We start from the raw sequence: 60,948 nt of genomic DNA, 5'->3' as shown, positions 1-60,948 counted from the left end.
TATCTTAACTATCTATTTAACTGTTTCAGCCGTGAAGCAGTTGTGTTTGCATGGCTGTGTTTCGGTTTGAAGGGTGGGATATGGTGTGAATTTACAGGGTACAGAGGAATAACACTAGTCCTCAGGAATGGCAACGCATAGGGGATATCATGGGCGAAACAGTATCCTCTGTTATGTCCATAGTACTGCTCATGTCTATAGGCGACGGTTACCACTTTCCATCAGGTGGGCCGTTAGCTTGTTCATTTTTCAATTCACTGCTATGTCCCACCCTTCAAACCGAAACACAGCCATGCAAACACAACTGCTTTACGGTTGAAACACGAATGGGACAGAGGTACCCAAGCAATCGACTTTTGTAGAGTCTCCCTCTGGTGTTAAGTTAGGGGGAAGGGATTATTAGTAGTATGGACTGCCAATTCTATTGTTAGTAAATACCCTGTCAGGTCCTTCTTCCCCCCACCCCTGTAACTATCATGATGAATTCCAGATGTATTTATCACGGTGGCCTACCTGACCTACCTTTTCATTCACACCTATCGTCCTTCACTGGTGGCCCGCTAACGGCATGAGATATCTATCATGCCTCACATGATAGGGAAAGATAAATCAATGTTTCACCCTTTTAAGGGCAAAGCAATAAACTGAGTTTTGGCCATTTTATGTTACTGTGGCATAGACACGAAAAGAAAAATTCTTTTACAAATTTTACTTTTTTTTTTCTCTTTTTGTGAATGTCTATGTGAGTCTGTTGTAATTTGTGTGCTCTAAGTGGTGTAAATCAATCCGTCTGCCAAACTGAAAGAACTCCCAAGGAGGAAGCTTATGTTCAGCAGTTAAAGGCTGATAGGATGATGATGATGAAGTGATGCAAATAAATTTATCAATTATAACACCTTAATCCTCAAGAAGAGGTAACGTGTGAGGAGTGCCATGGGCGGCACAGTATTTTTCGGTTGGGATATTAATAATTGGTAATAAAGAGATCATAGTGACCAAGTACATTTTATTTCTCTACTTTGCATCTTATTATACATTACATTTGAGGACTCGTTTGTATAGACATTTTTCTGCTAACTGTACTTTATACATAATTTGTTTATTCGATTTTCAAAATACGAATAAAAACAACAACGACCGCCACGCCCTCTGTCAAAGTGGCGTTAAAAATTATAATTCTAAATTTAAGGTACTTGTAAAAATTTTTGTGACTAATTCTCGAGAAATTACATTTATATTTTTATAGTAACAACTTCAACGACTGTCTTTTCATTACAAAATTTCTCTAATGGCTCTTTTTGTCAAACTAGTGACTATAAAATACGTCAAACAGTTTTTCTCGTCTCATTATAGAAATTATGAAAAATAAATTCCATATTTGAAAGAAATTAAAAAAAAAATACGTAATAGAAACATCTACCACCATTAATATATCCATTTGAGTTATTTCGATCACACAAAATTATAGGAAAATAAATTCATAATTACATATATACACATATATCGTTATGTTAATACAGTTTAATTTTTTAAAAATTATAATCCACCTTGTCTTTCTAGTAAAGAGAACATTTTAAACTAATTTATAGAAGAAATATGACTAATCCTTTAATCAATAATATAATATTTTTCTCTTGCCTTACACGCTACAATAAAATTTAAGTCTATTTTACACGTGTAAAATTTAATATCTGACGTAAATTACACATTAATACTAGTTTAATTATTTACAAATATATTTCTATATTGGGTAACATGTATGAATAATACACTCGCGTGCAAAATATTGTACTATATTGTAGAAATAATATAATTTCCCTAAAGGCAGCGTGGTCTTGGCAACAAATAGGCCACCGCTTCCTTTCACAAGGGTGTCGTAAGAGGCGACTAAGGACGAGACGAAGGAAGGAGAATAAAAGGAATATACAATTTTCTATATATTTGAAAACATGTCTATATCACGTGTTTATGTCTCACACCTGGTCTCTTGCAGGGTAAGCAGAGTAAAATAGTGCTAAAACCCTTTATATTATCATATAAAAGACTGCCTCTATTTGAATCTTACCCTATTTCCTTTCATAACTGACTGCATACATACTGCAGCTAAAGGCCTGCAACTTCTGCCCTGGACAGTATATCTTAGTTTTGTTTCATTATGATAGGTCAAGGGATAGCGAGAGGTGGGCAGAAGCATCCCTCTTAAAACATCTCAAAAGCCTAACTGCGGCTGTTAATCCGCCTGCCAAACGTGCCAGCTACTGGCAAAACACCCCAAGGGGGAGCTTATCATCAGCAGTGGACAGTTTAAGGCGGATATGATGGTGTAAACAATTTATGAACAATTTTTTGAACAATATTTTTTATATAATTACACCGCATAGAAAATTTACAAATATTACCAGCAGAATAAGATTTAAAATTACTGCCTACATAGGTTACATTTCATTATTATCTCAGCCATTATCTGTCTAAACATAGGCCTTGCCCATAGACTGCCATAAGGAACTGTCCTAAGCCACCTACTTAGGTTACATTTATGTTACATATATATATATATATATATATATATATATATATATATATATATATATATATATATATATATATAATATTTTTTTAATGGTTAATTAACAAAATAGTAATATTTTTGCACGCGAGTGTAATCCATTTCACAGATTAAAACTGCTAATACGATAAAATATTACATTATATTTATCAACTACGTAATATGTTTAATATGTATGTACAATATTTATATATTTCAATTCAACTCTGATATCCCAAATTAATTTAGTTCTAATTTAATTTTTAATATTTTATTTATATAATAAATACTCGTCTTACTAAAAAAATAATAATAATATTTAGAATTCGGTATTTTGTTAAAATTGTATATGTATATATATATATATTTTAAATTACAACTGAATTCAGAGATGAATTAAAATTGGCTATAATAAATTTTTAATACATCAATTAATAATTATTTTACAAAGTTATAGTTATATTATACAAATCAGAAATTAGAAAGATTAATTTAAATTAAAATTCGAGCTCATTGCAGTTGGATTGTATAATTTTTTTTTTAATTAAAATAATTGATAAAATCTGTATAAAATAAATAACAAATTTGTGAAGATTTTTATTTTTTTAAAACCACTGAGGTGGCCAACAAGCGTCCGGCTCACCTGATGGTAAGCGGTTACTGTAGCCTATGAACGCCTATAATTTTAATATAGGCGTTCATAGGCTATTAAAATACTATAATTACAATGCATTCAAATTCTTTGTAGCACAAAACAAAGTCTCGTTGTTTTTGGATGAGAATATATGGCCAGAAGGGATAATTTTTCGACGGTTTATTAATTTTAAACTAAAAAAATCGACTGGAAACGCACATATTTCCATTGACGGCATTACACACCAAAATTATGGATAGTGGGATCTACAACTTTGTTACCTTCAATTGTAAGAATGTGAAGCGCTCTGTAGAAGGGATACGGGAATTATGTAAAAGATCGGATATCATAGCCCTGCAAGAAACGTGGTTGTTGCCGAGTGACCTATCATATTTGTGCAGCATAGATTGCGAGTTTACCTCTACGGGAACGTCGGCGATCGATACAACGGAGGGAATACTGCGCGGGCGACCGCACGGTATATATATATATATATATATATATATAAGAATAATGTTAATATATATATACAAACTATATATATATATATATATATTGTGTTTATATTATATATATATATATATATATATATATATATATATATATATATATATATATATATATATAATATGACATACTCTGGTCAGACCATTTTCCGCTGATTCTTGAGTGTAATTTAGACGTAGTTCCACCTAAGATAGAAGAAGTAAAATGTGAACGTAACAATGTTTTGTGGGGTGACAGAGGCATAGAACAAATCGACTCATATTATAATGAGTGTCATTCTCATTTCAAACTTCTTAAGTTTCCATCCGAGTTCCATAACTATCAGACTTGTAATGTTATACAACATAGACAGGTCATTGATAAGTTGTATAATGATATAATAAATGTACTAAAGAGAGCGGCTGTAGCTAAGAAATAACACACATTGTAAGCGTAAGAAAAAGAAAATTGTAATAGGTTGGAATAAACATGTTAATGAGGCACACAGGAATGCCAGGCAGAAATTTCATGTTTGGTGTGATTATGGTAAACCTAGAGTTGGCTCCATCTATAATGATATGTGTGAGGCTAGAAGATACTTTAAGAAACGTCTAAAGTGGTGTCAAGACCACGAAGAACAAATAAAGATGGATATTCTAGCTTCACATCATTCTAATAATGACTTTCGGTCTTTTTGGAAGGCTACGAGGAAGCTAAGTACAAAGTCTGCCCTTCCTGTGTCTATTGAAGGCGTAAGTAATGCCGAGAACATAGCTGATCTTTTTAAGGATCATTTTACTGTTAAATCCCCTTTGGGGCCATCGCGTGCGGAGTTGAATGTTGAGACTGGACGTGTGGTGGAAATTAGATGTACTGCTAGTGAAGTAGATCGAATTATAAAATCTATGAGTAGAGGTAAATCTCCAGGACACGACAGTCTCAGTATTGAACATCTAAAACATGCTGGGCCACACTTGGCGAGACTGTTGGCAATGCTCTTTAACTTTTGTATAAGTCACTCGTACATGCCGGAGGAGATGATTAGAACAGTGGTGATACCTGTAGTTAAGAATAAAATTTCTGATATAACAGACAAAAATAATTATATATATATATATATATATATATATATATATATATATATATATATATATATATATATATATATATATATATCTGCAAATATTGGTATGGAAATCAGCTGAATAGCGTGCGATGGGCGGGGACTATGTCGCAGTCATACAGATTGGAGTGTGGTGTGAGGCAGAGGGTTGTCTTCGCCGGTACTATTTAATCTGTATATTAATGATCTGATTGTTGCTTTGAGTGGTACCCGTGTCGGCTGTCACATAGACGGCATTAATGTTAATAATATAAGTTATGCTGATGACATGGTGCTGCTCAGCGCGTCGATATGTGGGCTTAAAAAACTCGTGGCTATTTGCGAGTCATATGCTGCATGCCACGGACTGATATACAATGCTGTATATGGTCTTTGAGAGCAGAGGCAAAAACTCAATAGGCTTTCCAGATATTAAACTTAAGGGTATAGCGCTGAAGAGGGTGTATAAATTTAAATATTTAGGACATCAATTGGCCTCGGATCTCAAAGATGATGATGACATTGAACGGGAGCGGAGGGCGCTGGCGGTGAGGGCGAATATGATAGCACGCAGGTTTGCGCGGTGCTCTGGACAAGTTAAAATTACGTTATTTAGATCACATTGCACATCTTTCTATGCATGCAACCTGTGGGCTGTATATACTCAAAAATCCTACAGCGACCTCCGTATCCAATATAATAACGCGTTCAGGGTGTTGATGGGGCTGCCACGATTCTGCAGCGCGTCAGGGATGTTCGCTGAGCATCGTGTAGATTGTTTTTATGCCACGATGCGAAAAAGGTGTGCATCCCTGGTGCGCAGAGTACGTGCCAGCACCAACAGCATCCTGAGTATGATAGCAAGCAGGCTGGACTGTGTGTACGTTAATCACTGCTGCGCAATTTCCAATGGAATTGTGCAGCGGTGATTATCTGTATACTGCTTAATATATTGTATGTGTGTATGTGTGTGTATGTGTATTGTGTATGTAAATTTACTAACATTAGTTTTTAAGAATATTGTTACTAATAAATATTTAATGGACCAAAAAGTCTGAAATAAAAATTATTATTATTATTATTATTATTATAATACCAGAGGTATTACGCGCGCGTTGCCGACTCTGAAGAAACCTCTTTACCCCCTTTTGAAGAACTCCATGCTGTAGTCTCTTGGGAAAACCTCGGCAGTGAACTCATTCCATAATCTGAGTGTTCGTGGGAGAAAACATTTCTGAAACTGCGTTGTACGCGACCGTCTAGGCTGTAGGGCATGAGGGTGAACTCCCTGCCGATGGTGAACCGTACGATGGTAGAAATTGGCCGTGGGTATCATATTGAACAATTCCTCTAAGCGCAATCCGTTGTACAAGCGGTAGAACACGCAGAGTAAGGCAAAATCTCACATAAAACTTAAGGGTACGATACCGCTTGCAAGCCTGGGATCATCGACAATTCTCATAGCTCGTCGATGCACTGAGTCGAAGGGTTTAATCTAGGTACTCTCGCTCATAAGTGACAGCATTTGGTTATTCCTTTTTACTTTTGCATTGATCTTATGAATGTTTCTTATACAATTTATATTGGCAAATAAGCTAGGTGTCCACCTCATGGAAAATCACATAATTTTGTCATGATTGCTTCGACATGTTTGACATGATAAATATGGTAGTTTGAGTTGAATATGTATTATTAATTAACTAATTTCATTAATTATGTATTCTGAATATGTATTAAAACAAAAACAAAATAGGGATTTACAAAATTTACATGTCGAAATAGATTTAAAGCAAATATTGTAAAGATATATAATGAAAAAATATTTTTTCTAATTAATTCCAATGGCAAAATTCATCATCATATATGTGAATGACTGTCTTTTACATATTACAATAATTTACAATTATTCCTTTACTTTTTCCCACATAAAACATCTAAATTCCTACAGATATGTAGATATACTCTGTAAATTATATCTTACATTATAAATTTCACAACACAGCATCCATTTACAAGCGTTTTTATACAATCAATAAACTAAAACTAAATTATTTTGTGAGATAAACTAAAATAATTTAGTTTTACAGTTTGTTGAACAAACGTTTGGTTGTTTGTATTAAGACTTTTATTATACTCTTAAGTGGCCTCTCCCTTGTCAAGAATAACACAATAACCGTGATTCATGACCCCGCTCTTAACGTCTACGTTATGGTACACTACAAAATTTTGACATTTAAAATTGAAACTTACTGTATAGAGCACTAAGTGCTTTTTTTTTATAGTTTAATATAATTATTTTCTGAATCACACTTATTTATTCCGACCTTCAACTACATTTCAGATATAACTATCTACGGACATTACTTGATACAACTCCTTCTAGGTTTTTGGTTCTGTGTTATCGTAAATTGCGCTTTATCCCGTTGTGTTAAGACTTTACTCCGTGTCGCTTTTGTCCTTCTTCTTTCTCTTACCCTTTGGGTGAACTTTGTAAACGTGTTTCTGAAGATCTTTGAGTTTTAAATATCTGAAAAAGAAAAAAAAAAGATTATGTAAGTTTATTTGTAACATTTTCTGTGTGGTTCCGGCATTGAAAAAGCCACCCCTTCCTCTCCCATGGGTGTCGTCAGAAGCGACTAAGGGAGGGCGTGGGATAGGCAGCAGCGTCCGTCTTAAAACATCTCCAAAGCCTCATTGCGATTGCCAATTTGCCTGCCAAGCGTGGCAACTACAAAGAAAACCTCCCAAGGGGCAAGCTTATGTTCAGCAGTGGACAATTAAGCCTGATATTTGATGATGATGAAAAAGGTATAGGCAAGTGTATGTAGAGCGAGGAAGCTAAACTGACCTGCAAGGGCACTGGCTGCAGACGAACTTGAAGTCCTCGGGGTCCCCGTGGGCGCGGCGCTCGTGCCGCTCGAGGATCAGCGCCGACACGAACGAGCGGTGGCACGTCGGGCACGCGTGCGGTTTCGACGTGCTATGCGACTGCCGGCCACACGCACGATAAATAAATAACATTGCATATACACACAGCGCCATCTAGTTACAAACTGAGCTAAGTTTGTACAAGGCACTTTGTTTTTAATGGGTGATAATAGAATGGTAACCCCGCCTGTGCTTACGGTATACGCTGGCGGGGCACCAGTGAGAGATGACAGATGAAGTTGAAAGCAGATCAGTTAGCCCATTGTGAAGAATTCCACGAGAACTAACCACGATGGTTTCCAGGGGGAACCACGTGGTGGTCGACCTGATTAGTAACTGGGATGGATTCTGAGGCATCATTTTTCTAAACCTATTTCTAAAATTAGAATTTTAATTTCAAACAATGTAACAACTGTTATTAATTATTTTATTACAAAAAAAAAAAAAACAAATATTGTTAAAAAAATCTTGCACGCAAAAACTACTTAACAAATTCGAATCAAATTTACTACACGGATCAGTTGTGACGGATTAAGAGGCCTCTTAGTCCGGGGGAAGGAGGAGATTTGTCGGAAGGCACGGCTCGCTGTGGAGCCACAAGATACTAACAAGATTTTAACTGAATAAATATAAAAACATACAAATGTGAACTAAATAAAAAACTTTTAAAATTACATTAAAATGCCATTGTGGATAGTTTATATTCCAACTTAGCATAGAATATTTTATGTAATTGATAAAAAAATAATAACACTTACCACTTTAATATGCCGTTTGAGACTGGAGTTTGTGCCGAAACTGGTGTTACATATATCACAGTGGAATGGCCGCTCGTTTCTGTGTGTGCGCTCGTGCACCTGTGTATGTATTTACTGTTATTTATTAGCTGTAAATAGGTAATATAAAATAGGTGTTCTAGCTTTTTCAAACTGCTATATTGACTGGCGTCGGGCATTCGTCTTGCACCATTGACGTGGCATAGTAAACACAAATGCAGAAAGAATTGTGAATTTCGGTTCAGCTTTTGCTAGACCGAGACTTTGTACAAAAGTCGTTTACTTAGACACATCTGTCCCATTCGTGTTTCAACCGTGAAACAGTTGTGTTTGCATGGCTGTGTTTCGGTTTGAAGGGTGGGATATGGTAGTAAATTTTCAGGGTACAGAGAAATATAATATAAAAATGGCGGCGGTAGTCACTTACCATCAGGTGAGCCGCATGCTCGTTTGCCCCCTGTGTTGTAAAAAAAAAAAAAAAATAACACCGGAGTCCTCAGGAATGGTAACGCATGGGGGGTATCATGGGCGAAACAGTATACTCTGTTATGTCTATGGTACTGCTCATGTTTATAGGCGACAGTTACCACTTTCTATCAGGTGGACCGTCAGCTTGTTTGCCATTCTAAGTTGTATAAAAAAAAAAACTTACGATGTAATCGCCTAACATATTCCCAAAAAAATTTTTCAGACTGTTTCAAGCAATTAAAAAATATTCTATGTACATTTTGTATTAAGTGCTTTGCTATAGATTTAAAGAATTCGAGTGTTACAGGTACCCATGGCATATGAAGTCTCATATTTACTCTTTCGATTCTACTACAAATGACCATACCTGCAAATTGTATGATTCGAAGAAACCCTTCCCGCAATAAGTACACCGGAAGGTGGCTCCTCGCAGCACCCTCTCGTGGCACTTCATGTGCATTTTAAGCAGTGCTTGTGAACCGAACTTCTTTGGACATTCTTGACAGGCGTGAGTTTTTTCCTACAAAAAAAATGTTTTAAAAAAATTAATAATTTTATTATATATATTTTAATCAAGTTTTTGAGAACCTAGGAAGCTAATGGTACTCATAATGTTAGGTACATTATTTATATATTTTTTAATGTGAACGCCTTACAACTTAGTGACGTTACCGCTAGATGGCGTTGTATAAAAGTTCAAAATTATTCAGAAATAGATTCAAAACTAAGTAATGAAATATTTATAGTTGCGAGAGTTTTTATTTTTGTCTTCATTCCTGTCGTGAAAAAATATGTTAAGATTTTTCAGTTAGTAATGTCGACAAAAAACGAAAAAAATGAACCTATTTTAAATACACTATCGGGACTTAACGCGATTAAAGATTTTTACAGATAAATAGTAAAAGAGACAGGCGTGACAGATATGAATATATGTAAATAGTAACTACATAACTACTACTTTATTGCGGACGTTTCGACGTGGATTGCACCACATGGTGGTCACGACAGGACTTTATGTCTGATAGTGTATTTAAAATATGCATAAACAATGAGAAAGTTCAAAATTAACAAAAAAAAAAAAAAAAAAAACTAATCATAATTACGTTAGCAATTACAAACATTGTCTTCTTATTTAGCTATTTATAGAGAATCAATTAATTACCAAATGCGTGTCCCTGTGCTTGGCCAGCGAGTGTGGATACTTGAACTTCTTTGGGCACTCGCTGCACTGATACCCGGACACGCCCGTGTGCGTGGCGAGGTGGGCGCGGTGCGCCATCCAGCCCAGTACCGTCTTACGGCATATCTTACACTCCCGGGCTCGAGTCGCGTGGTACCTGGATTTAATTATTTTCTATAGATAAGCGTGCACAGTTGCTTTATTCATGTGTTTGTTTGAAAGTGAGGTACAGTGAATTTTCAGAAGAAAAACTTAATATTTTTTTAATGATATAACTAAATACTCCTATTAATGCAAATAAATGATTGATTCATTGTTAACTTCCCTGTTATATGTATTATTATTATATATTGTATATCTATTTTTTTTCATAAAACAATTTAAAATTTTTTACAACCACCTTTTGTATCAAACATTTTTCATAATATGGTGAATCAAGAATAAATCAATAAAATAAAAATAAACAATATTAAATTTAACTATGAATCAATAATTTATTTCTCTAATTATCATAGTCTTTGGAATTGTAATGCATGAGGGATCTTAGGTGACACAGTATATTTTGTGAGATCCACAATACTGTTCATATCTATAGATGATGGTTACAACTTTTTATCATCTATGTGTCGTATTCATCATCTATTTGTCTTATGTGTTTGACTTCTTTTGGGGAAAAATTTATATGTAAACCCTACCAACACCAAAATAACTTATTAAATTCGGTTCAGAAGAAAATACTTAGGAACTCAATCCTTTTGATATCACTTAGAAAAACCTCAAAAAATTTAAATTTGACTCTTGAAATTAGTATATTCTCTTTACAGACAGAGGGGGGGAAGAGAGAGAGAGATAGTGAGGGAGTGGGAGAGAGGGGGAGATGGGGGATGGAAAGAAGGAGAGGGGCTAGAGGGAGGGAGAGTCAGAGGGAGGAAGAGATGGCGACAGAGGCAGGGAGAGGGCAAGAGGGAGGAGAGGGAGAGAGAGGTACAAATGTAAAATCAATTATCTTTGAAAATTGCTTCGGTCATAAATGCCTCTGGCTAACTCATGAAGAACTGTATACATTAACATCTTTACTTTTTTTATTAATATTATAAATGTGAAAGTGAGTTGGTTTATTGTTTACTACTACATAGAGCCTCAAGGTTGGTCACTAAACGAAATTGAATACGAAACTAGATGGCGCTAGTCGAAACTTGTGGTTCTCGTTGTTATTTTGTAATTTCTAAATTAGCATGTAGTTTTTAATATTATATATGAATATGAAGTGACAAATAATATGCAATATTTTCCTAAATGAATTATAATGACACAATATTAATGTTTTACTAATATGTGTTTTTTTACAAAGTTGTATGACACAAGAGAATAAAAACAAAAATTATAATAAATTACTACTATGTCAATAAATAAAAGCACGCATCTATTTAGAAATTTTGCCTCAAATTATCTTTAATTTCAAAATAATTAACAAAAACCAGAAGTCTTGATTCCAGCGCCATCTAGTTTCATGTACAATTTTGTTTAGTGACTTCATACTATCACTCTGCACACGGACAAAGTCAGAGGTATTTTTTTTTTTTTTATTCTAATTTTTGTTGAGGCTTTAGTACACCGGAGTGACTATGCCAGCCTCATAGGGATTGTCTGAAAGTCAGTCTGTCAGTCCGTCAGGGACACCTTTACCCACAGATATAGCCGTCTTGCATTGCGACTGCCAGGTTGACTCAGTATTACATTGACATTACCGTTATATAATGGCATATCGCCCAGAATCCGCTGTTTCAGGTTACAATTCCGGCCACATTCCACCAGCAAATGTAGAAGATCTTCCACTTTGTCACAATACATACAATTTGGTGATTGTTTCATTCCTATAAGATGATAAAATTTGTTGAGTGGAACATGACCAGATCGCATCCTGAACGCTATCACTAAATACGGTCTTGAAAGACTTGTTGTTTGAAACCAGGGTATTAATGAAGGCATTTGCTGTATAGTTTTATACCATATCCCCTTTGAACCTGAACAGTTTTCAAAGTGGTTTCTCCATTTCGTGACACAATCACTCTTAATTCTACCAATGAATTCATTTGCATAAGGGTTACAAACAATTTCTGTTCCATCCTCAATAGCCTGTTTGGCTGCCTGATCTACTGTTTCATTCCCTGGCACTCCTATATGTGATGGTATCCATTGAAGTTTTACGGCTACATTTCTTTGTTGTAATATACATACCAGCTTTAAGACCTCATAGGCTATCGGCATACCTCGTGTACCCGAGACACACCGAGCCAAATGGTGGAGGGCACTCTTTGAATCAGTCAGTATAACAATTTTTTGTATATTTAAGGTGACAGCGTATGCCAATGCTTTAGTAATTGCTATCAATTCAGCTCTCATTATACAGATATTTTTATTAAGTTTCCAAAACATAGTTTTTCCAAACTTCGAATCAAATAGTGCCGCCCCTACACCTCGAGAATCTTTTGATCCATCTGTATATATTTTATGAAATTCCTCATAGTCCGTCTTTAACATATACGTAGTGAGACATTTCAAAACAGAACCATTAATATTACGTTTTGCATTGTTGACATCTTTAACATTTAAACACAAACAGGACTTCACATCAATGGATGTAACCCAGCTATTTAAACTATACATGTCAAGTAAAGGACTTCTGTGGATATCCTCCTCTTTAAGGCTATTGTGTACATCAATTAAGATAGGCTTTGTTTTACTATACCAATAGTTACAGTTATTTGACGATAAGTTCACTACCGATTGCATGGTTTGGTTATTGGAGACAGAAGCCACTCTCAACCAAAATTTGTACCCCAGCCAATGCCTACGCACAAACAGGGGAGGGAGAGCAAGTTCGGTCTCCATTACATGAATGGGAGTGCTTTTAATAAAGCTGCCACATATTCTTAAAGCCTTATTCTGTACAATGTTTAATTTATTAAGATGAGTTTTGGCGCCAGTTGCATACAGAAAGCTAGCATAATCTATACGGCTTCTAATGAGCGAAATGTAAAGTTTACGCAGATGTATTGGATGAACCCCCCATGAGCTTCCTGCAAGCACCTTTAGAATGTTCAATAATTTGTAGCTTTTTTCACAAATTTCATTTATGTGTGTACCCCATCTTAGAGATGAATCCATCCACATACCTAGATATTTAACTTTTTTTAATAACTGAAGAGGCTTTCCATTAATATCAATGGTAATATTAGGTGTCTTTCGAGATCTACTAAAAATACATACGAGGTCTGTCCGGAAAGTTCGTATAAAAGTGTTCTGGAATGCGAGAAAGAGGAGTGGGGAGGCCAGGTAAGCGCAGGACCCCTTCCTTATGTCCCTAACAATGCTTCAGTTCTGGTCTGACCGCCGTGCGGTGCGAACTGGCTTGTCACGCCATCTGTGAAGTTACCTCTTAACGAAACCCCGTCGGCATGGAGCCCGCTTCCGTTGAAGAGCAGCGCGTCGTAATCAAGTTTCTCTCGAAACTCGGCAAGAATGGCCGTGAAATTTTTGCCGATCTCAGAACAGTTTATGGGGATGATGCTGTGAAGGAACCAACCGTCCACAAGTGGCTAAAAAGATTTAGAGAGGGCCGAGAAAGCATCAAGAATTCGTCCCTCCAGGCCAGACAGTTGATGGAAAATTCTACGTCGATGTGCTCAGACGCCTCAAAGCTCGTGTGGCACGAGTTCGTCCAGAATTGGCGCGAGAGGGGCGTTGGATTCTTCACCACGACAATGCCCCTGCCCACACCTCTCTTGTTGTCCGTGAGTTTTTGAGTAAAAATTCCATTACGGTGACCGAACACCCCCCTATTCGCCGGATTTGGCCCCGTGTGACTTCTTCTTGTTCCCAAAAACCAAATTGGTACTTCGGGGGCGGCATTTGGGGGACATAAATGAGATAAAAAAAGCTACGACGGGGCAGCTGAGAAACCTACAACCAGAGGACTTTCAAGGAGCCTTCTCACAGTGGAAACGGCGTTGGCACAAGTGCATTATGTCACAGGGGGAGTACTTTGAAGGGGATAAAATTGATTTACCTGAATAATTGTAAAATAAAATTTTTAAAAAACTTTTATACGTACTTTCCGGACAAACCTCGTACATTGCTTTTTGATTCAGACAGCCACAAACCTATCCCTTCCAAGTAACTGGTCGCTTGTGCGAGACTGTCTTTGATATCGTTTTCGGTATTATGAATCTCCTTATTCTCACTGGTTTTATACAGTACAAAGTCATCAGCGTATTGGCTAACAGTTACTTTGTCAATATTTTTACTCATTTCCATAGTAATGATATTGAAAAGCAGTGGTGATAATGGATCTCCTTGCGCGAGACCTTTTCCTGTATAACGTACGAGGCCTTCATTACTTTCATTTGCTATGACTTTACAACGTCTACTAGATAGGAAATTCCATAGATATTTACAAATTTTGCTGCCAATCCCGATTCTTTTCAATATCATTATCATGGAACGAATGTTTACATTATTATAAGCATTATCGATATCTATAAAGCACGCAACAGTTGACTTATTATTCGTAAATCCAACCTGAATATCATTTACTAGTCTGGTAAGGTTGTCTAAACAAGATTGTGCTCGTCTGAATCCCACTGTAGACTGTGGAAAAAGATAGTTATTTTCTACATACCATTCCATCCTTTTCATTAGAATCAAGTGAAATATTTTGCAAGGACAGACCATTAAGGATATAGGCCGTAATGACGAAGGATGGTCAGGATTGCGGCCTGGCTTCAAGATTGGTATTATACTTATATCTCGCCATTGGTGAGGGACTATGCCGGTCTGTAATATCTGATTATATATATGAAGCAGCACAAATTTTCCAGATAGCGGTAGATTATAAAGCATGGAGTATGATATATTATCCATTCCAGGTGATGTGTCTTTACGTTTTAGTAAATTGTTCAACTCAGCTATGCTAATCTCTTGTTCCACGTATCCAGTGGATGCGTTAGGAATACTTGGAGGTTCTTCCGGAACATAATCTGGTGTTATGGAGTAAAGAAGATTTCTAGCATGGGCATTATTCACTGGAGCATTTCCACCATATCCTCCTTTCATCCATCTCATTTTCCTCCACATATCTACGGGTGATGACTGCATGTCTAATTCTGAACAAAATTTAGCCCAACCTTTACATCTTTCTTTTTTTATTAGTTTGCTAGCTTTATATATTTTTTCTTTGTATTGAAGATAATTATCAGGGGTCGGGTTACTTCTTAATTTTGCTAATGCCAGTCTTCTTTCTGCTACTACCCGGGAAAGATTCGAATTCCAATAGGGCTTGGGTTTAAAGCTAGATATAGGGCTGTAATTAATTTTTCTCCATGGAATTGTCTTCTCAGCAACTGACTCCAAGGCATGTATAAATGCATCATAATGTAATTGAATATTATTGAAGGGCGGAAAATTGGTGAAAGCTTCCTCCAATTTATTTTTATAATCTTGCCAATGAGCTTCTTTTAAGTTGCGCTTTTTATAATAGTTACTGGATTTCTCAAATCCATTATCAATTTTAACAATGACATGGTCACTTCCCAAGGATTCGTTTGTTGTATGCCATGTCAGTTTTACTGCAATGTCTGTTGTTGCAAAACAAATATCAGGAGCTGATTGTTGTAAGAAGCCATTAACCATTTTAATTCTTGTCGGGTTACCATCATTCAAACAAATATAATCGTTCTCAAACATAGACTTGTAAATAATATCTCCTCTTCTATCATTTTTGTATGACCACAATGAGTGATGAGCATTCATGTCTCCGACAATAATGGTTTCAGAGCTAAATAACTCAAAGATATAGTCCCAGTCCTGTTGATTAGTATTTGCAGATGGTGGACAATATATAGAAATTATATTTCTTATGTTTGGGACGTTGAGAATTTCAAGAATCAAAATCTCAATTTCAGAGTTAGGAATGTTATAGTTTTTAGGGATTATTTTAATTGAATTATGTGACAGAATACATATGCCACCATATGAGTCACCTCTATCCTGTCTCGTAATGTTATAATTTGGTATTCGGACAGTATCCTCTTCAGGTAGCCAACTTTCAGTTATTGAAGCCAGGTGTATTTTCTCTTGAATTAATAATGCTTCCAAGTTTTTCAATTTAGGTTTTAAACTATTTGCATTCCACTGTATAATTCTTACATTATTTATTTTATTGTGTCTGGTCATTTTGGTTTAGTCCTAGAAGTCGTAATGTTAAATCAAGAATAGGATGACTTTCTAAAAATGTTAATATTTCTTGTAATATATATTTTAAAAAGGTCTCCAATTTACTTTTGAATGTATTATTTGAAAATATGATATCCTTTGTACGTTCTAGAATTCTTTTTATAGGGAATCTTTTCTTCATTTTCTTTTCAACCTCTACTTCAGAGTCATTACTATTATCCATGTAATTTAAGTTATTAGTGTTGTTGGAATCATTGTCTGGGAGCTTATCAAACTGTCCACATATTTTCTTGGATTTCTTTTTACACATTTTCTTTTTCTTGCTCTCATTGATAATAGGTTGTATTGTTTCTTGGTCGCTGCTTATTTCTTTACTTTCTTCATTAATGTAATTTTCCTTCATCCCAGCTACCACGTTAGCATAACTTTTTTTTTGACTGAATACCGGCTCTGAACTTGCATTCTTACTGTTATTTGTGTAAGGTTGAGCCAACAGCCCAGTGTTTCTGTGCATTGCTTTGGCTTCATTAATTTTATTTAGTGCGACTTTATATGTGCAGTTGTTTTCAGTCATGACTTCTCGTATTTCTCGTTCTCTATGAAATGTTGGACATAATGTTTTCACTATTGACATATGGTTACCTTTACAGTTCACACATATGTAGTTTGTTGTTTCACAGTTTTCATGATCTTTGGCACATTTAGGGCATATTTGTATTTTAGATGGACAGTAGTTCTTTATATGACCATATTTCCAACATTTAGAACATTGTGTCACTGGAAAAGTGAAAGGGTCCACCTTAATGCGGCAGCCATATGCATGTACATATGGAGGCAAGACAGAACCTCTGAAACATACCCGAACTGTCTCACTTTTAATCCATTTACCAACCTCGTCTTTTTTGTTCAGTCTTTTTACAGCTAGTATCTCCGTTTCACTTTCTAATATATTTTTAATATCATTTTCTTCCATTTCCATATCTATTTCCCTAATTAACCCATAAGAATAAGTGACCTCACTGGTTTTCCTACAAGCCCAAGCCCTTTTTTCCATATTTTTACAGTTTACAAGAGTGTTTGCAGCCATCTCCGATTTGAACCTAACCAAAACTTTATAGGGGCTTTTATATGTAACTTTTAATATATCTTGAATCTGTTCTGTTTTGAGTATTTTTGCTAAACCTATCTGTTTGGGTAATATATCCTTGGATGTAATTGATACTTCATGCATGTATATATCATTTTTCTTTACAGAGGGTAGGTTCAAATTAATATTGGGTGGTGACTTACTCAAATTTAATTTCTTGCTCCTACTAACAGTAATGAAACCATCTGAATCATCTTCCAAATAGGACTCCCTTCTTACTCTCTTATTTCTAGAACTAACCCTTTCTTCTGTTATCTCTGAATTTATGTCATTACTATCCCATTCCAACTCCGATCCATAAACCACTCTGTGTATGTCTGCTTGAGTGTAAGTATCTTGAGATAGAGACTGTTGTTCTTCTTCTTCATCATCCATCCTTTTATTTTATTAATACACCACTATAATTTCACAAAATATTTCGGAGGTAGATAAAAGTTTTTGTTAAATTCTTCCCAAAATATTTTAAACCACAACTAAATACCACATAATAAATATCACACTATATTATCTTAAAGTTAAAATGACTTTTATGATTATGTAATTTAACTAACTTCAACTTAAAAGTTTAAAAAATATTTAATTATTAGCACACACAAGATTACGTCTATACCTTGCAAATTCTTGACAAGCACTGATATATCAAATTGATCCTATCCATTTATCATTTAACAAATTTTACAGTAATAAATATTACAATTTCTTCACAAAATTAAAATATGAAGTCAGAGGTAAAAGCTAGTATTTATATATTTATGTAACTACAAAAAAATTACCTTTGTCTATGGTTCTTCAAGCTACTTTTAACACTGAATATCTTATCACAGTCTTTACACGGAAACACTTTCCCAACACTACTCGGATCCGTTACTTCCTTAGCATTCATTCTCTCAATAACACGAGCCTCTTTCCTCATGTGCTTACGCTCCTCCTTCTCTCGTGCCATTTCCATCCGTTTCTCATTGGTTAAACCGAATGAATGCCATTTCACATGGATCAAGAATCTTTTACAATGTTTAAATACAAGTTCACAGTGAGGACATTCCAAGTATGCCTCAGTATTTGAACCTGAAACAAATTTTATTGAAATAAGTATTACTGTAAATATGAATGATGCAAAATTCCCAATTTGAATTTAAAATTTACTACACACTAGCTTTTATTTAAGCAGACAGCAAAATTAAAATAGGTATAAGTACAATATTAAAAATTTACCATTTTTTATCATTTCTGTTGCTTCAGCAACACTTATTTCACTTTCAATAATACTGTTGCCTGTTACGTCCTCTTTTGAGACCCCATTTACATCCCGATGATACGGCTGTATGTTGTCCAAATCCACCCAACTCGATAACTGCTCAACTTTCACAGTCACATCAGGTTCGATTTCAATCCGTGTTATATTTACTGTTTCGCCTACATTTATTGATGGTTTCACATCATCCTCTGATTCTGATGACTCCTCTTGTTCCATTTCTGTGGCAGACATATTACCCTCGTCATCAACATCCTCCTGCTCTTCTGAACCTTGTGTATCATTTTCACTGATGTTAGTTTTTGTTATATTCACATTTACTGTTGATTCATCCTGTTTCTCCATGTTATCATTACTTTTCTGATTCAATTTCATTTCTCTATTTTTGGTTGTATTTATTAATATATTTTCAATCAATTTAACCGTGTTCTCTAGACTTTTACGCCTTGTGTTGTCCATTTCGAGACGTTCCTGTGTTTTGACACTTAAATCTATATTGTAATCAACATGTTGCCTGCTGTTGTCATTGTACATAAAACTATTGTAATCATTGTTGAAGCCAGAATGTTTGTGATACGCTTTGGTTGGAACTTGAGGTATGTTAATTGGCGCTTTTCGGTATTGGCTCATATCTTTGTAATCATTGATTGAAGGTCTTTTATCGAAATTGGTGTAACTACCCATGGCTTCAGCTTGATCATTCTGAATATTCAAGTTCATAGGCAACATACCGTTTTGCCAACCAGATTCATGAAGGATATTGCTGTTTGGCGCAATATAACTATTTTGGAAAGGTGGCGAATGATAATTAGGAAACTGATTCATTTGTGGAGCCATATTCATTGGAGCATGTGCGTATGGAGAAAAATTAGGAATGCTGTAACTTCCTGCAGCCGACTGAGGCGTTTGTTGTGGCATTTTACTCAAATTATTTATGTTATGCGACATATTCATCGCACTAATTTGAGACATGTTTAGCGGTGCTCCCATATTTGCTGGCGTGTCATTCGGCCCGTAAGGACCGGTATTATGCAACATGATCACTTTAGCACTATAACAATGGTCTAACACAGTTTAAACGGTTTTATTTCATTAGAATTTACTAAATAAACATGGGCTGGGAAAGCCATTTTGACATTACAATGTACCTACTTAGGTAGGTAAATACCGAAGGTACTATGTTTAATCTATGGCAAATGTAAATACCTATCAAACCAAAATAAAATCCACCAATCCGCCCGTAACAGTATAGCCTAACCATATAATTTTTTTGTTGGAATCTAATGAGTTTCATAAATGGTTAAATAAAAATATATACATATATTTACATATATATTGCTCCATTTAGGATAGATATGGCTTTGCTAGCTTTTTTTATCGATAATGTGCATGATTTAAGCCCTTAACCTATACGAAGAAGAAGTTGACCGTAAATGACCATAGGTATTTTTACAATGACAGTTGTTTAATCTGTGAACCGTTGACATATGACAGTTGAGGTCATTGATGTTTTTTGACGACAATTTGATTTTATTGGATTGGTCGTAAAATTAGTAAATAAATTTGTATTTCTCCTTAATTTGCTCGTCTCACGTCGTTTTGTATTTATTTTTATTTGTTTGTTACCTTACATCTTTGTTGCATTCTCCTATATTGTAGCTAAAAGTATTTTTAATTTAAAAGAATTCCATTCCATTCAGGAAATGGACGTGCGTGTGGCCGAGCTGAGTCATAATTTTAATCAACGCCCTAATGAGTCTCTTTAATGAAGTGTTGTTTAAATAAAAAGTTCATTATTAATTAACTGCTAAATAATAAAACCTACTTTAAAATCCTGAGACAATGGCGTTGAGCGCCGTCGCCGAGGAATACTTTCGCAATCTGAATCCTATCGCTACTAAAATACATGAAGATATCGTTGAAGCGAAAACTTCCTATGAAAATATATGGGAAACGTTAACCGAGAAGGAAAAGGTTTGTGTCAATATACTGGTAATTATTTTAAAAACTGTGAGTATTATGTAGTATGAAGTTAATTCATCCTTACTGTCCAGACATGTGGTGGCGTGGTGAGTCGGGGTATTGAGTTCCCTAAAATATGATTGAATATAATCATGGCTGGCTCATCCTTCATACTCGTGAATTTACAAGAAACAGAGAAATAACACCTGAGTGCTCAGGAATGGCAACGCATGGGGGGTATCATGGGCGAAACAGTATACTCTGTTATGTCCATGGTATTGCTCATGTTTATAGGCGACAGTTACCACTTTCCATCAGGTGGGCCGCTAGCTTGTTTGTCATTCTAAGTTGTATAAAAAAAAACACTTTCCATCAGTTGGGCCGTCAGCTTGTTTGCCATTCCAAGTTGAATAAAAAAAAAACTAAAATTCATAATTTATATTATTAAATTAAAAAAAAAGCAACAATTGAGTTTCCCGCCCATTCTTCTCAGCTGAAATGGCATTCCAAATGGTGGGAAAATAATGTAGAAATGATTATTCAAAATGCTTATATCTATATTTACTTGTATAAAAGTATTTTGTTCTTATAATTTTAGGATTTTTCACATACATTTGTATCTTGTATATGTATTTGACTTGCTTAGTGTGTTATAGGTTATAATCACTACACTATTATAATGTAAGCTAAGGTTAATTAATAATACTGTTATGCAAGATCTAGATATACAGTCCTTAATTGTTTGTGGTGAGAAATAATAATAAATTAATAAAATAAATACTGTTAGAATTTTCAATCTGCTTCAAAGTACTCTACACCTCTAACTGGCCACAACCTAATGTTTCTAAATATTACTACTCTATGATTTGCTATTTAAAACTGTTAGACAACAATAAATCTATACTGTAATTGATACAGGATTTATGAGTTTCATTTTGTTGAAAATTAGCTAAAACTTTAATTAACTTAAATTTCTAGGTGGAAATAATAAATGAATCCATAATAAAGCCGGAGATTGCCCTCAAATATGCTCTACTGGACACATTAGAGTTTGATTTGAATGATCCACCAGTCAGGAAAGATGACCTCATGTCATTTTTTGGTAAAGAGCACGGACAACGACTGATACAGGATGAAAATACATCATATAGGTAAGTGTAATATTTTTTAGGGATTACATAGATAGATCATTCATAGCCCTACAACTACCTGCAATGCCGCTGGTGTTGTGGGTGATCATGGGCGGCGGTAGTCACTTACCATCAGGTGAGCCGCATGCTCGTATGCCCCCTGTGTTGTAAAAAAAAAAAAAAACCTCTTTCAAGAACAGGTTGAAGTTACATTTTCTTTCCCTTGAGTCATAATCTTAATTTTTCATTTTTATAATTGAACTGTCAAACCTTAAAATCATTTAACTAAATTTCTATTGTAGGTAGTATATTCATTTATTTTAACATCTATTGTAAGTAGGTATTATATTTATTTATAGTATATCTATTTATGTAATATTTTATTATATATATTAATAATTTATTGAATATTTGATTATGTACTCTAAATATTAATAGTTGTACCATGTCAGCTACATGCTAACAACATGCTTTCTAACTGCATTGGGTTGACTGGAAGAGATCTCAGTCAGAGATAAGTTCACCTTTGCTCACAATATTTATAAATGCATTAACAATATAATTTACAAGTGCAATAAAAAATATATATCATTAGAAGTCTTGTATTCAAGAAGTAACAAACTGAATTCATGCTCATAGTCTTCAGCTACACACAGTATGTTTAACAACTTATCTTCAATACTCAGACTACAGAATGGGGTACTTCAATAAGGGCATATCAAAGTTTCTTAAGGATCGGCAATGTGCACATGGCATCCCTGGTGGTGCAGGTGTCCATAGGTTACATTAACCCTGTTTACCATCAGACGGGCCGTAAGCTTGTTTGCCACCATAGTTATATAAAAAAAATGCTAAGTGTGCTTCAAGTTATGCATATTTTATATTATAAGGAAATGTAAGTAAAAATTCAAAGAAGCCTATGCATTGTATTTGAAATAAGCCCGGAAGATATAAATAAACTATATTATTGATCCCCAGTTATAAAATTAATTTAACATTCTCCATTATAATTGAGTAGGTATTAAATAATAATCATAAAGCCTTCATTGCTGGAACTATTACATTCTTTTTTTTCCCTTAACCCTACAAATACTAATCTACATATCCAGCTTACTCTTTGATATAGACCTCCTTAAGATCCTTCTTTTTTCCTCTATCTTTCATTAACCTGTACCATAATTTTCCTGCTGTTCTTTTTATATTCTCCTTTCATCCTTTTTTCTGGCATCCTTTCTTTTGTGTACCATATCTTGAATACCAGTCTATGACTGATTTGTCCATGTATTATTTTTTTACTTTATAATATGTATCATGAGTAGGTATTAGCACAACTTTAAGACATATGTATGTACCGTTATTTTTTTTTATTAGAATAGATCAAGGAATCGAGATATGCTTTGTGAGGATAAAGAGAAAAAAGTGAACAGGCCATAGTACAAAATTTACAAAAAAAAATTAAATAAAAAAAATCTACTGATTCAATAGTATAAGATGTATTATTATAGAAATAATCATATTTTTCAAATTATTTAATTATTTTTAACTACCTCATGAGCACAGTCACTTATCTGTAATTATATCTTGTTTTAGGGACGAACACTCAGCCCCTTTCATCTATCAAACCAAAAGTCAACTCGATCTTTGCGTTTTGAGCGAACATCGCTCATCAAAGGACATTAAACCTACATCACCATTGCCTGTTATGTCCGAACTGGCAATGTCTCATTCCAAAGTGGTGTCGGAACTGAAAAACGCGTTAAAATCACACGATGTACTAAAGAATTACAAAGAACAAGACAGTGGGATTACATCGCCAGGTTTTATAAGTAAATTCATAGGAAACTTCAAGAGCAGAGATGAGGAGAAAGAATGTTTGGTGCCTTCGGAAGTGCAGACCCAGATAGTGGCTTCATCAGACAATTTCTTTAGAACAAACTTCAAAAGTCCATCGAGCAATGTGAAGTTTGATAAGGACTACAGGAGCAGCGTTATTAAGTCTAACAGTGGTGAGTATTGTCGATTTTTAATCAACTTCGTGGAAGTAGCAGGTTCAGTTTGTTTGTGTTTTTCACTGTAACTGTCTTTATGATAATATAATATTTCTAAATGCTCCTAAGATGGATACAATCATTATTCAATGTATGGCATATACATTTTAAATCTACAGTATTTTTAATTATATAAACGTTTCTGCAAGCAATTATTTCTTATTTATATTTACCAAAGAGAGGCTTTGTATAAAAGTCGTTTGCTTCGCCACCTCTGTCCCATTCATGTTTCTACTGTGAAGCAGTTGTGTTTGCATGACTGTGTTTTGGTTTGAAATGTGGGATATGGCAGTGAATTTACAGGATACAGAGGAATAAGACCTGAGTCCTCAGAAATGGCAATGCATGGGAGGTATGGCCAAAACAGTATACTAGTATACAGTGGGCTAACTGGCCTGTTTTCATTCTCATCTTTCACCCTTCACTAGTGTTCCGCCAGCGTATCCCATTAGCGCAGGCGGAGTTACCGTTACCATACCATTTTCATCCATAAAAAAAAACCCTATAAGGGACCTAGCGAGAAGATAGCTAAATAATACACATAACAAAACGTGTCTCAATCAATACAGAACGTGCTATATCACTTTGATTACAACTATTGTTTTAATTAGTCACGTATTTAGTACATTTAAGGTAAATATCGGTAATACAATAGATTATGGTCATAGCTCATGCAAGCTTAGGACCGATTAATTTATTGAACATATATTAATCATAATATTTTTTTTTATACAACTTAGAATGGCAAACAAGCTGACGGTCCACCTGATGGAAAGTGGTCACCGTCACCTATACACATGAGCAGTACCATGGACGTAACAGAGTATACTGTAATTGTTGTTTATTATTAAAAGTAGACATAGGTAATGTTGATACCGGAAGGTGGAGGAATTGTTAGTAATGGGGTATAATACCCCCATTACTAGCAATATACCCAACCAGGTCGAGCTCCCTATGGTCCCCCCTAGAAACCATCGTGTTGAATTCCAAGTGTATTCATCACGATGGGCTGACTGACCTGCTTTCATCCTCACCTGTTAACTCTCACTGGTGCCCCACTAGCGTATACCGTTAGCGCAGGTGGGGTTACCATTACATTTTTTTTTTAATTGATGATAATGGAATGGTAAAACTCGCGCTATCGGTATACACCGGCGGGGCATCAGTGAAGGATGATAGGTGAGAATGAAGTAGGTCAGTTAGCCCATCGTGACAAATTCAACTAGAATTGTTCACAATGGTTTCCAGGGGGAACCACGTGGAGGTCGACCTAATAAGGCATATTGCTAACAATGGGGCTGTCAAACTCCATTACTAACAATCCCTTTCCCCCCGTTACCATTACATTATCATTCATTAAAAAAAAAAGCGTTATCACTTTAAGAGTCATTATTGTATGTACATAGTTGATACAGCCAGTCTCGCAACAACTCACTTTATGAATAATTCAACGATATGTCAATTGCAGTAATACACATACATATAGTCATGTCTCACTCACAGATATACAAAGGAAGTGGACTTGTTTATAATGCTTACTAGTAATTATTTGTGACTTTTTTAAGCAACTTTCAAAAATAGAGGTGTTCAGACCAGACAGATTACCAGAGGGAGACTTTGTACAAAAGTCGATTGCTTGGGTACCTCTGTCCCATTCGTGTTTCAACCGTGAAGCAGTTGTGTTTGCATGGTTGTGTTTCGGTTTGAAGGGTGGGATATGGCGTCAATTTACAGGGTACAGAGGAATAACAACTGAGTCCTCAGGAGTGGCAACGCATGGGGGGTATCATGGGCGAAACAGCTCATCAGCTCATGTCTATAGGCGACGGTTACCACTTTCCATCAAGTGGACCGTCAGCTTGTTTGCCATTCTAAGTGGTATAAAAAAAAGTTCAATATGCCTATAATATTATGTAGGTATCATACACAATTATATGGCCAGTTCTGAACTGAACCGATTTTGATGGTTCTTTTTTATGTAAATAGGGTTTACTCTCTTGTTGGTCTTATTTTAGTTTTGTGAGCGTGACACCTTTAAAGTCGCAGTCCAACAGGAAATTATTAGTATTTTTTCAAGCGAGTGAATTTAAATATTATTTCCAAAGAAACATACTTTTTTATGCAACATAGAATGGCAAATAAACTGATGGCCCACCTGATAGAAAATGCTGACCGTCTACGGACATGAATAGTACCATATCACATAACAATTTTCGCCCATGATACCCTTTAACCACGGGCGGACTAACGGGTGGCGGGAGGGGCGGCCCACCCGGACCTATGGTCCTGGGGGCACTCCATTTTCCTCATTCATATATCCATAAGAGGAGTTTTGCCTGTAGTTATCACGCTTTTTAAACGGGTTAGCGACCGCAGTTAAGCTTTTAGTGATGTTTTAATGTTAAGATCGGTTCAATTGTTTAGTTTTTAAATCAAAATAAGTATATACGATTGAAGCTTTTTGTGATACAAAAACTTAATTATTGTATTAAATTTAAAATTAGTTTAACATTATTTCATCTATTATTCCAGATCTATCAGAAGAGAATCGCGGTCTCTTGTCATCAAGCCAGGCATCCTCTGGAACTGAATTCCAATCAACGGAAACATTGACCGACAGCGCACTACCAAAAACAGGTTATGACTTTTTAGACAACTGGTAAATATTGAAACATTTGCACCCGACGTTGGTGCAATCGGCGTATTAAAATCTCAGCTACGGTCGGAAACTTGTCATATTATTTTGTTAAGTTACGTGTCACATATATTAAGTTACATATTTAATTTTCAATTGTGAAAACGCAAAAATCTCGAATTTATATAAAGCAGGTTGTTTCGCATGGTTCCCTATGGGGTTCTCCGCTAAATAATAAGTTATATAGGTGATATTGTAATAAGGAATCTCTTTTTATTGTCAAAATAGATTTTAATGTTATATAATGGAATTGAAACCACGCCTGGGCTATAAGTATACACTGGTGGGGCAACAGTGAGACAAGATTAAACCACGATGGTTTCCAAAGGGGGACCGCTTGGAGTCGATCTGATAGGGTATTGATTTACTACTAACAGTATGTTGCTAGTTGGGATTGTTAGTCCCCATTGCTAACAATTCCTTTTCTCTCTTCAATGTTGTGGTATATCTATTCCTAAAAAATTGATAGTACAGTTCTTAATGAGTACAGATTGTGAAATAGTTCGTGGGTCATTATAAAAGATAATAACAAATTGCAGATAGGTGTACTAGCCACAGATTAGCTAACAGATGTTTTTATAAATCAAGGCAAGGCACTGTTGCATCGTTACGGTGTAACAGAAAAGCTAAATGTACCATATATATAACTTTAATTTCCAATATCGTTGTCAAAAATTAAGTTTTCATATTTTAGTTTACATACAATGGGGTCGACTCTGAGGCGCTAATCTTTCGACGTATTTCTAAAATTTAAATTACAATTTGATATGTCAGCGAAGTCTTTAAAGCTCAATATACATTAAATGTTCAATACATTTAGTAAAAAATATTATAAACTTAGTTTATAATGGATTATAAAGTGCTTTCAAGAAACTGTCAAATTGAAATTTTTTTTTGATGGTTGAAAATAGTATGGTAATCTCGCTTGCGCTAACGGCATACACCGGCGGAGCACCAGTGAGGGGTGATAGATGAGAATGAAAACAGGCCAGTTAGTCCATCATGATGAATTCATCAGGAATTAACCATGATAGTTTCCAGGGGGAATCGCGAGGAGGTCGACCTGGTTGGTAAATTGAAGTATTAATTTTAGAGATGTAATTAGAAAATGGCGCTTCAAAATCTACCACATTTTGATCAGTATCTGCTTTACGGGGAAAGTAGGATCGGGTATTAGGATCCATGCATTAATATCATTTGCGCAGTGCTGCTAGACGGGAGTACATCAACCAGCAGTCGGTAAACATGGCGCCCCCGGGGGTGACAAAAGGCTAAAGCCGGCCCTGGTTTTAGTTTTCCTATCACCTGTATCGTGGCGACACTACCATGTCATGCTACGCTATTACAAAAACGCTTAATTACGCCGTGAAAGTGGCAGAATAGTTTGTATGAAAATTGCGTGTGATTTTCAATGTTCAATGAACTCACGGTAGGTTGAAACTGCGCTAGTAGACGATTCCTATGTAATGATATAAGCGAGTCGGCACTCGGCGCGCGTTCACGAGAAACTAATTCTATTGAATGTAAACTGTGTATTAATTTTATTGGTTAAAATCTTATATTAAAATAGAAACTATTGTAGTATTTTAATGTAATAACTACCGATTTAATTTACGTGTAATTAGATCGAAAAGACTCGACTAGTTTCGGAACCAATCCGCGATCCTTAGTCATGATAATTTTTATAGGGTACAGAGGAATAACACCTAAGTCCTCAGGAATGGCAACGCATGGGGGGTATCATGAACGAAACAGTATGTGTGTGTACTGTTATGTCCGTGGTACTGCTCATGTCTATAGGCGACGGTTACCACTTTCCATTATGTGGGCCGTCAGCTTGATTGCCATTCTAAGTCGTATAAAAAAAAATGAGCGATTTACCGTGTCAGACTCGTGCTCGCGTCACAGTCGCGCATGACTAAGGATCACGGATTGATTTCGAAACCAGTCGAGCTTTGTCAATCAACACCTTTTCTTTTGACAATGCAACACCTTTTCTACAATGTTTCTAGCAAATAAATTTCATTTCATTTAAAAAAAAATCTAATTATACTTAAATTAAACAGGTAATTATTGTATTATTGTTGTTTTGCCTTGTGTTAATTTTTTAACGATATCTATACACATTCACAGCGGGAATTTTGTGAACTTACTGTGTTTGTCGTTCCCGACAATTGTCTGGACTTCATTCGCAAAATCTTCAGAGAGGCGTATAGCGTTGTATCAGTGTCTCGCCTCGCATTCTTGTATAAGAGAGTCATAAGTTCATAAAATTCCCGTTATGCATGTGTATATATTATTGCAGTATTTGTCTTGTATTCACTCTTGCGCCAACCCGCCCACTTCTATCTGTTCTCCTTTAACCAAAAGTTGTCTGTAAGAGATTGCCCTAGCGATAAGACCGCCTTTTGTACCTTTATGTGTATATTTCAATCTGTATTCATGTTACTGTATTTCACTTGAATTAATCACTTGTCATTGTATATTTTTATTTATGGTGCAATAAAGAATTAAATAAATAAATAAATATAATCCGCACCAATTTAAGGCAAATGTGAATAGGTTATTCCGTTGCCCGCGAGCGCCATCTTAGGCCAGATCATTGCTTTTTAACAGGTGAGAGACGTAATCAATCGCTGGAGTCTTCAATAATAATAAAAAAAAAATGTATACTAATTGTGTGATTGTTTATGGTTGGTTGCTTTTGTTCTGTGTATTTATTAAATGGTGTAACATCCAATTATCGATCGATTAAGTTAATGAAACTTTAGTATTAGTTTTTTTTGCCAAAAATCAAATATATTTGTCGGTTCCTTTTGTGATAATAGTAAATCTCATGTTGGAAGACTGCTTTTGTATTTTCTTATACTTATAAAAATCAATTTGTAAGCTAATTAGAAATGATTTGCTACCATAATTATCGTAGAGTTCGAAGTAATAAAGACTTTGTATCTCATAATTGGTTTTGATTGAAAACCCAAGTGTTTCTCAATAAATACACTGTAAGTACATTATTTTATTGATAAAGAATCGTAGTTCAAGTTTTAAGAACATTTTTGGAAATATGAAGATAACATTTTTAATTAAAAAAAATGACGTTTAGCATTACGAAAATGCTTATAATTCCGAATAATGATTTTATAATTATATTAAATCCAAAGTTTACGAATTGTCAACGCTCCTTTAATGGCATTATAGTAAACGACTTAGATAGTAGAAGTAACGGATTTGTACTCTATCTGAGGTATCTTTTATATGTACTTGCGATTTTTTTTTTGTTTTTATACAACGAACAGAAATTTGCATGCATTTATGTATTTCAATGTAAATTGTAAGATGTATTAGTTAACCAAATATAGTTTTATTGTATATATATATATATTTTTTCATTTATTCTTTACAACCTATCCGTCATGTGTATTTAAAGGGGGTGAGGGGGCGTGACTTCCTGTAACACATTTTTAGTCAGTGACTACACCCACCAGAGAGAAGCAGGTAATATGGTCCAAACGTGATGGTTGCCATCACAGCAATTTATACAGTGTTGGCGATTGACAGCCACAAATGTATCTCTTCACGTCCCGTTCTTCAAATGCCGCAGAATTATAGGTAAGAGGAAACGTGTCCAGGAAGAGAATCCTTATTGTATATATTTTTATTTTTTTAATTCCATACACTACTCCGTTGGATTTTAAATCACATTTATTTGAATTTTTCAAATAAAACAATGTTATTTTATTAACAGTTTATTATAACAGATCGAAAAACATTAAAAAAAAAACCATTTTCTGAAAAATTACACTTAAAATTAACAATGTAACGATTTTTTTTTGACACACATTATCAAGGATCAGACTGCATCGTAGGACATTGTAAGAAATATTTTTATATATTCATATATATTATTTAAGCGTACGGTTTGGTCAGCCGTAATCAGCGCTTTATTTGAAAGACTTGGTTCTATTTTTTATATATTTAATAACCAGTGATGATCATGCCCTTCTCGACGGTGTCGGCCTTTTCCTTGCCAGTCAGCAGCTCGATCAGCTTCAGCCCAAACCAGTACGCTGTACCGGGGCCCTGGAATCGTTAGTAAAAGTATAAATGAGTCATCTGACAAAAAGAATCCTGATTGTAGAAAAACATTCTGACACAAAAGTTCTTACATTCTCCTGTACCACCCAGTTTTTTTTTTTTTTTTATACAACTTAGAATGGCAAACAAGCTAACTGCCCACCTGATGGAAAGTCGTAACCGTCGCCTATAGACATAAGCAGTACCATGGACGTAACAGAGTATACTGTTTCGCCCATGATACCCCCCATGCATTGCCATTCCTGAGGACTCATGTGTTATTCCTCTGTACTCAGTAAATTTACGCCATATCCCACCCTTCAAACCGAAACACAGCCATACAAACACAACTGCTTCACGGTTGAAACACGAATGGGACAGAGGTACCCAAGCAATCGACTTTTGTACAAAGTCTCTCTCTGGTAAAGTTTTGAGCATTTTATGTGGTGTCTTTTTTAATTTTTTATACAGAATGTCCATGGTACCTCTCATGTATTGCCATTCTTGAGAGCTAGGGTGTTATGGCTCTGTACTCTAATTCCATTGTCATTTTCTATGCTCAAAAACTGAAACTATACAAGAACCCCATTCTGACATTTTTTATCTAATACCTTTAAATGAGCAATTGCTTACAGTCCTACAACTGATTGCAAGTTGGATAAATCCTAATAAGAAAAAAAAAACAATAATTAATATAACATAATAATTAATATTAAGGATTCTTGTCTTCTAACATATGCATGCCAAACATGGATCTACACTGAAAAAATAAAAGACACTCCTATCATGTCAGCATGCGATAGAAAGAAGTATCTTAAAGCTAAGAAGAATACAGAAAACAAGAAAGGAAGTTTAGGAAGAAAACCAAAATAACAGATGATCTTCAGTACAGTATGAAATACAAGTCGAGATGGGCAGGCCATATAGAGATGTACAAAGATAAAAAGTGGTCTCTTCAAACGACAAAATGGCGAGGTCCAGCAGGAAAAAAGTGGACAAATATTGCTATAGATAAGAAGTGGAAAAAGATGGAGGATTTTACCATTGGGGACCACTGAAGTGGAGAAAAAGCTATAACAATAACATTATAAGTATTTATATCAACTTTATTGACACAATAATTAGACGAGCAACCCCATAGTTGAAAAATAGGCCCTGTTAGAGAGTGCAGGCTTATTTTTAATTTGATTTCTTCCAGTTAACTCTATAATATTGACAGTTAGTTTAGTTTAGTTAGTTTTAGTTTGCTTGAATCAAAATTAGAAATAATTTTGATTCAAGCAAACTAAATTAAATAGTAATATTTTAAGAAATCTATTATTCTATTCGGAATAGATATAGGAGATTAATACCTTAACTGGGGGAGAAATGGATTGATAGTAATGGGGGCAAATAAGTACCATTATTAGCCCTGTCAGGTCGACCTCCACGTGGTTACCCCTGAAAACCATTGTGGCTAATTCTAGTTGAATTCGTCAGGACGGACTAACTGACCTGTTTTCATCCTCATCAGTCATCTATCACTGGTGCCTTGCTAGCGTATCCCGATAGCGCGGGCGGGGTTACCATTCCAATATCATCCATTAAAAAAAAACTCACCCTGCTGGTCACAATGTTGCCGTCGACGACCACCCGCTCGCCCTCCACGTACTGGTAGCCGCCGGCCGCCCCGGCAATCTTGTCCTTGGTTGTGGGGTATGACGTCACGCGCTTGCCTTGCGCCACCCCGTGGGCAACGAACGCGGTCGGCGCTGGAAACAAATAATAATGTTATGTCCATGGTACTGCTCATATCTATAGTCGACAGTTACCACTTTCCATCAGGTGGGCCGTCAGCTTGCCTTTGCCATTATAAGTTGTATAAAAAAAATTAGCCTTTAGAGTCACTTGATTAAGAAAAACAAACATCATCCTCTGTCGCCTGTCAAATTGTTTTAACCAACTTAAAAAAGGTTAAATTGTATTTTTTTATGTTAACCTAGCATTTGCTCGCAATTTCATATACATTCATACTACTTCTATATGCCTTATTATTTAAGTTAGACTTACAGGATTGTAACTACAAAAACCAGGGGGGAAAGGGATTGTTAGTAATGAAGACTGAGAATCCCATTGTTAGCAAATACCCAACCAGGTCGACCTCCTCGCGGCTCCCCCTGGAAACTATCATGATTAATTCCAGATGAATTCATCATGATGGGCTATTTGGCCTGATTTCATCCTCATCGATCACCATTCACTGGTGCCCTGCCAGCGTATCCTGTTAGCGCAAATGGGCTTTCCATTTTCATAAAAAAAAAAAACTATAAAAACCATATCCAATTTGGCGCAATAGTTTTTGCGTCATGCCCGAACAAAGATATAAACAGATGAAAAATCATTGTTCTAGCTTCTATTGCTCTCTATTGTAACTCTGCCTACATAAGAATGATGAAGTTTGGTCAGCTGGTCTATGTCAAATTCACAAGAAATTTAAAAAGATGGTCTCCAAGAACAACCGGACAGAGGTCTACCTAATATAGAGTACATTGCTAGCAATGGAGCTGCCCCCAATATCAACAATACCCTTATGTTCCAATCAGTGCCTAGTTATGCTAAAATTACAAACATGTTAATGCAAAACTATTGGCCAACACTCACCAGCGCAAATAGCGGCAACAATTTTGCCAGCCTTCTCGTGTTCTTTCAGAAGTGTACCTACGACGCTGGACTTGGAGAGCCGATCTGACCCCTCCAGGCCTCCTGGGAGAATGACCTATATCACAAATATATAAATGTTAAAGGTTTACACAGATGAAGGGTGTTTTGCCCATGGAGGGCAAATTTTATATTGTGTAAATTGCATATTTACACAAATATAATATCGTTATAGCAAAAAATTTAAACACCGAGGATTATCAATGTAACGATGTGGTTTTAAGTCTTTGACCATCTAGCCCTCCTGGGCAGAGTTGTTGATGACGCCTCCATTAATGACTAAACAAAAAACCAAGTCTGTATCCACTGGTATTGATGGGAAAAAAGACCATCAGAGATCCACACTGTCCACTTTAATGTGAAATTTGATGTGCTCCATTACTGATCGTATCTTTGCGTGATAGAATCCGAAACGAGGATATCCGCAAAAGAACCAAAATAACCGACATAGCCGGAAGGATAAGCAAGTTGAAGTGGCAATGGGCTGGACACATAGCTCGAAGAACCAACCACCGATGGGGAAGAACGGTTCTTGAGTGGTGACCACGTACGGGTAAACGCAGTGTAGGACGACCCCACTAGATGGAGTGACGATTTAAAATGCATTGCAGGGATTCAGTGGATGCAGGTTGCTCAGGACTATTCTTTATGACAGTCTATGGGGAGGCTTATGTCCAGCAGTGGACATATAATGGCTGAAATGATGATGATGATTACTGATCATATGACGCATCTCTCCCCTCAGCACCCCTGGATTTCGGTGTACCCAATCGTCTCCCAACTGTATACTGTCTGTGCAGGGGATAATTTATTTCAAACAAAAATAATAAAAGAGAAAAGAACTCACAGCATCATATTGAGGGTTTGCCGCCAATGCATCGGCCAGTGACTTGTCAGGGACTACCGTCACCTGCCTGGAGCACAACACTGGGCTGTTGCCGTCCAAACCTGCTAATGTTACAGTTACCTGCAACCAATATTATTTAAGCATTATCCAACATACACTACTTTTTTTGTGTACGAATTTCTTTTAACGACGGCAATAATAAAAAGTGCCGTGTGGTCCCGGCATAGAATGGGCTACCCCTTCCTTTCCCATGGATGTCGGAAGAGGAGACTAAGGGAATTTAACGGTCTAAGAAAAAAGTGTCACCCCTAACCGTGGTTGCCAATCCGCTTGCCAAGCATAGCATAGTAACTCCCCCCCCCCTTCCCCTTACAGTTAAGGGCTGCTAAGGGCTGACATAATGATCATATCAGCAGTTAACTATCCACTGCTGAACATAAATCTCCCCCTTAGGGGGGGTTTTGCCAGTAGTTGCCATGCTTGGCAGGCGGGTTGGCAACCGCACTTAGGTCTTGGTGATGATTTAAAAAGGATGCTGCTACTCATTCCTTGACTAATAAATTCCCTTACTCACACAACATCTGACATAATAATTAAAAATATAGAAAAGATGTGAAACTCTTAAAAGATATTTTGGAAAGGTGGGATATGGCAGCGAGTTTACAGGGCACAGAGGAATAACACCCGAGTCCTCAGAAATGCCAACGCATAGGGTTATCATGGGAGAAACAATTTACTCTGTTATGTCACTTTATCATATATGTATGTTACTTTATCACCACCAGCACCCAGTACTTCATCACCACTAATTGGTTAAACAACTGTATATGGTTGTGTACAACAACAATAATAAGAATACAAGAGAACATTACAAGGAACTTACCCCACCCCTCCGTAGCATGTCCACCGTGATGATGGTCTCCATCTCTTCAGCACCTTGGGCTAGGATCACCAGTGCAGACTTCGACATTGTTAATGTTGTAGCTATTGATCTATAATTTATTAACATAAAATATGGATATAAATTGTATATAAAATAACTATAAAATAAATAGAAAAAACAGTGATATATTACTAAGTATTTGATATGCTTCCATTCTTGTATGTGAACACACACTTAACATGGCTTCTTGGAGAAGAATTATGGAGATTACATCATACATTTTATGGTAAGGAAACACTTATTAATATCATGAATTATGAATAACAATGCAGTTGATTCTGAAGCACTAGTCTTAAAAATTAAATTTAAAATTGATGTCACATTGATATATTTTATGCTTAAATGTTTAGAACCAAAATACACTGAATTCCTAATAGATATAAAACAAAATTCTTATAAATTTATTATTATCTGTATGATGTACTGTTAATGTTTGTAATTTGTCTACTAACTTATTAAATAAATATTAACTATTAATCCAAATATTATAAAAGTGAAAATTAGTTTGTTTGTTACCTTATAGCACATTAACAGCTTAAGCAATCACTATGAAATTTGGTATACACATACTATATGGGATAGAGGGCCTACCATGAAATGTTGTCCGAAATTTCGGAGTTGGCTCCGTGTTTTGTTTGGACAAAACACAAATTTGATGTTAAAATTACATAACAAATGCCATCTGGAAATATTAAAAATGTTAAAATATCGTTCCTTTGGACTTTTATGATAGGATGTATGATGAACGAACTGTTAAACTTCATTTATTGGTCCGAACTTGGTATAAACAAAAACACGAAATTGAAAATTTGAAATTTCATGGTAGACCTGCTGGTCACATGGACAAAGACAGGAGTAAAAGGTAGTAATCCATAAAACAGTAATTCTAGGAAGCTATCAAATTAAAATAGTAAATTAAAAAAATGGTGCCTCAAATCCAGCTCATAAATTAAATCCTTGGATATTAAATTTAAGCAATAATAACTGAATATATTTTAATATAAAATATGGTGTATAGATACACCATAATTGTATATAAACATTTAATACTTTTAATTCCAATGTACATAGGTAAATATGTATGACATAACTACTTTTAAATAAGACATTATTTAAAAACCCATATTTAGCTAGACTATAGTGTGCAGGGTTTTTTATAGGTGAAAATGGTGGTATAACAATGGTGGAGCACCAGTGAGGATAAAGACAAGTCAGTTGGTTCATCATGACAAATTTAGCTAAAATTAACTAAGACAGTTTTCCAGAGGAAACTGTAAAGAGGTTTTTTTTTATGGAATGGTATGTTTGCCTGCGTTGACAGTTTACACTGTCGGGTCATCAGTGAGGGATGATAGGTGAGAATGAAAAGGCAGGTCAGTTAAGTCACTGTGATGAATATACCTGGATTCCAACACAATCATTTCCAGGGAGGACCATGTAGAGGTTTTTTTTTTTATAATACTGAGGTGGCAAACAAGCATACCGCCCCCCTGATGGTAAGTGGTTACCGTAGCCTATGAACACCTACAATACCCGAGGCATTATGCGTGCATTGTCGACCGGTTGACTTGACAGGGTATATTGCTAGCAATGAGACTGCTAGTTTGCATTACTAACAATCTCTTCCCCCCAACTGCATGGAGGTCAACTCGATGATGTAATGTGTAGAAAGCTCACTTTCAGTCTCAGTCTACTTAAATAGTATCAATGCATAGGAGGAGAATGGATCGTTAGGAATGGTGACTAAAAACGTCATTGCTAGCAATATTACTTTTTAGGTTGACTTTCCCATAGCCCTCCTAAAAACCACTGTGCTGCATATTCCAGTATATTCATCAAAATGGGCTTACTGACTTTTTACTTTCAATATCATCCGATACTGGTGCTCCAATTGTGTATACCGTAGGTGATAGGCAAGGTTACCATTTCATTATCAATTATTACAGTACCAATGCATAGTTGAAAACATAGGTACTTACATAATACTTTAGTTTTAGCTAAAGTGATCATAGTTTGCTTTAAATTTACTGCTGCGATATCAAAAGAGCAGTTTTTTGGCGATGAAAATTAAATTTAGGTTAAGTGAAAATGACGATGTAATAAAGAATCACTTTTTATATAATGGTCAGTGAATAGAGGCGGTTAGAGGCGGTTTATTACAATCTTGGAAATAATCTATTTGCTCGGAAGAGGCTCTGACATCAACAAAGACAATCACTAATTTACGCCGGCAAAATTTTCTTATAAGTTAATGTAATAAATATTAACAGTATTAGAGCGTTTCAATTTACCTTGTATTAAAAAAAAGATATTTAGAAAATCGGCTTCGGATAAAATATTTTGAAGATATTTTTCCTGGTCCAGTAAAAATAATTCTAGAAAGAAACATGAAAATTGACAAGAGCGGACAAGTCTCCAATAACAAAACATAAATATTGAAAAAAAAAACTGACAACAAACATAATGGGCACATAGATGATCAAGCAAGTACCTAAAGCAAGTTAGTACTTGCCTAATAACATCAATCCTGAATATCTACTTACCCAAATAAATAAGTAGTGCTGCTTTTAGATAAAAGATAGCTATATCTCTAAATTTCTGTTTAGCGAATTACAATAAATATTTGCTATTTCAAGTAGCCCGTATGTGGAACTTATTTATTATTTTTTGCAGTACAGGGTTAAATAATGGTGTCGATTCTGAAGTGCCATTTCTCTAAACTTATTTCTAAAATTAAATTTGATATCACAGCTAAATTTTAATTCTAAGGATAATTATTAAGGATAAGAATTCATAATGAACTAAATTTGTATTACATTTAAGAAAAAATTATTATAAGTTTAGTTTATGGTGGTCCATAAAACAATAATTTGTGAAATTATCAAATTAAAATATCAAGTTAAAATATAAGATTACTGGAATAGCGCCTCAGAATCAACTCCATTGTCTATAGTTTTGATAGCTTCCTTCCTTTCATTTATCTTTCCTTTCTTTCTTTCGCTTTTTAACGTCAAGTGAACAGAATTTTAATTTTTTTGTACATGTTTATTGTTACGATTTATTGTAACGACCACCTAGTACAACATGTAATTTAAAAACTTCTTATATATATTTTTTCCTCCTCATACTGTAATGCAAGTTTATAGTTAACTCAATTTGAATTGTAAATAATGTATGTTAGGTTATGTGCAGAACGTTACAGGATGGATTTTTTTTTATTAAAATAAGTTTATGCGATAAGAGAAGTCACATCATTATAATATAATGGATTTCGTGAAGAGAGAAGATCAACACGTCCTTGACGAAGAAAATTATAAAGCTTCAAAATATGCGGATATTGTGAGTTCTTTGTTATATTTTTTATTTATGTAAAGCAAAAGCACTTGCGCTTTCGTTCCGATTTGTTTTATCAACGTTTTTTCATTATATTTTTAAAATTTATAATTAAAAAATACCTTATTAATACTACATACGTAAAAAATATATCTATTTGGGGAGAAGTAATGAACATTATTCAAGTTTTTTTATGAATACTTATAAATAATATTGTAGTGGTTGCAGGCTGCATACAGGGCTATGTACCTACACAATTATTTCTGTATGTAATTATATTAGTATTAATTTACATTAAGTTTTTTATGCATCTTGGATTTGCAAACAGACATAGTATTTTAACCTAAGGGTTATTAATTATAATTGATTATTTTTAAGTAGATATTACAACTTAGTTTTTTACCAAATTTTTTAGTGTTTTTATTAAACTGTTAATTTCATAAAATGTCCATTGGATGGATGTGATTGATTGTGGATATTATATTTTCAATCAACTTCTAAAAAAAAAGAGGGGTTTTTTAATTTGGTTGTATTTGTTTATGTTTGTTACCACAGAACTTAGTCATTTATAAATTGATTTAAAAAATCTTTTAATTTGAAAAGATATACTTTTAGATTAGTTCTGTAGAAATTTTATTGAAACTGATTTAGTAGTTTTTTTTTTTAAATTGAAATAACTGATTTGCCATGATTTATATCTGTATTTTTTTTTATTAATACAAACAACATTTACAAAATAATTAACAACAATACACATTACAGTTTTAGAACAATAGGCCTAACAGTGCCAATAACAGTATTTTTAAAACATAGAGATAATTATTTATGAAGTCCCATGGAAACACGCATGAAATTTAGCAACAAAATAATCATTATTATGTAGTGACTTTAAAATGATGGAGGTTCTGAAATTATTTATTTATTTATTAATACTTTATTGCACACAATGTAATCTACATTAATACAAATTACTTATATTTTATGTTGCCACCAAATTTATCTTTGTAACTCTATGCTCAATATAATTTATTCCTACAGTCATATTTTATTAATATAATTTTAATTTTAACAATAAAAATAAAATTTTATTTAAGATAATTATTTAAAAGTCGAAGTCCCATTCGTGTTTCTACCGTGAAGCAGTTGTGTTTGCATGGCTGTGTTTCGGTTTGAAGGATGGGATATGGCGTGAATTTACTGGGTACAGAGGAATAACATCTGAGTCCTATTGGCATGTATCATGAAACAGTATGTGTGTGTACTTTATGTCCATGGTATTTTTATTGGTGAGACACTTTCCATCAGGTGGGCCCTCAGCTTGTTTGTCATTCTAAGTTGTATAAAAAAAAAAAGTTATTATTTATAACAAAATTGATAAGCTTGGAAAAAAAAAACAAGGCACACCAATTACTGGAATAACATTAAACATATCTCTTTATTAATTTTTGTGTACATTTGTTATTATTATTATTACAGGCAGTATCAGTATATATTTTTACTGAATTACACAATTACATATCTAACTCATTGTAAATATTTTTTTACTTTAACTTTCAGCTCCAGAAACCCTTTCAATTAGAGGCACCTGACCAGCACACACCAATATCCATGGAACAGCTTCATCAAGTCATGCAAACATCACTGAACACCTCCTTAGTTCACAATTTCCAACTACCCTTATCACCACGACAAATGTCCACACTGATGCTTAAAACTAACCATTTAGGCAGAAACTTAAATTTCAACGAAATACCAGGATATCTACAACGGAATTTTCCCGAGGTTGATCTGGTTCACAATTTAGCCAACGAGCTGCCACAGAACTTGAGACATGAAGATTTAATCATAAATAGAAATTTAGATATATCATTGGCAAGAAATTTGTCAAACGAATTGGAATTACAGAATGGTTTGGCGCAAACGTTGGTGCAAAATTTAAATGAACAAGACTTGAGGATTAGTGAGGTTTTGCAGCAGAATATGCGACATGAGATACCACATGACTTGAATCATGAATTAGATCTGTCCCACCATTTAAATCGGAATATTGATCCAGAAATATTAGTTCAGGAATCGAGAAGAACACCCATAGTGCAGTGTGCTCAAGATAGTCAGTTATTGGAGCAAAATTTCTCTCAAGCATTAGAACAGAATTTGGCGCAACGATTGGATCACAATTTAGTTCAAAGATTGGATCAAAATTTGGCTCAAAGGTTGGACCAAAATTTGGCCCAACGCCTAGAACAGAATTTGGCACAACGATTTGATCAAAATTTGGTTCAACGATTGGATCAAACACTAGTTCAGAGGTTGGACCAAGCTATAGCCCATAGAATAGGACAAAGACTGGTGGTCACTGGAAATGTTCATGAAGACCAAAATGTAGATGGTGACCATTTATTGCCAATGCCATTCCAAATAAAGTCAGAACAAGAGGATGACAGTTATTTTTATGATAATATGAGTCAGGGGTTGCCAAATGTAAATGGATTGAATGGTAAGTTATATTTTTAATTAGGTATTAAGTAATTAAATTAATCATTTTCACATTCAACTGAATGTTGCCAATTACCTCATCAAAAAAATACTATTAGTTGACAATTAATTGACCAGAGGGAGATTTTGTACAAAAGTCGATTGCTTGGGTACCTCTGTCCCATTCGTGTTTCAACCGTGAAGCAGTTGTGTTTGCATGGCTGTGTTTCGGTTTGAAGGGTGGGATATGGCGTGAATTTACTGGGTACAGAGGAATAACACCTGAATCCTCAGGAATGCAATGCATGAAGGGTATCATTGGCGACACAGTATACTCTGTTATGTCCATGGTACTGCTCATGTCTATAGGCGACGGTTACCACTTTCCATCAGGTGGGCCGTCAGCTTGTTTGCCATTCTAAGTTGTATAAAAAAAAAAAAAAATTTGGAATTTTTTTTAATGATATTAGTCCTGATGGGAGCACATCATTTATATATATATATATATATTATAAAATAACTATGAGTATGTAATCTTATATAGTAGAAGGAATACACAATTTTCTATATATTATATAATGTATCTATAGATCTTCACACCTGATCTCTTGCAGGGTGAACAGAGTAGAATAGTGCTAAAACCCTTTATACCATATATAAGACTGCCTCTATTTGAATCTTACCCTATTTGCCTTCATAACTGACTGCATACATACTGCAGCTAAAGGCCTGCAACTTCTGCCCTGGACAGTACATCTTAGTTTGGTTTCATTATGATAGGTCAAGGGATAGCGAGAGGTGGGCAGAAGCATCCCTCTTAAAACATCTCTAAAGCCTAACTGCGGTTGCCAATCCGCCTGGCAAGCGTGGCAAGTACTGACAAAACCCCCCAATGGGGAAGGCTGACATGATGATACAAAATTTCATAGCAATTTGTTAAGCTGAGATGTTAAAAGGTAACAAATAAATTAAGTCTCACATTTATAATATTAATAAGAATGATTCGTCATCCTTGACTTCATTATACTGTTATAAAACAAAATCATCAGCATCCTTTTAAATCAGTGTCCTGCAGGTGAGACTGTACATTTAATCATTAGAAAATACTAGTTTATATATCCATAACTAAATCGTGTTCACGGAATATGTTCATTAACAAAGCTAAAAAGTAGTCTATAACCTTCACACACATATCTATCTATCCTATTTAAGAGCTGCACTTTTGTCGGTGGAGCTCTTGCCACTCACTATGATTTTCAGCGAGTCTCTTCACCTCTTGATACGACACGACACCAACTCCTTCCTTGATCTGCCTTTTGTAACTATGCCTCGGTCTCCCTCTCCCCCTCCTTCCTTCTATCTTACCTTCTATTATAATGTTCATAAGTTCGTCGTGTCGTATCAAGTGTCCCAACATTTTTCCCCTTCTGTCCTCAATAGTTCTAATAATTTTTTCTTAACCCTAAACTAAGACTCATTACGAATTCGATCCCTCCAGCTAATTTTCTCCATCCTTCAATTTTCCACATATATACATATATATTAAATTTCATAGTAACAGATTAAGCTGTTAAAGCTTTATAATGTAACAAACAAACAAACTCACTTTTATATTAAGGATCACATAAGAATAAAAAATCGAAATACAACAAACGATTTTGAGTCCTAATACGCCGCGTGCAGCACTCAAATTTTTATGGGAATGTCGTAGATTTATTTAATTTTTTTTTTTAATTTTTGTCTAAAAAATATCAGTATTGGTAATTTGCTTAGAAATATTCAATTTCATTAATAGAAGACTCTATCAGCTTATATTTGTCACTGAACCAGCATACCATTTCTCATTATTACACCGACACTTTCAAAGCATTTTACACTCACGTTATTGCATATTTGCAAAAAAAAAAAAATCATATATAATTAAGTGGTATACCTTGACTTCACTATATTTGTGGTATGCACGTGAATTAGCATTCCTGTCATACACAATTGTCAACTATTCAAATAAAGTTACCTCTGACCTATTGAATTACAAAGCAATCGACCTTGCCCCCTAGTTTTGCTATTGAAAATGATGATATAATATTTTTAATACACAAAAAAGCTAGCTTGAATTTTAATTGCATTATAAAAAACAATGCTTGCATCCGTCTGTCCGTTTGATTTGATTTTATTACGGTTTTTACCATCGTTTAGTTAATTTATCGGGAAAATGTGAAGTAATCAATTTAAATTTGCACATTTATTGAGAATTATAATTCTTAATTTAAATAAATTTAAATAAAATGTGAATTTAATTAAATATAATTCAACTATTTTATCCGGTAAATAATGTTCTATCCTTTACCGCCGCCTGGCGCGTCCATTTGTTTCTTATCGTGGCAAAAACTTCTCTCTTAAGTCGGAACAAACAATACATATTTACAAAATGTCTAACTTTTGACATAATTAGTTTAAAAAAAAAATACACTGATTAGATGTCAAATATGAGGAAAGTTAATTTTTATAATATTTAAAATTAGAACAGTTTAGGCGCTACGGTAGAATGTATGTAATAAACATACTGCTAAAACATAACTCTTAGATTGTCTTTGCATTAGTCAAATAAAAAAAAAATACCTCCATCTTTTTTGAGTCTATTAAAAAGGTTACACCACACCTAGTTGTGATGCAATAGATGTTTGTATCATAGACAAGTGACTTTTTAACCTTTCCTTGTCAATATATAATAGATAAAGGTTAATAGAATCAGCTGTAAGTTCACGTGTTTACTTTCGTAGATTATATGTTGGGTACTAGAGAGCTGGCTTTGTATATTATCACGCTAGCTTCTTCACGTGATAGGCAGAAAATAGATCGCCGAGGTGTGATATAACTTAGAAACAAACAAACAAGCTGACGGCCCATCTGATGGAAAGTGGTAACCGTCGCCTATAGACATGAGCAGTGTCATGGACATAACAGAATATACTGTGTCGCCAATGATACCCTTCATGCATTGCTATTCCTGAGGACTCAGGTGTTATGCCTTTACCTTGTAATATCACTGCCATATCCCACCCTTAAAATCGAAACATAGCCATGCATACGACTGCTTCACGGCAGAAACACCTGAGTCCTCAGGAATGGCAACGCATAGGGGGTATCATACTTATATTTTTATGTATTTGTGTACACATACACAAATACATAAAAATATATAAATACTGTTCACATGTATATGTAAAACACTTATAAATTTATTTAGATGTCTGAAGAAATAAGTATGCTTACCAGACATATAAACATATTAAGAAGATGACAACTTGCTCAAATAAAAATCCTTAAGTTTCGTTTTAAAACTAGCCAGACATTTTATCTTTTGTTTCAGGCCAAGTGCATTCAGATACAGCTCAGGGGAGTCAAGCCATACACCAAGATAGTCAAATATATGCAGTATATAATAACCAAATACAAAATGTGCCCGCTTTGAACGCGACAGATTTATATTCTCGACCTCAAAATTACGCACAAAACTATATTACAAATGTGACTCGAGACAATCCTCAGAATCTAGTCGTCAATAGACAATTCGAAAACGGGAGCCCTTACGAGGAGGAGTTGAAAAAAACGCGCCAAAACGAAAATGGCGGGAAAAATGACAGTACGAAAATTGAAGAGCCAAAGGAAAATTTGAAACCAACAGACCAAAACAAAATATTTTACGCAGAATACAATCCGAACGCGCAATACACGGATAATAACGAAAAAAACGAGAACGATTCCAGTGTCCAAAATAAATTGTCTACGGAAGATTTGTCTATGGATATTATTAAAGGTGAGTACACATGTTACAAATGCAACGTTATATTCCCATCTAAAAGGCTTTTGAAGCAACATTCGAAAAACTGTTTGGAGGATAGCGAGCAGAGTGAGAAATTAGGTAAATTCGGTTGTTCCCAATGTTCTTATAGATGCCAATCTCCCGCCATATTGAAAATCCACGAACGCACACATACAGGCGAGAAGCCATTTTCGTGTACTTTCTGTCCTTACAAGTCGGGCCAAAAAAATAATGTAGCTAAACATATATTAGTACACATGAAGGAAAAACCTTTCAAGTGTCAATATTGTGAATATCGTTGCGCCCAAAAAAATAATCTAGTTGTACATGAAAGGACACATACCGGTTATAAACCGTTCGCGTGCCCTTACTGTGAGTATAGGACTGTGCAGAAGCCCAATTTAGTCAAACACATGTACCTCCACACGGACCAAAAGCCATTCAGTTGTGATTTATGTAGTTATCGTTGCGTACAAAAGACTAATTTAACAAAACACAAACAGAGACATTTGAATGAGAAGGACGGTGATAATGTTGATATAAAGAGTCAAGTAAAATCGTATCGTAGCAGACAGAAGTCTGTAAAATGTCCGCATTGTTCCTATAAGTGCGTTCAAAAAGCTAGTTTAGAGAAACATATAGCTTTTAAGCACCCTGATTGTCCACCGGACCCGGAGATTCCGGAGGAGGGCTTGAATTTAATGAAAAACGACAACGAGAACGAGGCCATACAAAATTTGAGCGTGAGAAAGGGCGATCAAGTTAATAATACTTGTTACACGCCTGCCTTCCTCGATGTCGTTAAAAAGAATGAGTTAGTCGGAAAGAATTTATAAGTGTCCTATTTTTTTGGTCTTAATTGTAAATAGTATTGTTATATTTTTGAATTTCGAATCAATTCCAATTAGTAGTTTGTACTAAATGATGAATGGTGATGAATTATTCGCATACACGTGTTGTAAAACCGATATGTTATTAAATAAATATGAATATTTTAAATGAATAATTATTAAAATAGTTTTCAAATCACAAGATCGATTGTCTATGGGTCTATTTATTATGAATGTTTAAAATCTGACAGATTTTCATATTGAATCGAGTTGTGAATTGGCACTAAAGTTTTAGACGAAACTACAACAGACAAGTGGCAATCGAATCGATCGGTGGAATCGTCATCGCAAGCGAGTCCTGCAAGAGCAAACAGGAATGATAAATCGTATGTTGCTGTCTCATTCTATCTTATGTTACTCTCGCTAGCGTTGTCTTCTTCTTTTCCACGCGAGCACTAATCGAAGCGATTCTCTCGATAGATTCGTCTGTAATTCGTCTAGGGTAAATGTCATTTGTAATGAGCCCTCTCATTTAGTGCTAGGGAAAGTATCCAAAATATGCTGGAACATAAATAAGCGCAATCTCTTTGCTTAACTGAACCGTGCTACTAGGGTAAGTCGGCAGGACGGTAAGGGTAAGTCCGGAACGAATGATTTGTCTTCGAATATCATCCAAAGGTTGCCTGGATAAGATCGCTTTTAGCGATGAGGACGCCCATTGTTTTCTCCCTATGATCATTTCTTGTAATTGTTTGTATCTATAATAAGTTTAGTATTGTAATCTTTTGGAGGGAACAATAAAGAGTATCTATCTACCCATTTTTTTTTAATGGATGATAATGAAATGGTAGCCCCGCCTGCGCTATCGCTATACGCTGACGGGGCACCAGTGAGAAATGATATTTGAGGATGAAGTCAGGCCAATTAGCCCACCGTGAGGGATTCAAGAAGAATTATACACAATGGTTTCCATTGGCAACCACGTGGACGTCGACCTGGGGCTGTTTAACTCCATTACTAACAATCGCTCCCCCCCCCCCCCCCCCCCCCCCCCCCCCCCCCCCCGGTTTTATCCATTGTCCACTATTGAGCATATGTCTTTTCCTTTTCAACTTCAACAATTTTTTTTTTATTTTTTCGAATTTAGAAACAAAATTTTCGTTCTATAGCACTACCCGACGCCGACTTACTCTTGTCGCATTTTAAAGCCTTAAGGTCGAATTAGGCCTCGTTAAGTTCTCAGTGATTACCACAACGACATATTTTAATGAAATAATTATCAAATTACGATTGCTGTATCATTATTATTAGGTCTTAGGAATGTTAACGCATGAAGAGTACTTTGGGCGTCATAGATAATTCTGTTTTTTTTTTTAAGATAGCCATACGGCTTTGGATGTTTCCTTTTAGCCCATCTTTAATATCTTTTTTTTTTATACAACTTAGAATGACAAACAAGCTGACGGCCCACCTGATGGAAAGTGGTAACCGTTGCCTATAGACGTGAGCAGTAGCATGGACATAACAGAGTATACTGTTTCGCCCATGATACCCCCCGTGCGTTGCCATTCCTGAGGACTCGGACATCTATTACTCTTATTGTATTGAATGTTTTTCTTGAAAAATTTATATAATTGAATCTATTTTGATATAATTACAGTGTTCCAATAGTGCGCAAGGGAAATTCTGTGTGTTCTGAACGGTAGATGGCGGGAAGTGTAGTATTTCTGTATGTGATCTCCATAGTGTTCTTCATGTCAATAGGCTATGGTTTCCATCAGGTGGTCAGCCAGTTTGAATGCCATTCTAAATAAAATAAAAGAAATAAAGCCCACTAAAGATCTATTTGGCGTTTGTTTCGTTAAATTGTGTCGTTGTGTACACACTTTTAGAATACATATTAAACTTGTCAATTTGAAAATATAGGCAAAGTTAATTATGTATACAGCCCAAAGTTTTAACATTTTTTTTTCATTTTAATATGAAGTCAAATCGAACAAAATGGTAATTTAATGTATTTTTTTTTTTAGATTTAATCTTATTTTTTAAGTTGACATGGTTGTTTTAATGTCGATATTTAATATTGAAATGATGAAGTGTTGTGATGCGCACAGTGGCGCCCTCGTGTTTTGTGTAATTATGCCAACTTTAATCTATTTACTGTAAATAAACGAAAAGCAAAGGGAAACATTACATTTCTGTGTTGCCAAAGGTTGTCTGAGAGAAAATATATAGCATTAAGCCCGTCTTTTGTATAATAATATTAAAAGGAGAATAAATAAAAATAAAATGTCCACTTCAATTATGACAATTTTTTAATGGAAACACGTATGAAGGTATAAATTCTATTGTTTACAAAATAAGTACAACTTAATTATTTTAGAAATTTTCTATGTCTGTCTGTATGTTTATTCCAGCATTACGCAAAAATATATATATATATATATATATATATATATATATATATATATATATATATATATATATATATAGTATATATATATATATATATATATATATATATATATATATATACATATATATAACATTCATAAGAACTTGTTTCCATTGTCTATGGTAACCAATTAATATTAAAGCTGTATGCTTGGTCATATTTTTGTCCTTATTTAATTTAAATTAATCAGAGGAATGATTTTTTTAACCAAATTTAAGAATTGTTTTTAAAATCAAGCTGTATAGCTTAGTTTCTTTGCTTTTCCCATAAATCGTGTGTTAGTAGGATAGTGGATAAATCGATATTACTACTTAAAAATTATTTCACTTTCAAAAATCAAGGCAAAAATTATACAAAACACACGTGGGGCGCGCTGCTATATGATTTTTGTAATGTTTTACTTAAATTATTAACATCTAGGTAGAGGGTCCCACTGTAAATGATAAATATTTTTTCTATGTGAATATATATGTATGTATACAATTTTTTTTGTGCGTAAACAGTGATACCAGATGTCATTATTTGTAATTAAAAGAATGTGGATTATGCAATTGGAAAATAGTGATTAATATAATTGTTACCGCTTTGAGCTTGTATCTCACACATCCAGTGTATACCTACGATTGGAATTAGGAAAAAAAAAATTGTGAATAATTAATTTAAAAAAAAAAATTTTGATATAATGTCTATTGTCTATAATATATAAATATATAATAATAATTTGTTATAAATATATTTGTATCTGTTTATCAACAATTTTCAATTTTTCACCACATAATTACATTTTGACTGGAAGAGAATGCTATAATATAGCATTAATTTTTATAATGTGGTGTATATATAGAATAAATAAAGGTATAAGTTATCTAAAAATAAATAAATAAATAAATAAAAAATAAATAAAATAATAAATGTGAGAAAAGTTTATAAATTCTATGAAAAATCCATATAATTTGGGAAAATTTTGTATGTAATTACTAGCAACACTGACCTTTTCATTGACATGACCCTCCATCTAGATGTAGGTGTTTTAAGTTTTTGTAATTAAGTAATTATTTTTAACTTATGCCTGTAGGCTGTGAATGGATTTATACATGAAAATAATAAAATAATCGTTACCAGAGATTTCGATGTACGTACCTAATATTAAGAAATGACGATTTGCATCACGCTTTATATAAAAATATCGATTGAATACGACTTTTTATTTGTTCGTAAAGTTTTTAGCGTATGTATGATATTTTTTTTTCTTTTTGTATTGTTCTTTTTATAATTAAATGCCGCTTACCAAAGTGTTTGCTTTGTTTTATTACACTATGTCTTGTCTATGGTATTTAAGCTCTTTGTTTTATATAAACGTTTATAATCTAACTGTATAGGGGGGGGGGATTGTTTGTGGGAAGAGTTTGTTGCAACGATCTCCACGTGCCCAAGGAAACCATCGTGCTGAATTCTAGTTTTTTTCTTATACAACTTAGAATGGCAAACAAGCTGACAGACCCACCTGATGGAAAGTGATAACCGTCGCCTGTAAACATGAGCAGTACCATGGATATAACAGAGTATACTGTTATACGCCCTTGATACCTCCATGCGTTGCCATTCCTGAGGACTCAGATGTTATTCCTTTGTACCCTGTAAATTCACGCCATATCCCACCCTTCAAATTGAAACATAGTCATGCAAATAATTGCATCACAATAGAAACACGAATGGGACAGAGGTAGCCAAGCAATCGACTTTTGTACAAAGTCTCCCTCTGGTAGGTGTATTCATTACGATGAGCTAATTAACTTAGCATTTTCATTTTCATCTATCATCCCTCACTGGTGCTCCGCCAGCGTATATCGATAGCGCAGGCGGGGTTGCCATTCCATAATCATCTATTAAAAAAAATCTAAATTTATGTTGATATTATTACTTACTAGCTTTTGCCCGCAACATCGTATGTGTGGATTTTTAAATAAAGTAGCCACTTTAAGATAGCGTATGAAGAAATGTGAACAGACGTATACCAGATTTTAAGTTACACCGTCATGAGCACGACTTTCAAAACTCAGTATTCAGTTTGGTGCAGTAATTTTTTATGTGATACCGAAACAAACATTGACAGACAGAAGAAATTTCAAAAAAAATATTGTGTGGCTTCTATACCATATATATTGATATCCCCTAAACACAGACATAGTCTAGTTATCTAATTTATGAATGGATAAAATCGTTTTAATATTTATTAAAAATTATAATTATTAACTGCATAAAATTGTATCTGACTTATTTATTAATAAGAATTTATAATACAAAAATGCAAACTGCCATCTGTTGTTGAATAGCAAGACTATTATAATCTTTGTTAGAAGACTGCTTTTACCAATATAGAGTTTTAGGAATCTGTACTAGAGTAATATTTTCTGTATGCAAAATGCATATGGTTTTACTATTGAACAATAGATGGCAGAATGAGTATTTCAACGAGATGGTAATACGTCTAAAGAGAGCTTTGACAATATACTAAGCTAAAAGTTTTATATCCAGCCACATATTAATTGTAGGGAGATACTAGCTTTTCTTATTGAAATTGTGAATTATTTATAGTAATAAAAATATTTATTCTCTTAATTATGTTCATTCAGATAATTATCTGTCTGTAGTTTGTTTAATTTGTTCAACTTTGGTACTTTACCAGCATTTCAGGGATTAGCTGTAATAAATAAATTAGTCCCCACTGCTAGGAAGGTCAGTCAAATGTGCTAGCAAAGTCACGTAGTTTGTTGTTGGTCCTTCCTTAATTTCTAGTGAATTCATCACGATGAGCAACTGACCTTCCTTCATATTGACTGTAACAGCGATTCCTAAAGTGGGTTCCGTAAAAAAGTCACCAGGGTTCCGCGAAATTATTTATACATTAACACAATTTCATTCTTCACAATAAAAGTTAAAGGAAACTGTAAAGAGCTATACTTTTAAAATATTTCTTCTAATAAAAGCTTTTGTTCTTATTTAAATTACAGTGTTTTTGATTTGTAATTTATTTATCTATAATAAATAAATATATTATAATTTATTTATTTATTATTTGTTATGTATTTATCAAACACAAGGCACGCTGTGGTTGCCTATAAATGTAAGAACAGTTAGATCTAATCCACCAGTGTATTGTATTGAAATGTTTAGCTGTATCTTATGTTGGTAATCCTATAAATAAATAAATAAGTAATAATTTGATGTGGGGTTCCATAAAATAAAAGGTATTTGTTGGTCGTTCCGATATCTTAAAAGTTTGACAACCCCTGTACTATCATCAGTCGCTAGTGTAACAGTAATTCCGACTGCGTTATCAATACTGACGGGTTTTTTTTAATAAATGATAATGGAATGGCAACCCCGCCTGCACTAACGGTATACGCCGGCGGAGCACCATTGAGCGATGGTAGGTGAAAATGAAAAGCTAGGTCAATTAGCCCATCGTAATGAATACACCTACCAGAGGGAGACTTTGTACAAAAGTCGATTGCTTGGCTACCTCTGTCCCATTCGTGTTTCAACCGTGAAGCAGCTGTGTTTGCATGGCTGTGTTTCGGTTTGAAGGGTGGGATATGCCGTGAATTTACAGGGTACAGAGGTATAACATCCGAGTTCTCAGGAATGGCGACGCATGGGGGATACGGGGATTTTCATCCCATCAGAATAGGAAAACCCAAAAAAATCGGTATTAAAACCAGTCTATGATTTTAATCCCGATCTCAAGCAATCAAGATCACAGACGGTATTGAGCCTTTAAGTCTAAGACGAGACTACCTCCTTTTGTGTGTTCTACCGCTTGTATAACGGATTGTGTTATGAGGAATTGTTTTGAAATGATGCCCACAGCCGCCTTTTATCATCGCACCGCTCGCCATCGACAGGGAATTCATTCTCACACGCTTGAGCCTAAATGATCATGTACAGTGCGGTTTCAAAGGTTTTCTGTCGAGGTTTTCCCTAGAGACTACAGTATGGGGTTCTACAAAAAGGGTATATTAAGGTTTCTTCAGGTTCGGCAACGCGCACGTGACACCACTAGTGTTCCAGGCGTAGGCTAGGCTCGTAGGCTACAGTGACCGTTCTCCGTTAGACGGGCTGTATGCTTGTTTGCCAACTTTGTAGCATATTTTTTTTTAATTGAATCATAAATTCAATTTCAGGAACAAGAGATGTCATTATCGGTGTTTTGTTTGTAAAACCTTGTTGTAGGAGAAAAAAATTTGGACAGTGAATAATTTCATTTCTCTCGTCGAATATTTATGACGATTATAGAGTTATTTAAGTCCTTACCTAATTATTTTAAGTCCGTCTACTCTTACAAGCAGAAAGTGGCAGCTACTTGGAACGAGGAAGTGGCGTAGAGCAATAAAGTATTAAATAATACTTTGTGACATTAATGGTAAGGTACCATAGTTTTTAATGGGTGATAATGGAACGGTAACCCCACCCGCGCTATCTGTATACACCGGCGGGGCACCAGTGAAGGATGATAGGTGAGAATGAAGCAGGTCAGTTAGCCCATCGTGACGAATTCAACAAGAATTGTTCACAACGGTTTCCAGGGGGAACCATGTGGAGGTTGACCTAATAGGGCATATTGCTAGCAATGGGGCTGTGAAACTCCATTGCTAACAATCCCTTTCCCCCCAATATTAGGTACCCTAATTGAAGACTAAGTGTTTTGCATTTTAATCTATAATTTCGTTGTCATATATCATATATTTTGAGACGAAATATACTGAACGCATAATTTCTTTGCGGCAGAAATATGTAAATGCCCTCCCCCTATGTGTTTTTATATAGGTTCTATTATAGTTTATATTTTTTTTCTTTATTTACTGAAATTATCCATTATCCAAACCGCGATCGATGATCTGAGCTACAAATTCAAATTCGGTACGTTCGAATTTCGAAAACAGAAACAATTACGGTTGCGCCGCGTGATTGACGCGGCCCGGGGCGCGGTCAGGCACACGCGGACTTCCTTTAATTTAGGGGAGTTGATTCGTTTAACTGGCAACACCGTTTGATTGGCAGCATAGATTTATTTTTGAAATGTTGTTTTTGAAAGTTTATTGATTTTTTACAATATTATTTTTTTATTAAATATAACTAACATTTTAGTCGTTACAAGAAAGCATGAGAAGTACCATGGGTATCATATTACAATATTCATCCTTAAAGTTGACTGGTAGAGAATGCTACTAACATTAAGTCCGGGGGGAAGGGATTGTTAGTAATGGGGAATTTAGTCCCCATTGCTATCAATATCGATCGGCCTCCACGCGGTTCCCCCTGGAAACTATCGTGACCAATTTATCATTGAATTCGTCACAATGGGCTAACTGACCTGCCTTTTCATCCTCACCTATCACCGCTCACTGGTACCCCGCTAGTGTATACCGATAGCGCAGGCGGGGTAACCATGCCATTTTCACGCATAAAAAAAACATTAAGTCCGCCATTTTGTACCATATTTTCTTTTGCTGAATATTTATTTATTTAAATAAATGAATATTGTTTTTATTAAAGACATCTAGTAATTTTTATTTTTACTACATACTTATTAAAGAAGCGGTTGCAATGTAAATATAAATTGAAAAATAAAGATACCACAATATTGTCACGTTTATATTTAACAGAAAGTTTTTTTTTTATACAACTTAGAGTGGCAAACAATCTGACGGCCCACCTGATGGAAAGGGGCAACCATCGCCTATAGACATGAGCAGTACCATGGACATAACAGAGTATACTGTTTCGCCTATGATACCCCCCATGCGTTGCCATTCCTGTACTCAGGTGTTATTCCTCTGTACCCTCTGTCTGTGTTGACTTTATTCATTTATTTAATGCTTTATTAGATTTTTATGTAGATTTGATCTGCAATAGACATGAATAAAGATATTTTAAATTTGAATTATAATTGAGTTTTATAAAAAATATAGAATATATACGAACGGGACTAAATATTTTTTAATACAGAAATAAAGTATCAAAATAGACGTAGATTGAAAACGTGTAACAAACACACGAATTTTTGGATTCGCTTAAATATATTACGCAGGTAAGAACATTAGTTAAGTCGACTGACCGTTTTTTGGGGCATCTTTTGACACTCAACTTTCAAATCCAAATATAAGTATGTTATATAAGAATGTAAATATAAAAAATACGATTAATAATATAATAATCTTCCTATGAATCGCGTTTGTAAAGTTACCATGTTTCCAATTTTAAACTTTATTCCTATTTTATAAAAAGCGATTCCTAAGCCTGTCAGACGTCAAAAAATTTTAAACTGGCCGTAACTTGGGTGTGCTGCGGGCGTACGTCAATCCGCTTTTGTTTTTAATTTTCATCTATGTTCGGTACGGAATTGAATATTCCTGTTTTGAAAATAGAATTACTTTTGTTATTTTTTAATTAATTTTAAAATTTGTGTACGTATGATCACATTTTAAGCTAATTTTAACCATAAACGTAGAATAAAAAAAAGTAGGTACTACTTTTTTTTTTAATGTATGATTTTGGAATGGTAACCCCACTCGCGCTATTGGTATACACCGGCGAGGCACCAGTGAAAGATGATAGGTGAGGATGAAGTAGGTCAGTTAGCCCATACATACATATCTGTCACGCCTGTCTCCCATTAGGGTAGGCAGAAACAATGGAACGCCAAATGCTTCGATTCAAACAAACCTCTTTCGCTTCTTCCACATTCATCAATCTTGTCATACACGCTCGTCGGTTACGGGTACTTTTAATTTGGCCCTTCTTCAGCACGTCGCCTATTTGGTCGACATACGTCCGTCTAGGGCGGCCCCTACCGACATCTCCATTCATTCTTGCTCGATAAATCTCTTTCGTAATTCTTCTTTCATCCATCCTCTCCAAATGACCAAACCAACGCAACATTCCTTTTTCGATTTTGGTCACTACATCGACTTTCAGTCCACACTTCTCTCTAATCACACTGTTTCTTACTCTATCTTTTAAAGTAATACCACACATACTTCTCAAAGCTCTCATCTGTACAGCATTTATCTTACTTTCATGCTTCTTCTGCCATACCCACGATTCGCTTCCATACATGAGTGTTGGTGTCAGTACTCCTTGAATTATAGCAAGGCGAGCTTTGCTCGATACATTTTTACTTGACATAATCGAGAGCAGTGCACCGTTAACACTGTTTCCCGCTTTAACTCTCCTCTCAATATCTCTTTCACACTTCCCATCCCTCGTAAACAAAGAACCTAAATATAGAAACTCACTCACTTGCTCCACTTTTTCATCTCCTATCATAATCTGGCATGCCGTTAAACTTTCATTCCTCTCAAAAACCATTACCTTCGTCTTCTTCGCATTTATTTTCATACCTTTTCTTGCATACGCTTCATTCATTATAGTCACCATTTGTTGTAATTCATACTCCGACGATGCAAAAAGTACTTGGTCGTCGGCGTATAAAAGAGTCTTAAACAGAGACTCATTCATCCTGAATCCACAATTAGATCCTTTCAAATCGGTCAAGCAACTGTCCATAAATAGGTTGAACAGCCAAGGAGACGCTACACAGCCCTGTCTAACACCGCGTTCAATGCCAAACCAGTCTGTATAGACTCCATTTATTCTGACACAGGCATTTGAATCCTTATATAAAGATTTGAATGCCCGTATCAAATGGCTGCTCACCCCATACATTGCCAGTGTTGACCACAGTTCATTCCTCTCCACTCTATCATAAGCCTTTTCAAGGTCAATGAAGGCGCAGAAAACCTTCTGATGTTGAGCTAAGGGTTTCTCTGTTATGCACCTTAAGGAAAAGACTTGATCCGTACATCCCATACCCTTTCGAAACCCTGCTTGCACATCCCAAATTTTACTTTCCGTCTCATTCATCACTCTTTTAATCAAAATCCTAGCATACAATTTGCCTACAACACTAAGAAGGCTTATTCCGCGGAAATTTTTGCACTCCTGCTGTGACCCGCTGCCTTTATATAGTGGCACAATAACAGCTTTGCTCCAGTCACCTGGAACACAACCGGACCGCCAACATTTATTGAACAGCAGACACAGCAGGTTTACAATGATTTCTCCACCTTCTTTAAGCATTTCGGCAGATATTCTATCGAATCCCGCTGCTTTACCAAATTTCATAATCTTCATTGCATTCATTACTTCATCCATACTTATATCACTTTCACTGTCAACTTCTTCGTCCATTATTTCATTTTCAACATTCTTTCTTTCACTTCCACGTTCAAATAAACTTTCAAAATATCTCTTCCAATGATCTAAGACTTCCTTTTGTTCCGTGATAACATTACCATCCATATCCCTTATCACGCCCATTTTCGGATCTCTCTTTTTACCTCTAGCTGTTCGAACTAAATGCCAGAAAAGCTTTTGATTAGCTTTTCTAGAGAATTTCCTTTCATACTCATCCTTACATTCCTCTTTCTTTTTGCTTACTAATTCTTTAACTTTCTTTTTCATTACATCATACTTCTCTTTTGCAATTTTTTCAATGTCATTACATTACCTTGCATTCTCTTATTAGCTCTGGTAGCTAACAAATCCATCCATGCCTTTTTCTTTAGAGCCACCATTTCTTTCACTTCGCCATCCCACCATACATTCATTCTCATCTTAACATCCTTCCTCTTTTTTACACCACAAACTTGAGTAGCTATATCAAAGATTCCGCATTTAAATTCCTTCCAAAATTCTTCTATCTCATAGTTATCTTTCTTCAGTAGCTCTCTAAATCTTTCATTCAATCTTTCTTGATACTGATTTCGAACCTGTTCTTCTGTCAGTCTCTCTACTCTTACTCTTTCTATTTCTGACATACGAACACGTGGACGATGTCGCCATTTATTGAATAAGCCACCTATTCTCGATATCACCAAAAAGTGATCAGTTCCGACATTCGTACCACGATAGACTCTTGTATCCTTCACTTTCGCTCTCAATCGTTCATCCACAATTACAAAATCAATCATACTTCTCTCGGTTTGCCTTTGCCATGTATACATATGAATCAGTTTGTGACTAAACAAAGTATTAGTCACCACCAGATTTCTCTCCAGGCATACTTCTAATAAACTTTCACCATTTTCATTCACTCTTTTATCTCCAAACATTCCTAAGTTCCTTTCATATCCATCGCGACGGATTCCCACCCAGCCATTAAAATCACCTATCAAAATAATTCTTTCATTCTCCTTACATTTAGTCATAATCTCCCTTACACTATCCCAGAAATCCTCCCTGACCTTTGGTGGCTTGGACATATCCGGGGCATAAGCGCAAAGGAGAAAAATACGGGTCAAACCAACTTTCAGTCGTATCCAGAGGAGTCTAGGACTTACAAATTCAAATTCTTTAACAGATGCATTCATTCTCTCTGACAAAATAACTCCCACTCCTTGGCTGCTTCTTTCAGAGTCATTAACTCCGGACCAGTACCCAGTATATCGGTCATAAGTAGTAATAGAGCAGCCTTTCTTTTTTGTTTCACTTACTCCTAATACATCAATTCTTCTTTCACTCATCATCTCACATACTTCGTCTATTTTACTATCCATACCTCCACAAACATTCATCGTTGCAATTTGGCATTCCTTTGCCCTCTTTTTGCCAGTCAGTTAGCCCATCGTGACGAATTCAACAAGAATTGTTCACAATAGTTTCCAGGAGGAACCACGTGGTTGTCGACCTAATAAGGCATATTGCTAGCAATGGGGCTGTCAAACTCCATTGCTAACAGTCCCTTTCCCCCCTAAATTACCTACTTAAAGTTTCAACTAATTTGATGACGCAGTATTGCTTTTAATTGTTACACTTTTACACCTTTAGGTACTAATACTTTTGCATAGTAAAAAATATAATCTCTTTAATGAATTGGCATCTTTTTTTTTGGTATTTGTATATTTTATATTAATTTGTTTTCTTTATTAAGCATAAATATATATATATATATATATATATATATATATATATATATATATATATATATATATATATATATATATATATATATATATATATATATATATATATATATATATATATATATATATATATATATAATTTTGTTTTGAAAATTGATATATAGGTACTTATAAATATTTTTATTTAGTATTTTTAAACTATTCTAAACTTCTTTAATTAAGCTTGTTTTAAAAAGATTGCTTTCAGCAATAAGACCGCCTTACTGTACTTATACAATTGTATTGTTAAATTTATTAGTTGTGTCGCTTTATTCTCTACGTTGTCTATACAACATAGAGAATAAAGCAACAAAAAAACCTATGTGAAGCAAATAAAAGGTATTCATTCATTCATTAATATATGATTATTTATGTATTGTAACTATTTGTGTCAGTACAGTGACGTATATCTATTAAAATCGATTTAATTTGCATGATTGTTTAGATTCGTTTACGATTTAACATATTAAATACACAACTACTTTGTAAGCAATTAAAAAAAAAACACGACGTTTGAACTCGACTGTTATTTTCGATCGACTTCGAAAAAAGTAGGTTTTCGATTCGGTTGTATTTTTTTTTTTTATTTATTACTTCATAACTCCGTCAGTTCCTTATCGATTTGGAAATATCTTTTTTTTTTAACTGAAAGAATATACTCATAGATTGGTTTAATAGAAATTTTATTGAAATCGTTTCAGGAGTTTAGTTTTTAAATCAAAATATGTACATAACTTGTGAGACTATATCACTGTTAAAAACATAAAGTTTAAACTGAAAGCTTATTTACTGTCGAACCTTGTTAAAACAGCAGAATGTTAATGTAAATATTGACATTTTAGAACGAAAATATAAAGTATCATACACAAGCCCAAGAGGTTTAAGTGGTACTAAAAAATCCAGTTTTTTTAATGTATTTATGAATGCTAATTAAATTAAAAAAAAAAAACTGGTTTTGTCACAATTAAAGTCCTTTTTTTTAGACATAATCTGTAATTATGGGTGGTATGCTTCACAACATCTGCAATTATTTATAGCACAGTTTTTTAATGTTTCTTTTTTATTCGCAACTGCCTCTTAGTCCCATAGTCATTAATATTATCACGACGGAAATATGATTTTTTTTAAGGAAAACATCAAAAATATTGTTCAGATATATGTCGAAATCTGACTGTTGACAAACATTTTTATCTAGTGAAAAAATATTTATAATTCAATAGTCCAATATTTAAATAAAACAGTTCTCATAAAACACAATTCATTCTTCATAATAAAATCAAAATGGCATATTTTATGACAAATTAATACCGTCGTAGTGGGCTCGTAACTAACACTATAGAATGCGTATGACAAAATGATGTTTTATAAATACATCGCGCCATTTTACGCGCCATTAGGCACCATATTGATTTATGATTTCTATAGGCCCTTGGTAGCTATTAGAAATTTTCTTTAAAAAAAAAATATACTTATGAACCAGAGACCAAGGTATAGACGCATAACACCCATAGACTTAGTATAACGTATTTCTTAATTTTGGATAAATGAAACAATTTTTAGTAATGGATACGCTTATCTAATTTATAATTTGTATAATACAACTTTTTCAAATTGCATATAGACAATAGAATCATGAAAAAATGATTATTCAAAAATGCTTAAATTTAAGTTTACTTGACTATTTCTTTCTTTCTCTTATCAATCTCTTCAATATCATTTCGAGCATTCTTCATCTAAATAAAAAATCATTTATCATGCCTAATCGTCATTTAAGCCGTTAATTGTCCATCGCTAACCATAGGTCTGTAGACTGCCATAAGAAACAGTCCTCCGCTACTAGCAACCGTAAATTCCTAAATGTAGTCGTTTCATCTAATGGGTGATCGTCTTACATTGCATTTGCCTGCATGAGAACCTTTCTCTGTGCATTTGTTAATGGATGAAAATGGTATGGTTATTTCGCTTGGGCTATTGGTACACACTGGCGAGGCACTAGTGGGGAATAATAGATGAGAATGAAGCAGGTCAGTTGGCCCATCGTGATGAATTCATCAAAAATTAACCACATTGGTTTCCAGGGAGAACCGCGTGGAGGTCAACCTGTTACATATTGCTAGCAATGGTCATGTCAGATCTCATTACTAACAATCCTCTTCCCCCTATTTTCCTTGCATTAGGTATAGTAAAATTAAGTAAGTGTGATGTACACCTGTTTCTATTAAATCTATAACCGTTTCTAATAAATGATATAAGTTTTGAATTAAGGAGGAATTATTTCGGAGTTTATGTACCGGAATGATTTTTAATTAGGACGTTAAGGAAACCAGTTCGTGAACATACGGTCTAAGCTTACGACAATTTGTAAACATTAGTAGCTTTTAAAATCAACTGTAGCGTGTAAATACACAAAAAGCGAGCATTATTTATGGTCTTCACTTGCGAAAGAATGAATTTCTAAAAACATCATTAATAAAAATGAATCTTTTTATCAAAATATCAATAAATTATGTGACAATTGAATTGGCGCGTTTTTTAATGTCAAATTAGCCCGCCATTTTGGTGATTGTCAAACCTCTATTGTTCTTTTTTGTGTGAGTTCGCGCGAAACGAAAGTATTTTTTTAAAGAAGGGGTGATGAGAGCAATGTTTATATGGGGTTCGGGGTTTTATCATTTTTTGCTTTAATCATACTGCGTGTGGCCTTCTCTCATGTTGCCAATTTGGATTTAACAGTTTTTTTAGACAAAGGTACGTAATCTGTACAAGAATGTAATGGATCTCATGCAGTTTTTTTTTTCTTTTTGCACGTGTTGGCGTGAGAAAATTGTATCTTTGTACCACTTATAAGTATTTTTTATT

At 34.7% G+C, this 60,948-nt stretch overlaps 6 protein-coding genes across 7 annotated transcripts; 2 read left to right on the top strand and 4 right to left on the bottom strand.

Annotated features, from left to right (window-relative positions):
• Nucleotides 1-5,839: 5,839 nt before the first annotated feature.
• On the bottom strand, nucleotides 5,840-19,932 carry LOC113510393 (zinc finger protein 583-like). Its single transcript, XM_026893848.3, has 7 exons — nucleotides 18,713-19,932; nucleotides 18,274-18,565; nucleotides 10,102-10,276; nucleotides 9,307-9,459; nucleotides 8,454-8,552; nucleotides 7,616-7,755; nucleotides 5,840-7,294 (listed from the first exon to the last, which is right to left on the bottom strand). The coding sequence occupies exons 1-7, from the start codon at nucleotides 19,788-19,790 to the stop codon at nucleotides 7,204-7,206; spliced, it is 2,028 nt and encodes a 675-aa protein (XP_026749649.2). The 5' UTR covers nucleotides 19,791-19,932; the 3' UTR covers nucleotides 5,840-7,203.
• On the bottom strand, nucleotides 11,782-13,293 carry LOC128200254 (uncharacterized). The gene has a single exon (XM_052893099.1). The coding sequence runs from the start codon at nucleotides 13,291-13,293 to the stop codon at nucleotides 11,782-11,784; it is 1,512 nt and encodes a 503-aa protein (XP_052749059.1).
• A 307-nt stretch (nucleotides 19,933-20,239) lies between the features above and the next one.
• LOC113510394 (uncharacterized protein C1orf198 homolog) lies at nucleotides 20,240-29,960 on the top strand. Its single transcript, XM_031908222.2, has 4 exons — nucleotides 20,240-20,726; nucleotides 21,693-21,865; nucleotides 23,435-23,850; nucleotides 26,425-29,960. Exons 1-4 carry the CDS (start codon nucleotides 20,595-20,597, stop codon nucleotides 26,553-26,555), a joined length of 852 nt encoding a protein of 283 aa, XP_031764082.1. The 5' UTR covers nucleotides 20,240-20,594; the 3' UTR covers nucleotides 26,556-29,960.
• A 396-nt stretch (nucleotides 29,961-30,356) lies between these two features.
• LOC113513136 (protein dj-1beta-like) lies at nucleotides 30,357-37,598 on the bottom strand. Of its 2 annotated transcripts, none has more exons than XM_052893074.1 (6): nucleotides 37,128-37,275; nucleotides 35,089-35,197; nucleotides 34,206-34,325; nucleotides 33,302-33,416; nucleotides 32,261-32,412; nucleotides 30,357-30,667 (listed from the first exon to the last, which is right to left on the bottom strand). In XM_052893074.1, the coding sequence occupies exons 2-6, from the start codon at nucleotides 35,173-35,175 to the stop codon at nucleotides 30,563-30,565; spliced, it is 579 nt and encodes a 192-aa protein (XP_052749034.1). In that variant the 5' UTR covers nucleotides 35,176-35,197; nucleotides 37,128-37,275; the 3' UTR covers nucleotides 30,357-30,562. The 2 variants fall into 2 exon arrangements, with proteins under 2 accessions (XP_052749034.1, XP_052749033.1); XM_052893073.1 differs by lacking the exon at nucleotides 37,128-37,275 and adding an exon at nucleotides 37,440-37,598 and having other exon boundaries at nucleotides 30,358-30,667.
• Nucleotides 37,599-38,144: 546 nt separating this feature from the next.
• Nucleotides 38,145-48,039, top strand: LOC113513135 (zinc finger protein 334-like). Its single transcript, XM_052893125.1, has 3 exons — nucleotides 38,145-38,487; nucleotides 40,039-40,978; nucleotides 44,327-48,039. The coding sequence occupies exons 1-3, from the start codon at nucleotides 38,413-38,415 to the stop codon at nucleotides 45,613-45,615; spliced, it is 2,304 nt and encodes a 767-aa protein (XP_052749085.1). The 5' UTR covers nucleotides 38,145-38,412; the 3' UTR covers nucleotides 45,616-48,039.
• Nucleotides 48,040-53,956: 5,917 nt separating this feature from the next.
• Nucleotides 53,957-57,702, bottom strand: LOC128200278 (craniofacial development protein 2-like). The gene is made up of 2 exons (XM_052893198.1): nucleotides 56,776-57,702; nucleotides 53,957-53,971 (listed from the first exon to the last, which is right to left on the bottom strand). The coding sequence occupies exons 1-2, from the start codon at nucleotides 57,700-57,702 to the stop codon at nucleotides 53,957-53,959; spliced, it is 942 nt and encodes a 313-aa protein (XP_052749158.1).
• Nucleotides 57,703-60,948: the final 3,246 nt, after the last annotated feature.

The sequence above is a fragment of the Galleria mellonella genome, unplaced genomic scaffold (assembly GCF_026898425.1).
Source record: "Galleria mellonella isolate WM207_F2 unplaced genomic scaffold, CSIRO_AGI_GalMel_v1 utg172, whole genome shotgun sequence".
Taxonomy (NCBI): Eukaryota; Metazoa; Arthropoda; class Insecta; order Lepidoptera; family Pyralidae; genus Galleria; species Galleria mellonella.
This window is presented reverse-complemented; position numbering and strand designations above follow the sequence as displayed.

Bases quoted from the DNA above. Each gene is read 5' to 3' on its own strand.
- LOC128200254 (XM_052893099.1), bottom strand. From the start codon at position 13,293: ATGTGGATGGATTCATCTCTAAGATGGGGTACACACATAAATGAAATT.
- LOC113510393 (XM_026893848.3), bottom strand. From the start codon at position 19,790: ATGTTGCATAATACCGGTCCTTACGGGCCGAATGACACGCCAGCAAAT. The intron at 18,566-18,712 runs GTAAATTTTTAA...AATTTGTTTCAG, and splicing joins AACAGAAATGATAAAAAATG to GTTCAAATACTGAGGCATAC. The intron at 7,756-8,453 runs GTAAGTGTTATT...TGTGGCCGGCAG, and splicing joins TCAAACGGCATATTAAAGTG to TCGCATAGCACGTCGAAACC.
- LOC113510394 (XM_031908222.2), top strand. From the start codon at position 20,595: ATGGCGTTGAGCGCCGTCGCCGAGGAATACTTTCGCAATCTGAATCCT. The intron at 20,727-21,692 runs GTTTGTGTCAAT...TTAAATTTCTAG, and splicing joins CGTTAACCGAGAAGGAAAAG to GTGGAAATAATAAATGAATC. The intron at 21,866-23,434 runs GTAAGTGTAATA...ATCTTGTTTTAG, and splicing joins GATGAAAATACATCATATAG to GGACGAACACTCAGCCCCTT.
- LOC113513136 (XM_052893073.1), bottom strand. From the start codon at position 37,537: ATGTTTCTTTCTAGAATTATTTTTACTGGACCAGGAAAAATATCTTCA. The intron at 34,326-35,088 runs GTAAGTTCCTTG...TATTGGTTGCAG, and splicing joins ACATGCTACGGAGGGGTGGG to GTAACTGTAACATTAGCAGG. The intron at 33,417-34,205 runs GTGAGTTCTTTT...TTTGTGATATAG, and splicing joins CAAACCCTCAATATGATGCT to GTCATTCTCCCAGGAGGCCT.
- LOC113513135 (XM_052893125.1), top strand. From the start codon at position 38,413: ATGGATTTCGTGAAGAGAGAAGATCAACACGTCCTTGACGAAGAAAAT. The intron at 38,488-40,038 runs GTGAGTTCTTTG...TTTAACTTTCAG, and splicing joins CTTCAAAATATGCGGATATT to CTCCAGAAACCCTTTCAATT. The intron at 40,979-44,326 runs GTAAGTTATATT...CTTTTGTTTCAG, and splicing joins AAATGTAAATGGATTGAATG to GCCAAGTGCATTCAGATACA.
- LOC128200278 (XM_052893198.1), bottom strand. From the start codon at position 57,702: ATGAATGTTTGTGGAGGTATGGATAGTAAAATAGACGAAGTATGTGAG.